General features: G+C 34.4%; 3 protein-coding genes across 5 annotated transcripts; 1 reads left to right on the top strand and 2 right to left on the bottom strand.

Moving 5' to 3' along the window:
- The first annotated feature begins 41,531 nt into the window (after positions 1-41,531).
- Positions 41,532-45,212, top strand: APC6 (anaphase promoting complex 6). 2 transcript variants are annotated; one of them, XM_079059163.1, is made up of 15 exons: positions 41,532-41,872; positions 42,040-42,174; positions 42,529-42,602; positions 42,726-42,765; positions 42,844-42,889; positions 43,017-43,096; positions 43,192-43,361; positions 43,434-43,559; positions 43,639-43,713; positions 43,797-43,922; positions 44,014-44,083; positions 44,177-44,259; positions 44,471-44,584; positions 44,692-44,782; positions 44,881-45,212. In XM_079059163.1, exons 1-15 carry the CDS (start codon positions 41,627-41,629, stop codon positions 45,010-45,012), a joined length of 1,608 nt encoding a protein of 535 aa, XP_078915289.1. In that variant the 5' UTR covers positions 41,532-41,626; the 3' UTR covers positions 45,013-45,212. The 2 variants fall into 2 exon arrangements, with proteins under 2 accessions (XP_078915289.1, XP_078915288.1); XM_079059162.1 differs by having other exon boundaries at positions 44,683-44,782.
- A 3,425-nt stretch (positions 45,213-48,637) lies between these two features.
- LOC145123971 (pathogenesis-related family protein) lies at positions 48,638-52,214 on the bottom strand. Its single transcript, XM_079059164.1, has 4 exons — positions 51,986-52,214; positions 50,728-50,860; positions 49,151-49,449; positions 48,638-49,065 (listed from the first exon to the last, which is right to left on the bottom strand). The coding sequence occupies exons 1-4, from the start codon at positions 52,136-52,138 to the stop codon at positions 48,904-48,906; spliced, it is 747 nt and encodes a 248-aa protein (XP_078915290.1). The 5' UTR covers positions 52,139-52,214; the 3' UTR covers positions 48,638-48,903.
- Positions 52,215-54,446: 2,232 nt separating this feature from the next.
- On the bottom strand, positions 54,447-57,575 carry LOC145125890 (UDP-Glycosyltransferase superfamily protein). 2 transcript variants are annotated; one of them, XM_079061300.1, is made up of 7 exons: positions 57,457-57,575; positions 56,754-56,870; positions 56,483-56,676; positions 56,152-56,405; positions 55,959-56,065; positions 55,724-55,890; positions 54,447-54,929 (listed from the first exon to the last, which is right to left on the bottom strand). In XM_079061300.1, the coding sequence occupies exons 1-7, from the start codon at positions 57,515-57,517 to the stop codon at positions 54,624-54,626; spliced, it is 1,206 nt and encodes a 401-aa protein (XP_078917426.1). In that variant the 5' UTR covers positions 57,518-57,575; the 3' UTR covers positions 54,447-54,623. The 2 variants fall into 2 exon arrangements, with proteins under 2 accessions (XP_078917426.1, XP_078917427.1); XM_079061301.1 differs by having other exon boundaries at positions 55,805-55,890.
- Positions 57,576-72,089: the final 14,514 nt, after the last annotated feature.

Below are 72,089 nucleotides of genomic sequence, written 5' to 3'. Positions count from 1 at the left end.
ACACATCGTTCACAACACCTACAGGTTGCGAGCCTGCTAGTGTTCCACTGGACTGTCTAGAATAGTCTGTGGTTGTCATCCATACTCTGCTAGATGACGGGGGCAACATTTGGGTAAAAGGCTTCTCACATCGTCCACCTCTCACCCTCACCTCATGGTCTATTTCACCTCTCACCTCATCATCCGACTCATATTTCATCTACCCATGTTTTACCCAACATATTTTGTAGATATAAAATATATATACAGTTTAAATCATTTAAAACATGTATAAAATCTTTCATTCAGCATAGACAGCAAGTATTTAGACAATATGCACACATAGCACGTTATTTATATTAAAATACTTCATATCTATGTGTAAGATGAAAGTAACTATGCACTCACCTGATAAGGTGGTGATTCTGAATTCGGACAGCGCTTCGTTACTTCTTAAAACAATTTCCCCCGACAAAACTTACTATCAATACCACTAGGGTTTAGTCTAACGTTAACCGCGACTAATTAATAGTCTAGCTATTATTATTATTATATAAGCGTTAAACAACACTCAATATAACTCATAATAATAGCCCAAATAATTATTTTAAGGTCCTAATAAGGTTACTATATTTAAATAAAAGCTATATTAAAAATAGCGTAGGCGTAGCTCACTTACAGCGGGTTTTCTTAAAAACCGAGCTTTAATCGGAGCAGCATTTCCGAACCGAAAGACCCTTTTTCTAGGGGCTCCGGGAGCCTCGGGGCTTCCTTCGGGTGCTAGGGGTTCACCTAGGTTGGGGGGGGGGGGTTAAAACCCTTAGAGAGAGAAAGTAGTTTAGAGAGAGAAGGAGAATGGTGTGAAAAATCTAAGAAATCTCGCAGCTATTTATAGGCCGGACTTCGGACCGTACGTTGGGCGTACAACTCAACTACGCTGGGCGTAGTTCGGATAAGGGTGCCAGCTCGCACCAGCTGGCTCGCACTCGGACTCGGAAGAGATAACGTCGGGGTATGCGGGGCGTACTCATCTTCGAAAGCGGGCGTAATTGCGAGGCGACGTGTCCTTCATCCGAAGGCTATCTGCAATCAGCAATCGACGGCTGGAAATGCGCCACGTCAGCACTCTATCATCAGCTTCGCAAATTCAAGTGCAATCTTTAAAAATTTGTAATTGTCGTGTACGAGCTCCGTTTTCGACGTTCTTTATATCCACGCGTAGGCGAGAACTTACTCTACAACTTTCGTTTAAACTCCGTCGGCTAATTTTGACTTTATTTTAAAAGTTATATTTTCAACAGGCCGGGACAGGGTTGGTCCGTTAAAAATTCATAACTCCTTCATCCGACGTCCGTTTTCGTCTGTCTTTTTATCGTTACGCTACTATTAACGAGATCTTCGATGCTCGTTTAGGTTGTGTCGGCTAAAAACCGCTCGATCTAATATTCGAACTTCGGGTTGTACACTCCTAAGCCGAAACTTCGAAAAATCATAACTTCCTCATACGAAGTCAGATTTCGGTGTTCTTTTTATGGACACTCTCGGTTTAACGTTTTCTACGACTTTCGTTTAGATCGCTAAGGCTAAAAGTTGCTCTATCGTAAATTCGCTATTTACGCTTCCATGTGCCGTGCCGGTTCCGTCGCAAAACTTCGACGGGTCATAACTTCTTCGTTATAACTCGGATTTAGGCGTTCTTTATATGTACAGAACCCTTGAGACATATTCTAAGACTCGGTTAAGATTATTTATTCTAAATAATCTTTTGTCAAAAATTCGTTTTCGACCCCTATTATCTCTAAATTGACTAGCCCGGATCTACGGGCGTTACAATTATCTCCCCCTTAGGATGATTACGTCCCGAAATCATCAACGAAACAAGGCTCACATGATGACTCCATACGTTATCTCTTCATCCTAAGTAATAACCGTAACTTTGATGTTGCTTCGAACGAGTATATAACTCTTGGACTCCTTGACTGCAAGCGGTACTCGATCTTTGTACCTGCTCGTTAGACTCCAAATTATGACATTCGAGACACAATCTCTCTGGAGGCTCCTTCTTCTTCTTAGCAAACTGAAGATAAGTTCTTTTATTACTACAATGGACTGATGTGTCGTATTCTAATGACCTATCATCATATGTTGCAACGCTTAGACTCAGGTCTTTTAGAGTCTTCCAGAACAGACTATACCTTCCTTCATGTTCTAATCATATCTTAAATGGTAGCATTTCTAGCTACAAGCAACTATCGCGATACCTCTACCGATCGCTTTGATTATCTTTTATTTCAATCTTCCAGCTTAAGTCAGATGTTACATCAAACTTGGTTCTCCGAACCACGTAACATACTCCTCGTAGTCGGACTCAATTCGATATGACCACTAGGGTCGGAATAACAACAGTCTTCTTAGTCATTACCGAAACGATGGTAACGACATACTTGAATAAAACAGAATCAATTACTAGCTTCTTGGTAACCTTGTGACTTTCTCTGATCCAAGCGTGAGTCCTGTGTTTCCGGTAGTATATGCATCTACTCCCTTTCACACCTACTCATACTCGTCCCAAGTATTGTCTCACAGTCCCCAAGTCCTAAAATCACAAAACAATTTAACACATACGAGTGTGTCCAAATAATCATAAAATTTTCCCTAGACTCTACTAGGACTTCTTCCATGCGTATCTTCAATCATCAATTCTGCTTCAACTCGGTTGGTGATGGAAATTCCAGATGATAGGAAAACTTTAGGAATTACACCAATCGTTCTATCATCCCGCCAATCAAATGTGTACATTCAGATGTACCATACTTCTCTAGACGTACTGCTATTTTATCAGACGTATTCTAAGGCAAGATACCTCTCTTATGATATCTTCTGATAGGTATCATTCACTATCGTAATCCATCTCATTTCCTCTATTTTCTCATTCTATCATGGTTCGCATCACTTCCTGAACTTCTGCCATTGTGATAGGTTCGGGTGCAGGCGCAACGACCGATGCATGGCCCATCACATTCTTAGGCTCAGGTTGTCATCTTCCTCGGATATTTCCTAGTCTGTCTTCACCATGACGTTTTGTACACCCAAGCAGACGTTTGGTGTACCGATGTGAGAATTTTAAGATAGGAAAGATTTTATTTACGATAGACGTATAAATCCCCTTATCTCTCCGAAAAGTTATATGCCAGTTCTAATACCGTAATTAAACGTTTAGAAACCTGAACACATAAAGTTTCCAAATCTGGTTGGCAATAGACCATAGATCCGATCATATAATGCATATCATAAATCATTTAGCACATAAAAGCATCTTAGGCATTTTTTTCCTAAATAAGCTAGTGCTGGTGTCTATTCAGGTGTATTACCTAAATTTTATTAGACACACTCCTCACAATCATCACTTAGCATTCTAAGTTTAAGTCTAGAAATAAATCCATATTCCTAGTTCGCTTAAACTAATGCTCTGATACCAACTGTGACATCCCCATTTTCATGGCCAGAAAAGACCGATTATGTTTATGCTTTATAAAAATCAGAGTACGTCTTTTAATAAAAATGTTGCGGAATTTGTTCCCAGAAAAACATGATAAATATGTTATCAAAGCATTTATGAAGAAATGTATTTTTTTTATTCATTTTCAAAACCTTGGGATGTCATCGTCAATACAGAAACATAAGCATAAACAGAACTTACATTCATTTACACTAGTGATCTACATCTCTTTTAAATCTCTCAGTGTAAAGTAGCTTCCTATCGACACCTGTGATACAAATAAGCTTGAGTGGGTCAGGTTGGGAAACCTGGTGAGTACATAGGGTTTTCAACCCACAATAATATAATTATTATGTTTAAACATCAAACAATCAACCCAATTACTCATCCCCATTATCTTCTTTACTCTTAAGGATCTACCCTAAGAATCAGATATTCCTGGTTTATTCATTCCTAAGGATTATCCTAAGGAATAGGCACGAAATCCATCGTTGCTAATGACACATCTTTCAAGCACAACTGCTAATATTATCACTTAGGCACATCTGCTACAATTGTAACATTCTTTATGGGGTGCATCTGCCGGTATAGTTCTTTAGGCGCATTTGTCGGGTTATGAGGTTCTCTATTAGGCGCTTCTGTCGGTAGAGTCCTTTAGGCGCATCTGCCAGAGTTATCTCGTTTATTGATAGTATCCTTTTCGAGAGTCCACTCGCAATACAGGTCAATGGGTTTGTAGAGTACACCGGTGAACACATCGTTCACAACACCTACAGGTTGCGAGCCTGCTAGTGTTCCACTGGACTGTCTAGAATAGTCTGTGGTTGTCATCCATACTCTGCTAGATGACGGGGGCAACATTTGGTTAAAAGGCTTCTCACATCGTCCACCTCTCACCCTCACCTCATGGTCTATTTCACCTCTCACCTCATCATCCGACTCATATTTCATCTACCCATGTTTTACCCAACATATTTTGTAGATATAAAATATATATACAGTTTAAATCATTTAAAACATGTATAAAATCTTTCATTCAGCATAGACAGCAAGTATTCAGACAATATGCACACATAGCACGTTATTTATATTAAAATACTTCATATCTATGTGTAAGATGAAAGTAACTATGCACTCACCTGATAAGGTGGTGATTCTGAATTCGGACAGCGCTTCGTTACTTCTTAAAACAATTTCCCCCGACAAAACTTACTATCAATACTACTAGGGTTTAGTCTAACGTTAACCGCGACTAATTAATAGTCTAGCTATTATTATTATTATATAAGCGTTAAACAACACTCAATATAACTCATAATAATAGCCCAAATAATTATTTTAAGGTCCTAATAAGGTTACTATATTTAAATAAAAGCTATATTAAAAATAGCGTAGGCGTAGCTCACTTACAGCGGGTTTTCTTAAAAACCGAGCTTTAATCGGAGCAGCGTTTCCGAACCGAAAGACCCTTTTTCTAGGGGCTCCGGGAGCCTCGGGGCTTCCTTCGGGTGCTAGGGGTTCACCTAGGTTGGGGGGGGGGGGGGTTAAAACCCTTAGAGAGAGAAAGTAGTTTAGAGAGAGAAGGAGAATGGTGTGAAAAATCTAAGAAATCTCGCAGCTATTTATAGGCCGGACTTCGGACCGTACGTTGGGCGTACAACTCAACTACGCTGGGCGTAGTTCGGATAAGGGTGCCAGCTCGCACCAGCTGGCTCGCACTCGGACTCGGAAGAGATAACGTCGGGGTATGCGGGGCGTACTCATCTTCGAAAGCGGGCATAATTGCGAGGCGACGTGTCCTTCATCCGAAGGCTATCTGCAATCAGCAATCGACGGCTGGAAATGCGCCACGTCAGCACTCTATCATCAGCTTCGCAAATTCAAGTGCAATCTTTAAAAATTTGTAATTGTCGTGTACGAGCTCCGTTTTCGACGTTCTTTATATCCACGCGTAGGCGAGAACTTACTCTACAACTTTCGTTTAAACTCCGTCGGCTAATTTTGACTTTATTTTAAAAGTTATATTTTCAACAGGCCGGGACAGGGTTGGTCCGTTAAAAATTCATAACTCCTTCATCCGACGTCCGTTTTCGTCTGTCTTTTTATCGTTACGCTACTATTAACGAGATCTTCGATGCTCGTTTAGGTTGTGTCGGCTAAAAACCGCTCGATCTAATATTCGAACTTCGGGTTGTACACTCCTAAGCCGAAACTTCGAAAAATCATAACTTCCTCATACGAAGTCAGATTTCGGTGTTCTTTTTATGGACACTCTCGGTTTAACATTTTCTACGACTTTCGTTTAGATCGCTAAGGCTAAAAGTCGCTCTATCGTAAATTCGCTATTTACGCTTCCCTGTGCCGTGCCGGTTCCGTCGCAAAACTTCGACGGGTCATAACTTCTTCGTTATAACTCGGATTTAGGCGTTCTTTATATGTACAGAACCCTTGAGACATATTCTAAGACTCGGTTAAGATTATTTATTCTAAATAATCTTTTGTCAAAAATTCGTTTTCGACCCCTATTATCTCTAAATTGACTAGCCCGGATCTACGGGCGTTACAATTATCTCCCCCTTAGGATGATTACGTCCCGAAATCATCAACGAAACAAGGCTCACATGATGACTCCATACGTTATCTCTTCATCCTAAGTAATAACCGTAACTTTGATGTTGCTTCGAACGAGTATATAACTCTTGGACTCCTTGACTGCAAGCGGTACTCGATCTTTGTACCTGCTCGTTAGACTCCAAATTATGACATTCGAGACACAATCTCTCTGGAGGCTCCTTCTTCTTCTTAGCAAACTGAAGATAAGTTCTTTTATTACTACAATGGACTGATGTGTCGTATTCTAATGACCTATCATCATATGTTGCAACGCTTAGACTCAGGTCTTTTAGAGTCTTCCAGAACAGACTATACCTTCCTTCATGTTCTAATCATATCTTAAATGGTAGCATTTCTAGCTACAAGCAACTATCGCGATACCTCTACCGATCGCTTTGATTATCTTTTATTTCAATCTTCCAGCTTAAGTCAGATGTTACATCAAACTTGGTTCTCCGAACCACGTAACATACTCCTCGTAGTCGGACTCAATTCGATATGACCACTAGGGTCGGAATAACAACAGTCTTCTTAGTCATTACCGAAACGATGGTAACGACATACTTGAATAAAACAGAATCAATTACTAGCTTCTTGGTAACCTTGTGACTTTCTCTGATCCAAGCGTGAGTCCTGTGTTTCCGGTAGTATATGCATCTACTCCCTTTCACACCTACTCATACTCGTCCCAAGTATTGTCTCACAGTCCCCAAGTCCTAAAATCACAAAACAATTTAACACATACGAGTGTGTCCAAATAATCATAAAATTTTCCCTAGACTCTACTAGGACTTCTTCCATGCGTATCTTCAATCATCAATTCTGCTTCAACTCGGTTGGTGATGGAAATTCCAGATGATAGGAAAACTTTAGGAATTACACCAATCGTTCTATCATCCCGCCAATCAAATGTGTACATTCAGATGTACCATACTTCTCTAGACGTACTGCTATTTTATCAGACGTATTCTAAGGCAAGATACCTCTCTTATGATATCTTCTGATAGGTATCATTCACTATCGTAATCCATCTCATTTCCTCTATTTTCTCATTCTATCATGGTTCGCATCACTTCCTGAACTTCTGCCATTGTGATAGGTTCGGGTGCAGGCGCAACGACCGATGCATGGCCCATCACATTCTTAGGCTCAGGTTGTCATCTTCCTCGGATATTTCCTAGTCTGTCTTCACCATGACGTTTTGTACACCCAAGCAGACGTTTGGTGTACCGATGTGAGAATTTTAAGATAGGAAAGATTTTATTTATGATAGACGTATAAATCCCCTTATCTCTCCGAAAAGTTATATGCCAGTTCTAATACCGTAATTAAACGTTTAGAAACCTGAACACATAAAGTTTCCAAATCTGGTTGGCAATAGACCATAGATCCGATCATATAATGCATATCATAAATCATTTAGCACATAAAAGCATCTTAGGCATTTTTTTCCTAAATAAGCTAGTGCTGGTGTCTATTCAGGTGTATTACCTAAATTTTATTAGACACACTCCTCACAATCATCACTTAGCATTCTAAGTTTAAGTCTAGAAATAAATCCATATTCCTAGTTCGCTTAAACTAATGCTCTGATACCAACTGTGACATCCCCATTTTCATGGCCAGAAAAGACCGATTATGTTTATGCTTTATAAAAATCAGAGTACGTCTTTTAATAAAAATGTTGCGGAATTTGTTCCCAGAAAAACATGATAAATATGTTATCAAAGCATTTATGAAGAAATGTATTTTTTTTATTCATTTTCAAAACCTTGGGATGTCATCGTCAATACAGAAACATAAGCATAAACAGAACTTACATTCATTTACACTAGTGATCTACATCTCTTTTAAATCTCTCAGTGTAAAGTAGCTTCCTATCGACACCTGTGATACAAATAAGCTTGAGTGGGTCAGGTTGGGAAACCTGGTGAGTACATAGGGTTTTCAACCCACAATAATATAATTATTATGTTTAAACATCAAACAATCAACCCAATTACCCATCCCCATTATCTTCTTTACTCTTAAGGATCTACCCTAAGAATCAGATATTCCTGGTTTATTCATTCCTAAGGATTATCCTAAGGAATAGGCACGAAATCCATCGTTGCTAATGACACATCTTTCAAGCACAACTGCTAATATTATCACTTAGGCACATCTGCTACAATTGTAACATTCTTTATGGGGTGCATCTGCCGGTATAGTTCTTTAGGCGCATTTGTCGGGTTATGAGGTTCTCTATTAGGCGCTTCTGTCGGTAGAGTCCTTTAGGCGCATCTGCCAGAGTTATCTCGTTTATTGATAGTATCCTTTTCGAGAGTCCACTCGCAATACAGGTCAATGGGTTTGTAGAGTACACCGGTGAACACATCGTTCACAACACCTACAGGTTGCGAGCCTGCTAGTGTTCCACTGGACTGTCTAGAATAGTCTGTGGTTGTCATCCATACTCTGCTAGATGACGGGGGCAACATTTGGTTAAAAGGCTTCTCACATCGTCCACCTCTCACCCTCACCTCATGGTCTATTTCACCTCTCACCTCATCATCCGACTCATATTTCATCTACCCATGTTTTACCCAACATATTTTGTAGATATAAAATATATATACAGTTTAAATCATTTAAAACATGTATAAAATCTTTCATTCAGCATAGACAGCAAGTATTCAGACAATATGCACACATAGCACGTTATTTATATTAAAATACTTCATATCTATGTGTAAGATGAAAGTAACTATGCACTCACCTGATAAGGTGGTGATTCTGAATTCGGACAGCGCTTCGTTACTTCTTAAAACAATTTCCCCCGACAAAACTTACTATCAATACTACTAGGGTTTAGTCTAACGTTAACCGCGACTAATTAATAGTCTAGCTATTATTATTATTATATAAGCGTTAAACAACACTCAATATAACTCATAATAATAGCCCAAATAATTATTTTAAGGTCCTAATAAGGTTACTATATTTAAATAAAAGCTATATTAAAAATAGCGTAGGCGTAGCTCACTTACAGCGGGTTTTCTTAAAAACCGAGCTTTAATCGGAGCAGCGTTTCCGAACCGAAAGACCCTTTTTCTAGGGGCTCCGGGAGCCTCGGGGCTTCCTTCGGGTGCTAGGGGTTCACCTAGGTTGGGGGGGGGGGGGGGGGGTTAAAACCCTTAGAGAGAGAAAGTAGTTTAGAGAGAGAAGGAGAATGGTGTGAAAAATCTAAGAAATCTCGCAGCTATTTATAGGCCGGACTTCGGACCGTACGTTGGGCGTACAACTCAACTACGCTGGGCGTAGTTCGGATAAGGGTGCCAGCTCGCACCAGCTGGCTCGCACTCGGACTCGGAAGAGATAACGTCGGGGTATGCGGGGCGTACTCATCTTCGAAAGCGGGCATAATTGCGAGGCGACGTGTCCTTCATCCGAAGGCTATCTGCAATCAGCAATCGACGGCTGGAAATGCGCCACGTCAGCACTCTATCATCAGCTTCGCAAATTCAAGTGCAATCTTTAAAAATTTGTAATTGTCGTGTACGAGCTCCGTTTTCGACGTTCTTTATATCCACGCGTAGGCGAGAACTTACTCTACAACTTTCGTTTAAACTCCGTCGGCTAATTTTGACTTTATTTTAAAAGTTATATTTTCAACAGGCCGGGACAGGGTTGGTCCGTTAAAAATTCATAACTCCTTCATCCGACGTCCGTTTTCGTCTGTCTTTTTATCGTTACGCTACTATTAACGAGATCTTCGATGCTCGTTTAGGTTGTGTCGGCTAAAAACCGCTCGATCTAATATTCGAACTTCGGGTTGTACACTCCTAAGCCGAAACTTCGAAAAATCATAACTTCCTCATACGAAGTCAGATTTCGGTGTTCTTTTTATGGACACTCTCGGTTTAACGTTTTCTACGACTTTCGTTTAGATCGCTAAGGCTAAAAGTCGCTCTATCGTAAATTCGCTATTTACGCTTCCCTGTGCCGTGCCGGTTCCGTCGCAAAACTTCGACGGGTCATAACTTCTTCGTTATAACTCGGATTTAGGCGTTCTTTATATGTACAGAACCCTTGAGACATATTCTAAGACTCGGTTAAGATTATTTATTCTAAATAATCTTTTGTCAAAAATTCGTTTTCGACCCCTATTATCTCTAAATTGACTAGCCCGGATCTACGGGCGTTACAATTATCTCCCCCTTAGGATGATTACGTCCCGAAATCATCAACGAAACAAGGCTCACATGATGACTCCATACGTTATCTCTTCATCCTAAGTAATAACCGTAACTTTGATGTTGCTTCGAACGAGTATATAACTCTTGGACTCCTTGACTGCAAGCGGTACTCGATCTTTGTACCTGCTCGTTAGACTCCAAATTATGACATTCGAGACACAATCTCTCTGGAGGCTCCTTCTTCTTCTTAGCAAACTGAAGATAAGTTCTTTTATTACTACAATGGACTGATGTGTCGTATTCTAATGACCTATCATCATATGTTGCAACGCTTAGACTCAGGTCTTTTAGAGTCTTCCAGAACAGACTATACCTTCCTTCATGTTCTAATCATATCTTAAATGGTAGCATTTCTAGCTACAAGCAACTATCGCGATACCTCTACCGATCGCTTTGATTATCTTTTATTTCAATCTTCCAGCTTAAGTCAGATGTTACATCAAACTTGGTTCTCCGAACCACGTAACATACTCCTCGTAGTCGGACTCAATTCGATATGACCACTAGGGTCGGAATAACAACAGTCTTCTTAGTCATTACCGAAACGATGGTAACGACATACTTGAATAAAACAGAATCAATTACTAGCTTCTTGGTAACCTTGTGACTTTCTCTGATCCAAATGTGAGTCCTGTGTTTCCGGTAGTATATGCATCTACTCCCTTTCACACCTACTCATACTCGTCCCAAGTATTGTCTCACACTCCCCAAGTCCTAAAATCACAAAACAATTTAACACATACGAGTGTGTCCAAATAATCATAAAATTTTCCCTAGACTCTACTAGGACTTCTTCCATGCGTATCTTCAATCATCAATTCTGCTTCAACTCGGTTGGTGATGGAAATTCCAGATGATAGGAAAACTTTAGGAATTACACCAATCGTTCTATCATCCCGCCAATCAAATGTGTACATTCAGATGTACCATACTTCTCTAGACGTACTGCTATTTTATCAGACGTATTCTAAGGCAAGATACCTCTCTTATGATATCTTCTGATAGGTATCATTCACTATCGTAATCCATCTCATTTCCTCTATTTTCTCATTCTATCATGGTTCGCATCACTTCCTGAACTTCTGCCATTGTGATAGGTTCGGGTGCAGGCGCAACGACCGATGCATGGCCCATCACATTCTTAGGCTCAGGTTGTCATCTTCCTCGGATATTTCCTAGTCTGTCTTCACCATGACGTTTTGTACACCCAAGCAGACGTTTGGTGTACCGATGTGAGAATTTTAAGATAGGAAAGATTTTATTTACGATAGACGTATAAATCCCCTTATCTCTCCGAAAAGTTATATGCCAGTTCTAATACCGTAATTAAACGTTTAGAAACCTGAACACATAAAGTTTCCAAATCTGGTTGGCAATAGACCATAGATCCGATCATATAATGCATATCATAAATCATTTAGCACATAAAAGCATCTTAGGCATTTTTTTCCTAAATAAGCTAGTGCTGGTGTCTATTCAGGTGTATTACCTAAATTTTATTAGACACACTCCTCACAATCATCACTTAGCATTCTAAGTTTAAGTCTAGAAATAAATCCATATTCCTAGTTCGCTTAAACTAATGCTCTGATACCAACTGTGACATCCCCATTTTCATGGCCAGAAAAGACCGATTATGTTTATGCTTTATAAAAATCAGAGTACGTCTTTTAATAAAAATGTTGCGGAATTTGTTCCCAGAAAAACATGATAAATATGTTATCAAAGCATTTATGAAGAAATGTATTTTTTTTATTCATTTTCAAAACCTTGGGATGTCATCGTCAATACAGAAACATAAGCATAAACAGAACTTACATTCATTTACACTAGTGATCTACATCTCTTTTAAATCTCTCAGTGTAAAGTAGCTTCCTATCGACACCTGTGATACAAATAAGCTTGAGTGGGTCAGGTTGGGAAACCTGGTGAGTACATAGGGTTTTCAACCCACAATAATATAATTATTATGTTTAAACATCAAACAATCAACCCAATTACCCATCCCCATTATCTTCTTTACTCTTAAGGATCTACCCTAAGAATCAGATATTCCTGGTTTATTCATTCCTAAGGATTATCCTAAGGAATAGGCACGAAATCCATCGTTGCTAATGACACATCTTTCAAGCACAACTGCTAATATTATCACTTAGGCACATCTGCTACAATTGTAACATTCTTTATGGGGTGCATCTGCCGGTATAGTTCTTTAGGCGCATTTGTCGGGGTTATGAGGTTCTCTATTAGGCGCTTCTGTCGGTAGAGTCCTTTAGGCGCATCTGCCAGAGTTATCTCGTTTATTGATAGTATCCTTTTCGAGAGTCCACTCGCAATACAGGTCAATGGGTTTGTAGAGTACACCGGTGAACACATCGTTCACAACACCTACAGGTTGCGAGCCTGCTAGTGTTCCACTGGACTGTCTAGAATAGTCTGTGGTTGTCATCCATACTCTGCTAGATGACGGGGGCAACATTTGGTTAAAAGGCTTCTCACATCGTCCACCTCTCACCCTCACCTCATGGTCTATTTCACCTCTCACCTCATCATCCGACTCATATTTCATCTACCCATGTTTTACCCAACATATTTTGTAGATATAAAATATATATACAGTTTAAATCATTTAAAACATGTATAAAATCTTTCATTCAGCATAGACAGCAAGTATTCAGACAATATGCACACATAGCACGTTATTTATATTAAAATACTTCATATCTATGTGTAAGATGAAAGTAACTATGCACTCACCTGATAAGGTGGTGATTCTGAATTCGGACAGCGCTTCGTTACTTCTTAAAACAATTTCCCCCGACAAAACTTACTATCAATACTACTAGGGTTTAGTCTAACGTTAACCGCGACTAATTAATAGTCTAGCTATTATTATTATTATATAAGCGTTAAACAACACTCAATATAACTCATAATAATAGCCCAAATAATTATTTTAAGGTCCTAATAAGGTTACTATATTTAAATAAAAGCTATATTAAAAATAGCGTAGGCGTAGCTCACTTACAGCGGGTTTTCTTAAAAACCGAGCTTTAATCGGAGCAGCGTTTCCGAACCGAAAGACCCTTTTTCTAGGGGCTCCGGGAGCCTCGGGGCTTCCTTCGGGTGCTAGGGGTTCACCTAGGTTGGGGGGGGGGGTTAAAACCCTTAGAGAGAGAAAGTAGTTTAGAGAGAGAAGGAGAATGGTGTGAAAAATCTAAGAAATCTCGCAGCTATTTATAGGCCGGACTTCGGACCGTACGTTGGGCGTACAACTCAACTACGCTGGGCGTAGTTCGGATAAGGGTGCCAGCTCGCACCAGCTGGCTCGCACTCGGACTCGGAAGAGATAACGTCGGGGTATGCGGGGCGTACTCATCTTCGAAAGCGGGCATAATTGCGAGGCGACGTGTCCTTCATCCGAAGGCTATCTGCAATCAGCAATCGACGGCTGGAAATGCGCCACGTCAGCACTCTATCATCAGCTTCGCAAATTCAAGTGCAATCTTTAAAAATTTGTAATTGTCGTGTACGAGCTCCGTTTTCGACGTTCTTTATATCCACGCGTAGGCGAGAACTTACTCTACAACTTTCGTTTAAACTCCGTCGGCTAATTTTGACTTTATTTTAAAAGTTATATTTTCAACAGGCCGGGACAGGGTTGGTCCGTTAAAAATTCATAACTCCTTCATCCGACGTCCGTTTTCGTCTGTCTTTTTATCGTTACGCTACTATTAACGAGATCTTCGATGCTCGTTTAGGTTGTGTCGGCTAAAAACCGCTCGATCTAATATTCGAACTTCGGGTTGTACACTCCTAAGCCGAAACTTCGAAAAATCATAACTTCCTCATACGAAGTCAGATTTCGGTGTTCTTTTTATGGACACTCTCGGTTTAACGTTTTCTACGACTTTCGTTTAGATCGCTAAGGCTAAAAGTCGCTCTATCGTAAATTCGCTATTTACGCTTCCCTGTGCCGTGCCGGTTCCGTCGCAAAACTTCGACGGGTCATAACTTCTTCGTTATAACTCGGATTTAGGCGTTCTTTATATGTACAGAACCCTTGAGACATATTCTAAGACTCGGTTAAGATTATTTATTCTAAATAATCTTTTGTCAAAAATTCGTTTTCGACCCCTATTATCTCTAAATTGACTAGCCCGGATCTACGGGCGTTACAATTATCTCCCCCTTAGGATGATTACGTCCCGAAATCATCAACGAAACAAGGCTCACATGATGACTCCATACGTTATCTCTTCATCCTAAGTAATAACCGTAACTTTGATGTTGCTTCGAACGAGTATATAACTCTTGGACTCCTTGACTGCAAGCGGTACTCGATCTTTGTACCTGCTCGTTAGACTCCAAATTATGACATTCGAGACACAATCTCTCTGGAGGCTCCTTCTTCTTCTTAGCAAACTGAAGATAAGTTCTTTTATTACTACAATGGACTGATGTGTCGTATTCTAATGACCTATCATCATATGTTGCAACGCTTAGACTCAGGTCTTTTAGAGTCTTCCAGAACAGACTATACCTTCCTTCATGTTCTAATCATATCTTAAATGGTAGCATTTCTAGCTACAAGCAACTATCGCGATACCTCTACCGATCGCTTTGATTATCTTTTATTTCAATTTTCCAGCTTAAGTCAGATGTTACATCAAACTTGGTTCTCCGAACCACGTAACATACTCCTCGTAGTCGGACTCAATTCGATATGACCACTAGGGTCGGAATAACAACAGTCTTCTTAGTCATTACCGAAACGATGGTAACGACATACTTGAATAAAACAGAATCAATTACTAGCTTCTTGGTAACCTTGTGACTTTCTCTGATCCAAGCGTGAGTCCTGTGTTTCCGGTAGTATATGCATCTACTCCCTTTCACACCTACTCATACTCGTCCCAAGTATTGTCTCACACTCCCCAAGTCCTAAAATCACAAAACAATTTAACACATACGAGTGTGTCCAAATAATCATAAAATTTTCCCTAGACTCTACTAGGACTTCTTCCATGCGTATCTTCAATCATCAATTCTGCTTCAACTCGGTTGGTGATGGAAATTCCAGATGATAGGAAAACTTTAGGAATTACACCAATCGTTCTATCATCCCGCCAATCAAATGTGTACATTCAGATGTACCATACTTCTCTAGACGTACTGCTATTTTATCAGACGTATTCTAAGGCAAGATACCTCTCTTATGATATCTTCTGATAGGTATCATTCACTATCGTAATCCATCTCATTTCCTCTATTTTCTCATTCTATCATGGTTCGCATCACTTCCTGAACTTCTGCCATTGTGATAGGTTCGGGTGCAGGCGCAACGACCGATGCATGGCCCATCACATTCTTAGGCTCAGGTTGTCATCTTCCTCGGATATTTCCTAGTCTGTCTTCACCATGACGTTTTGTACACCCAAGCAGACGTTTGGTGTACCGATGTGAGAATTTTAAGATAGGAAAGATTTTATTTACGATAGACGTATAAATCCCCTTATCTCTCCGAAAAGTTATATGCCAGTTCTAATACCGTAATTAAACGTTTAGAAACCTGAACACATAAAGTTTCCAAATCTGGTTGGCAATAGACCATAGATCCGATCATATAATGCATATCATAAATCATTTAGCACATAAAAGCATCTTAGGCATTTTTTTCCTAAATAAGCTAGTGCTGGTGTCTATTCAGGTGTATTACCTAAATTTTATTAGACACACTCCTCACAATCATCACTTAGCATTCTAAGTTTAAGTCTAGAAATAAATCCATATTCCTAGTTCGCTTAAACTAATGCTCTGATACCAACTGTGACATCCCCATTTTCATGGCCAGAAAAGACCGATTATGTTTATGCTTTATAAAAATCAGAGTACGTCTTTTAATAAAAATGTTGCGGAATTTGTTCCCAGAAAAACATGATAAATATGTTATCAAAGCATTTATGAAGAAATGTATTTTTTTTATTCATTTTCAAAACCTTGGGATGTCATCGTCAATACAGAAACATAAGCATAAACAGAACTTACATTCATTTACACTAGTGATCTACATCTCTTTTAAATCTCTCAGTGTAAAGTAGCTTCCTATCGACTCCTGTGATACAAATAAGCTTGAGTGGGTCAGGTTGGAAAACCTGGTGAGTACATAGGGTTTTCAACCCACAATAATATAATTATTATGTTTAAACATCAAACAATCAACCCAATTACCCATCCCCATTATCTTCTTTACTCTTAAGGATCTACCCTAAGAATCAGCTATTCCTGGTTTATTCATTCCTAAGGATTATCCTAAGGAATAGGCACGAAATCCATCGTTGCTAATGACACATCTTTCAAGCACAACTGCTAATATTATCACTTAGGCAAATCTGCTAGAATTGTAACATTCTTTATGGGGTGCATCTGCCGGTATAGTTCTTTAGGCGCATTTGCCGGGGTTATGAGGTTCTCTATTAGGCGCTTCTGTCGGTAGAGTCCTTTAGGCGCATCTGCCAGGGTTATCTCGTTTATTGATAGTATCCTTTTCGAGAGTCCACTCGCAATACAAGTCAATGGGTTTGTAGAGTACACCGGTGAACACATCGTTCACAACACCTACAGGTTGCGAGCCTGCTAGTGTTCCACTGGACTGTCTAGAATAGTCCGTGGTTGTCATCCATACTCTGCTAGATGACGGGGGCAACATTTGGGTAAAAGGCTTCTCACATCGTCCACCTCTCACCCTCACCTCATGGTCTATTTCACCTCTCACCTCATCATCCGACTCATATTTCATCTACCCATGTTTTACCCAACATATTTTGTAGATATAAAATATATATACAGTTTAAATCATTTAAAACATGTATAAAATCTTTCATTCAGCATAGACAGCAAGTATTCAGACAATATGCACACATAGCACGTTATTTATATTAAAATACTTCATATCTATGTGTAAGATGAAAGTAACTATGCACTCACCTGATAAGGTGGTGATTCTGAATTCGGACAGCGCTTCGTTACTTCTTAAAACAATTTCCCCCGACAAAACTTACTATCAATACCACTAGGGTTTAGTCTAACGTTAACCGCGACTAATTAATAGTCTAGCTATTATTATTATTATATAAGCGTTAAACAACACTCAATATAACTCATAATAATAGCCCAAATAATTATTTTAAGGTCCTAATAAGGTTACTATATTTAAATAAAAACTATATTAAAAATAGCGTAGGCGTAGCTCACTTACAGCGGGTTTTCTTAAAAACCGAGCTTTAATCGGAGCAGCGTTTCCGAACCGAAAGACCCTTTTTCTAGGGGCTGCGGGAGCCTCGGGGCTTCCTTCGGGTGCTAGGGGTTCACCTAGGTTGGGGGGGGGGGGGGGGGTTAAAACCCTTAGAGAGAGAAAGTAGTTTAGAGAGAGAAGGAGAATGGTGTGAAAAATCTAAGAAATCTCGCAGCTATTTATAGGCCGGACTTCGGACCGTACGTTGGGCGTACAACTCAACTACGCTGGGCGTAGTTCGGATAAGGGTGCCAGCTCGCACCAGCTGGCTCGCACTCGGACTCGGAAGAGATAACGTCGGGGTATGCGGGGCGTACTCATCTTCGAAAGCGGGCGTAATTGCGAGGCGACGTGTCCTTCATCCGAAGGCTATCTGCAATCAGCAATCGACGGCTGGAAATGCGCCACGTCAGCACTCTATCATCAGCTTCGCAAATTCAAGTGCAATCTTTAAAAATTTGTAATTGTCGTGTACGAGCTCCGTTTTCGACGTTCTTTATATCCACGCGTAGGCGAGAACTTACTCTACAACTTTCATTTAAACTCCGTCGGCTAATTTTGACTTTATTTTAAAAGTTATATTTTCAACAGGCCGGGACAGGGTTGGTCCGTTAAAAATTCATAACTCCTTCATCCGATGTCCGTTTTCGTCTGTCTTTTTATCGTTACGCTACTATTAACGAGATCTTCGATGCTCGTTTAGGTTGTGTCGGCTAAAAACCGCTCGATCTAATATTCGAACTTCGGGTTGTACACTCCTAAGCCGAAACTTCGAAAAATCATAACTTCCTCATACGAAGTCAGATTTCGGTGTTCTTTTTATGGACACTCTCGGTTTAACGTTTTCTACGACTTTCGTTTAGATCGCTAAGGCTAAAAGTCGCTCTATCGTAAATTCGCTATTTACGCTTCCCTGTGCCGTGCCGGTTCCGTCGCGAAACTTCGACGGGTCATAACTTCTTCGTTATAACTCGGATTTAGGCGTTCTTTATATGTACAGAACCCTTGAGACATATTCTAAGACTCGGTTAAGATTATTTATTCTAAATAATCTTTTGTCAAAAATTCGTTTTCGACCCCTATTATCTCTAAATTGACTAGCCCGGATCTACGGGCGTTACAATTATCTCCCCCTTAGGATGATTACGTCCCGAAATCATCAACGAAACAAGGCTCACATGATGACTCCATACGTTATCTCTTCATCCTAAGTAATAACCGTAACTTTGATGTTGCTTCGAACGAGTATATAACTCTTGGACTCCTTGACTGCAAGCGGTACTCGATCTTTGTACCTGCTCGTTAGACTCCAAATTATGACATTCGAGACACAATCTCTCTGGAGGCTCCTTCTTCTTCTTAGCAAACTGAAGATAAGTTCTTTTATTACTACAATGGACTGATGTGTCGTATTCTAATGACCTATCATCATATGTTGCAACGCTTAGACTCAGGTCTTTTAGAGTCTTCCAGAACAGACTATACCTTCCTTCATGTTCTAATCATATCTTAAATGGTAGCATTTCTAGCTACAAGCAACTATCGCGATACCTCTACCGATCGCTTTGATTATCTTTTATTTCAATCTTCCAGCTTAAGTCAGATGTTACATCAAACTTGGTTCTCCGAACCACGTAACATACTCCTCGTAGTCGGACTCAATTCGATATGACCACTAGGGTCGGAATAACAACAATCTTCTCGTACTCGTCCCAAGTATTGTCTCGCAGTCCCCAAGTCCTAAAATCACAAAACAATTTAACACATACGAGTGTGTCCAAATAATCATAAAATTTTCCCTAGACTCTACTAGGACTTCTTCCATGCGTATCTTCAATCATCAATTCTGCTTCAACTCGGTTGGTGATGGAAATTCCAGATGATAGGAAAACTTTAGGAATTACACCAATCGTTCTATCATCCCGCCAATCAAATGTGTACATTCAGATGTACCATACTTCTCTAGACGTACTGCTATTTTATCAGACGTATTCTAAGGCAAGATACCTCTCTTATGATATCTTCTGATAGGTATCATTCACTATCGTAATCCATCTCATTTGCTGTATTTTCTCATTCTATCATGGTTCGCATCACTTCCTGAACTTCTGCCATTGTGATAGGTTCGGGTGCAGGCGCAACGACCGATGCATGGCCCATCACATTCTTAGGCTCAGGTTGTCATCTTCCTCGGATATTTCCTAGTCTGTCTTCACCATGACGTTTTGTACACCCAAGCAGACGTTTGGTGTACCGATGTGAGAATTTTAAGATAGGAAAGATTTTATTTACGATAGACGTATAAATCCCCTTATCTCTCCGAAAAGTTATATGCCAGTTCTAATACCGTAATTAAACGTTTAGAAACCTGAACACATAAAGTTTCCAAATCTGGTTGGCAATAGACCATAGATCCGATCATATAATGCATATCATAAATCATTTAGCACATAAAAGCATCTTAGGCATTTTTTTCATAAATAAGCTAGTGCTGGTGTCTATTCAGGTGTATTACCTAAATTTTATTAGACACACTCCTCACAATCATCACTTAGCATTCTAAGTTTAAGTCTAGAAATAAATCCATATTCCTAGTTCGCTTAAACTAATGCTCTGATACCAACTGTGACATCCCCATTTTCATGGCCAGAAAAGACCGATTATGTTTATGCTTTATAAAAATCAGAGTACGTCTTTTAATAAAAATGTTGCGGAATTTGTTCCCAGAAAAACATGATAAATATGTTATCAAAGCATTTATGAAGAAATGTATTTTTTTTATTCATTTTCAAAACCTTGGGATGTCATCGTCAATACAGAAACATAAGCATAAACAGAACTTACATTCATTTACACTAGTGATCTACATCTCTTTTAAATCTCTCAGTGTAAAGTAGCTTCCTATCGACACCTGTGATACAAATAAGCTTGAGTGGGTCAGGTTGGGAAACCTGGTGAGTACATAGGGTTTTCAACCCACAATAATATAATTATTATGTTTAAACATCAAACAATCAACCCAATTACCCATCCCCATTATCTTCTTTACTCTTAAGGATCTACCCTAAGAATCAGATATTCCTGGTTTATTCATTCCTAAGGATTATCCTAAGGAATAGGCACGAAATCCATCGTTGCTAATGACACATCTTTCAAGCACAACTGCTAATATTATCACTTAGGCACATCTGCTACAATTGTAACATTCTTTATGGGGTGCATCTGCCGGTATAGTTCTTTAGGCGCATTTGTCGGGGTTATGAGGTTCTCTATTAGGCGCTTCTGTCGGTAGAGTCCTTTAGGCGCATCTGCCAGGGTTATCTCGTTTATTGATAGTATCCTTTTCGAGAGTCCACTCGCAATACAGGTCAATGGGTTTGTAGAGTACACCGGTGAACACATCGTTCACAACACCTACAGGTTGCGAGCCTGCTAGTGTTCCACTGGACTGTCTAGAATAGTCCGTGGTTGTCATCCATACTCTGCTAGATGACGGGGGCAACATTTGGGTAAAAGGCTTCTCACATCGTCCACCTCTCACCCTCACCTCATGGTCTATTTCACCTCTCACCTCATCATCCGACTCATATTTCATCTACCCATGTTTTACCCAACATATTTTGTAGATATAAAGTATATATACAGTTTAAATCATTTAAAACATGTATAAAATCTTTCATTCAGCATAGACAGCAAGTATTCAGACAATATGCACACATAGCACGTTATTTATATTAAAATACTTCATATCTATGTGTAAGATGAAAGTAACTATGCACTCACCTGATAAGGTGGTGATTCTGAATTCGGACAGCGCTTCGTTACTTCTTAAAACAATTTCCCCCGACAAAACTTACTATCAATACCACTAGGGTTTAGTCTAACGTTAACCGCGACTAATTAATAGTCTAGCTATTATTATTATTATATAAGCGTTAAACAACACTCAATATAACTCATAATAATAGCCCAAATAATTATTTTAAGGTCCTAATAAGGTTACTATATTTAAATAAAAGCTATATTAAAAATAGCGTAGGCGTAGCTCACTTACAGCGGGTTTTCTTAAAAACCGAGCTTTAATCGGAGCAGCGTTTCCGAACCGAAAGACCCTTTTTCTAGGGGCTCCGGGAGCCTCGGGGCTTCCTTCGGGTGCTAGGGGTTCACCTAGGTTGTGGGGGGGGGGGGGGTTAAAACCCTTAGAGAGAGAAAGTAGTTTAGAGAGAGAAGGAGAATGGTGTGAAAAATCTAAGAAATCTCGCAGCTATTTATAGGCCGGACTTCGGACCGTACGTTGGGCGTACAACTCAACTACGCTGGGCGTAGTTCGGATAAGGGTGCCAGCTCGCACTCGGACTCGGAAGAGATAACGTCGGGGTATGCGGGGCGTACTCATCTTCGAAAGCGGGCGTAATTGCGAGGCGACGTGTCCTTCATCCGAAGGCTATCTGCAATCAGCAATCGACGGCTGGAAATGCGCCACGTCAGCACTCTATCATCAGCTTCGCAAATTCAAGTGCAATCTTTAAAAATTTGTAATTGTCGTGTACGAGCTCCGTTTTCGATGTTCTTTATATCCACGCGTAGGCGAGAACTTACTCTACAACTTTCGTTTAAACTCCGTCGGCTAATTTTGACTTTATTTTAAAAGTTATATTTTCAACAGGCCGGGACAGGGTTGGTCCGTTAAAAATTCATAACTCCTTCATCCGACGTCCGTTTTCGTCTGTCTTTTTATCGTTACGCTACTATTAACGAGATCTTCGATGCTCGTTTAGGTTGTGTCGGCTAAAAACCGCTCGATCTAATATTCGAACTTCGGGTTGTACATTCCTAAGCCGAAACTTCGAAAAATCATAACTTCCTCATACGAAGTCAGATTTCGGTGTTCTTTTTATGGACACTCTCGGTTTAACGTTTTCTACGACTTTCGTTTAGATCGCTAAGGCTAAAAGTCGCTCTATCGTAAATTCGCTATTTACGCTTCCCTGTGCCGTGCCGGTTCCGTCGCGAAACTTCGACGGGTCATAACTTCTTCGTTATAACTCGGATTTAGGCGTTCTTTATATGTACAGAACCCTTGAGACATATTCTGAGACTCGGTTAAGATTATTTATTCTAAATAATCTTTTGTCAAAAATTCGTTTTCGACCCCTATTATCTCTAATTTGACTAGTCCGGATCTACGGGCGTTACATTGTTGGAGGAACCGGAAGCGTTGTTGGAATTTGACATCGACAAAAGAAGAAAGACAAAATTTTGATTAGATAAGAAATCCTTATTATAACACCCACATGAAATATTAAGGTAGGATCCAACTAAATAATTCACAATTCAGAAGAGGTATGCCGTAATCCAATTGCAAATTATTTAAAGGTAGGTAAATGACGATTTACCAATTTCACCACGAAAAACGAAATTTAAATGAATTAAGTTTTTAAATGAAATTCCTAGATCTTTTGAGATTCATTGAACTATTCAATGACATGTTTAATCTCGATTATGCCCTTTCCATTTGTGATTGAGATACCGAGTATCACAAACAAAGGTGTGAATAATCATGCAAATTAGCTTGGTACTCTCGATGTCATTTATCACCTAATCAATGTGTCGGTTAACCATACACACTCCATTGATCAATGATAATTTACGAGCTACCCATTTCCACCCTTTATTAGTCCATATTAGTGTGTCGGTTAGCCACACATGCTCCACTAACGACTTTTATAAAGTGCAATGTGCAATTTCATGGATTAACATGAAATTCACATTTTCCTAAAGTAACTAAGATTGGGAATTTTATAAAAATATTTAGTTACTTTATTTACTTCATCAAACTTATTAATGAGAGTTTAATGTCCTATCAAACCCGTTCGGCTAACGACCCTCCAATGGTCAAGTGAGCGGTGGGTAAGAATGGATACCCAATGATGGTCATTTTATAGACCGCTTCGTTAAACTCCCTTATAGACCAACATCATTAATGAGGCCTACTAATGGTAAGACTGGCCTTTTCTTATACATATATATAAACATTAACTTTTAATTTTACAATATATATATATATATATATATATATATATATATATATATATATATAATGGTGTATTTTAAACTTATAAAATACTAGGGTTCTAAAATTTAAGATTTCAAAATTAAACTATTTAATTAAATTTTAAATTCCGAAACCAAGGGGGTATTTTTAAAACTTTTCAAAGTACTAGGTTAAATTTTTAATAATTAAATTAACTATTAATTTTATCTTTATAAAAAATTAAACCAAATCATTAATTTTGATAAGGATATACAATTACCTTTAATAAAGAATTCAATTTTAGGCAGAAAAACGAATTAAGGTAGTAATCCTAACCAAGCCAAGAAAACAATTATCAAAATCGAAAAATCAGGGATCTGACAGACCAACTCGTCGAGTCTGTGCAATGCACTCGTCGAGTTCTATGAATAGAATGACGATTATGCTCCCTTTTCCTTTGAACGATTCACAGTCGCATCAAATTCAACTGAAAAAACATCCTAGGCTCTGATACCGCTGATGGGTTATGAGCATAAAAACAAATTCTTATGTGTTCATGCAACCCTAATGCTTTGGATCTAGGTTTCCACTAGTTGAACATGCAAACTTGAATACAAAAGAGAAACCCTAATATGCATCTATATAATTGAAATTAACCTAATAATAGGGTTTAAATTCATACCTCAATTTTTATGTAGTAATAACAATTAATCCTTGTAGATCTTGAACTCTTGAAAGCAAGTGCCTCAAATGTGACACCTCTAATGGCTTACAAATACTCTTTGCAAGAGGATAAGAGGATAGAGGAAGGAATGCTATTAGAATTTCGGATCTACTAGGGTTAGATAAAAGTGGCTGAAAATCCCAAGGGTAAGCCCCCTTATATACTACATGTTGCATAGTCCCAAAGCTAGGGTTTGCTGGTGGAACCCTAATTCCCTGCTTAAGGCCTAAGCAGCCCATGGACTCCTCGACTAATAGGCCTTGGATGAAAACTTATAGGGCGTCCCTATAATTTTCGTCCACTCCCATCTAAGGAGTCCAAGAGCCCTATTTCATAACTATCAATTAATTGCAAAACAACCCCTATACTTTTAATTAATTCCTTTAATCCCAAAATTAATTCTAAATTAATTTCTGATTAAATATTAATTAAACAACATGATTTCCAATTAATATATTATTTTCATAACATATTAATAAATCATCTATATCAATTTATTATTCCAAATAATAAATTCAACTTCTCTCCAAAAGTCATCCTGTCAAGTTGCAAGAGTGAAGGCAACCCAAAACGATTATGCTACTATCAATTTAAGTATACACCAATTATAGTTATGGGCTTAGACACCTAATCCAACATCTTTCGTGTGTGAAGTGGCTATTCAGTGAATACGCTAAGTCACATGTTACATGGTTTAAATGATCTTAGGATAAAGGGTTTGGTCCTGCTGCACAACTATTTTCTGAGTCAAACCGTTGTGTGGTTGAATCTTTTAGCCTAAGATTGTTTAAACTGTGGGGAATGTGATTGTAATCATGCGATAATAATCTTTCACCAATACAGGGTCACTTGGCAGTTAGTGGTAGGGTGAGTTGTGTGGAGTCAGTTGGTCATTTGCGTTATTAGATGAGGAGGCAGTGGTTTCCTTAGAGTGGGTGTGGTTCATAGTGGTTCAACGTGAGGAATGATTAGCCACTCTTGAGAGAGTGAGGGCAGGGCGAAGGTGCACCCGAGATGCTGGGAGATAGAGATCGAGAATTTCGTATAAGGATCTGTCTGATTTTATTTTGTTTTAGTTCCAGTTGACTCCACTGCTCGAATGTTGCTTGCTTTGTGCTTTGTGGGACTCACATTGATGGGAGCTAACTATTAAATGAATACATTAAGTTACATGCTATGGAGGTTAAATAATCCTAGAGTGAAGGATTTCTCCCTATTGTGCAGCTCTCGTTTGAGTCTAACCGTTGTAGGGTTGGGTCCTTTAGTTGAAGGATTATTTAAGTTTTGTTGCATGTAATTGTATTCATGAAGTATTTTGCTGACATTGATTGGAGCCCCTCAACAAATGATGGTAGGGGAGGTGGGTGGGAATCCTAGGAGACCCTAGGAATTTTTTTGTGTGGTTGTTTCACTGTGGAGCAGGTATTGGGAGTATTTTATGGATATGCCTTAGAGGACCCGAGATGATCCTTGAGGAAAGTATGGATAAGTGTGGAAGGTAGTATTGGGCTCGTACTACTCGAAGTACAGGATCCATAATCGAATCAAGGAGAGTTTCGAGGATTCTAAGGGTTGGTCGGGAGAGATAGCATGGTTTGATACCATGATTCCTGGCAGTGGTTCTGTATCTGTTGATCTTTTGTTCATGGTTGCCCAGACATGAGGATGGGTATGGTAATTGTTTTGGGCCCTAGTGGTGAAATCAAATTGGGTTGATTGATGCAGAACTAGATGAGCTTGTTGGTTTTAAGGTCTTGAAGGTTTCGCTCGAGGCCGTGCATTCGAGTTGCGTAACTCGGGAATGGAATGACCATTATGATCGGCTTGGAAATTGCAGTTGGGAGTAGAAAATTCAGGATTCTCTTAGGATTGGTTTGATCCCTATCTGGAAGGTCATCCTGCGTGTGTTATTCAATCCATGGTTAGGAATGGTGGTACCTTCTTAAGCTGGTTTGAGATATGATTTGGTTTCAACACCAGTGGATGGTAATTCGAGCCCTAAGTGGGGGAGAACTGGGTATTCTGCTTGGAGGAGCATCGATCTGTTTGGGTTTGTGGTATGGGAAGAATGTTCTTTTGGTATCTACGGTGCGAGTATGATGGATCTTGGTTCAGCGTTGGTTAAGAGAGGGGTACATAGTAGGTGGTGATTGTATTCATGTGTTCGGAAGACACATGGGTTGTCACTCAGCAAGAAGTGGGTAATCAAGGAGCTTGTTGCAGCTATTGGTTCCTTTCGGGGTACCAACGAATAGACAAGGATCCGCTGGGATTAATCAGGTTGAGAATCAGTGGTGGAGGGAAATTTTCAGCTGGTGGTATGGAATTCTATTCCTAGTCTAACTTGGGCAGATATCGATAAAGGAATCAGTTTTAGAATTTGGTACGTCCAGCTTCGCATGGGTTTTGGTACATTAGATTTAACGGCAATGCGTCCTTGATTATTGGTCGCATCGTGTCATTCAGCAAAGGTTCTCTAGAGGTTTTGAGTAATGGCAATTGAAGTTCTATGGATGTGTCAACCTATCTCCAAGTTTAGTATGTTTTATTTTCCGTTGGTCTCTGGGTATGTTCACCCTCGATGGTGATGCGAAAGTTTAGTTCATAGCAGGCTCAAGATTTGGTGGCATTTAGGGTCACTTTGGAGGTCTTCTCAAACTATTTATGTATGGGTTGAATCTTTTCAGTCTCAATCAAGTATGGGATCTTGTTCCTATCATTCATGAGGATGCCTTCTGATTATGTTGAGGGTTGTCGTTTCGTTGGAACTCTGGTATTCTTTCCTTTTCCAGGATGATGTTATGGGTTCCCTAAGGGTGTGCATCATGGTGAATTCTTTATATTGTCGAGAGGGGTGTATATGGTCTGGTCAAGATAGCTTTGGTATCCGCTTGTTCTGTGAAAGGAATTGTGTGTGGTTTGATATTGTTGTGCTCGGATCGTGTTGAGAGGAACATTGATTAGGTCCCTGCCAGGCGAATGAGGTAATGTCGACAAAATCTAGGTAATATCGGGAGTATTCTAGTTAAAGGTTGGTAGGAGTATGGGTCGTATATCAGAAAGTCTTTACGGAATGGTTGCAGTATAACTCCTGTTTGTTCGCCGACCATTATTAGGGGTAGGTTACAAAGGTTGGGTATCAGTTATGTAGTCTCGAATCAGGAAGTTCATTGTAAATGTATCGAGTGATCTGCCAGGTGGGGGTACACCTGAGTTGATAAGGGTTGGAGGTAAATGTGAAAATTCTTGGATTAATCATATTTGCTCGTAGGAGCAGTGGTTAAGTAGTCAACGGTTCATTTAAGGTTTAAGTTCATCTTAGGGATTGGGATCTAGTTGAAATTCGCGATCGATGTGTTTTGGGTACTCCATTCCGCGTGTTGGTGGTGTTCTTAGTCAAAGCCAAGGAGTGGTTTCAATAAAAGGATGAATATCAGTTCTTGAATATGGGTTCTGAAGTTAGATATGTTGGATTCCCGGTCTAGGAAATCATATTGATGGAGGCGATTCAGTCTTATAATTAGGAAATTGTAGAATATATTGGCGTTGCACGTGTTCCTCTGCATCGGTTATATAGTTGAGACTCGTTTTGGGAGTCGTCATGATATTTTTGAATCATATGTTTTCATCAGTAAGTTAAGGTTAAGGAATCTGTATTTCGGGTTATCAGATGGAGGGTTCAGAGTCAAATGATGTTTTTAACTCTATTGGTAGAAGGAGACTCTTGTGATTGTGGTTCAGATTGATTCTACCTGTGTAAATGTTAAGCAAGTTTTGGGGCTTCAGAATTATAGCAGTATCGTGTCGATTCGTTAGTAAAAGGATCAATATTTGTTCTCGGTTCGGAGTGCATGGTTTCCAGGTGCGTAGTAAGGAGTGATTTCGAGGACGAAATCTAATTTAATTGGGGGAGAGTTGTAACGCACTGTTCTGAATTGATTCTTAATTAGAGGCTGTGGCCCGAAGATCGGTCATCACAAGGCTTAGGGTCTTTGTAAAGGTGAGATATAGACCCATTCGGGTGCGAGTAATGTAATTGAGGTGATCCGGGTGTTCGGTTTGTGTTTTGGAGCCTAAGGGTATTTCGGTAAAGTGTCAGTTTGGGCTTTTACGGAATTGGATTTTTGTTCGTAAGGTTTTAAGGCTGATATGAGTTAATAGATGTGTAGAGATTTTCGTTACCTTTTCGTGGATATAAGGATCGTCGGAAACAGACTTATAACGAATAAGTTATGGCCTTCGAAAGATTGGTGAAATTAGGGTTTCACTAGGTACACGGGGCGTACACGAGTGTACGCATGTCGTGCTAGGAGGAGGGTCAGTACGCGAGGCGTACATTGGCGTACGCAGGGCGTACTAAGCTAAATGGTCATGATCATCCTTTGGAGTACGCATGACGTACATGAAGTACGCTCGACGTACTTCAGTCAATCCCAAACCCTATTTTAGGGTCTTGGACCCTATTTAAACTCCTTATCTCATCACCTAACCCTAATATCTTCAGCCTTCATCCCTCTAAACCCTAGAAATGAAACCCTAGCCCCAATTTAAGTGATTTTTTTTATATTTTTTGGGTGTTATTTCATGTTTTTGGTGTTCATAGAAGAAAAAGGAGCTTCTTGGTGAAGTGTAGGGTTGCTTGAGGCTTTTGGATCCAGGCTTGTTGCATCTTGATCTACATCTTGAAGGTATAAAGTCTCTACCTTGGTGATCTTATATGTTAGATCTAGTTCATGGAGTATTTTGTGCATTTTGGAGTCCTTGTGTTAAAGATGGGTTTTTGATCTACTCCAGAGGCAATGAGTGCTAGATCTTAGCTCCATTCAGTCCCTAGGTTTATAAAAATGCAAGCTTTATAGTGTATTTTGGTCCATGCAAGCATTAAGACCTTTGTTAAGTCCTTTTTGAGATTTTGAATCCCTTTTTACCATGCAAGCACGTAAAGTTGCCAACTTTACGTGATAAATAATCTTATAGAATCAGATCCGAGAGTTTGGCACTTTATCTTAACCAATTAAGGGCTTATTGGAGTGAAAAAGGGGTCTGAGGAGTATGTTGGGCGTACATAAGTGTGCTCAGCATAATGTTGAATTTGTGCTTAAAGGACTTGTACTCTGTGCTTCGAGGTCGTGTACGCAGGGCATACATCTTGAGTACGTTGGACATACTCCCCAATTCAGCATTATTGGGCCTTTTAAGTTTGGGCCTTTTTGGGCCAATGAGCTTTTATTTTTGGGTCATGGTTAGGCTGAAGGACTTTCTTGGTATTAGTCCCTTGAGAATTTTAGGCCCAATTAGGAAGTTGGGCCATATTAGGCTTGGGTTGCCATCTTGGGCTTTTGTGGAATTTGGGTTGGGCTTTGGTTTTAGGCTAAGTAAGAAAAGGGTAAAATGGTCTTTTAACCTTTAGGGAGTTGGTTATGGAGTAGGCCTCGGATTTTGGGCTATCGGGTTATTCATTTATTAAGATTGTGTTTATTGATAGTTGGCGCAAGGTTATCCGTAGGGCTGCAAACGAGCCGAGCCGAGCTAGAGCCCGACCAAGCTCGGGCTCGGCTCGTTTAAATATTTATAGGCTTGAGCTCGAGTTCGGCTCGTTTCGACCTTGTGGTACAAAGCTCGAGATCGGCTCGTTAAGAATTGTATGGGCTCGAGATCGGTTTGGGCTCGGCTCATATACGGTATACTCTAATTTCCTAAAATGGTATTTATTAAATCATTATTTATTTTAATATATAAAAATAAAAATAATTTTTTTATTATATATATGTAGGCTCGTTTAGGCTCGCGAGCCTAATCGAGCCAAGTAACAGAGGCTCGAGCTCAAGCTCGTTTAATAAACAAGCCTAATATTAAGCTCGAGCTCGGCTCAGGCTCGTTTAAAATCGATCTCGAGTCAAGCTTTTAACGATTCGATCTCGAGTAGCTCACGCGTAGCTTGGCTCGTTTGCACCCCTAGTTATCCGGTTCAGCGGTCCGAGCAGTGATTTGATTATCAACGGATTGAGGTGAGTCTTCCTCACTGTACTTACGAGTCGAAGGCACCAAGGCCGACCCATTGGATTAGATATCCTGATATGTGATAGTATGATGTTATGCTTAGTGATCTGTAGATCTACCTCATTGTCTATTGACTGATTATATGTTTATCTGTATATGTGCACATATTTGTTTGGTGGTTGAGGCTTTACTGCTTTGTGTTTGAGTCAACAGATCGAGGGCATTCTAACCTGATGGTTGACTGGACCCGATTTATGTATATATTAGCATTCCAATCTAGGGTATTCCATCCCGAGGATGACTGTACCCTATGATTGACTGGGCCTGGGGTATTCCAACCCGATGGTTGATTGGACCTGACATGATTGTTATGGTATATGGTGAGACTAGACTGCTTTGTGCGTCAGTCAACAGACCGGGGTATTCCAACCTGATGATTGATTGGATCCATAGTATGTTGGCATTCCAACCGGATAGTTGAGGGCATGGGGTATTCCAACCCGATGGTTGATTGGATTCATAGTATGTTGGCATTCCAATCCGATGGTTGAGGGTTTGGGGTATTCCAACCCGATGGTTGATTGGACCCATAGTATGTCGGCATTCCAACCCAACGGTTGAGGGGCCTGGGGTATTCCAACCCGATGGTTGATTGGACCCATAATATGATGTTATTATATATGTGTTATTTGTTGTGTGTTTGTATTTTGAGGCAACTCACTAAGCTTTGTGCTTACAGTTTCAGTTTATTGTTTCAGGTGCTTCAGATGATTGTGGCGAGGCGAAGGCGTGACCATACACATCATTGGTTTTACTACTGATTGGATCTTGCGAGACTCTGATTTTAAATAATGTTTTGGATACAATGATTTTCTAAACACTTTTATTAGTAAAAAGGTTGCTTAGAAAAGTTTAAATTTGTTGAAATTTTTGGGATGTTACAAGGACAACACTGCCTTAAAGCAGATATTGTTAGTAAGTGGATCAAATTAAAGGAAAAAATCACATGGTTCAATCGACGGTATAATTATGTTAAAAATAGGCCATATTATTACGCAGACGATGAGGAACTTTTACAAGTTGTTAAAGATCATTACATGATGGAGCGTGATGGAAGTGAGTTCGAATATGAAGACGTTTGTAATGTGGTTAAAAAATCAGTATTTCATGTAGACGATAATGTTTTATGTGTAATGTTGATGTAATATTTGCTACTTCTTTATCTTATTATTTGTAATGTTTGTGTTTTCTTTTTCCATGTATTTTTAGTGTTTGTAGTTTTTGTTCCATGGAATAAAGTAGAAAACAACTCAACTTATTTCGTAAATAACGTACTAAAAACCAAATACATAAAAATAACCTGATACAAAGCAGTACATATAATTAACATGATAATAACTAAATACATCTAAATAACCTAATAAAAAACAAGTACATAAAAATAACCTACTACCAATGCAATACAAATTAAAATACAGGAGATCTTTTATAAGATTCCAAGGGGCTTCATGCTCGAATTTCGACTCGTCGCTAATGGATTTGTATTCCTCTTTTGCCGCCTCCAATATCACTTCCTCATCTTCATTCAGCCGCGTGTCATCAATTTTGTTATAAAGATCATTGAATAACAAGATTTATGTTTTTACTTCATACCATTTTGCTGTGATATCAACGGTGTTAGGATAGTTTTATGTGGCGGTTTGAGGTTCAGCGTTGAAGGTATAGGTTAAACGAGTCTAAAAACTTGGATCATTCAGACTAATGTTCTTGTAGACATTAATATATGCATGAGTTAGACGTAGGTTCTCCTCAGTGCTCCTCCATGGTCTGGAACCCATTGTGAGCGAAAATATGAGTGGTACTTTTTTAGAAAAATGAATTTAAGAAAGGGTACACAATAGATGAAATGATACGCATTTTAAAGTTATTTTGTAGTAAAATCCCTACTGATTAAACCGTAATTTTAATATAATAAAATATTACTACTGCATAACTAACACTATTTGATACAGAGTAGATGAAACAGTACTGCGGAATTAACACTACTTTGTTGCGGAGTTGATGAAATAGTAATGCAAAAATTTGTTAGAATACTCAATTTTTTTGTCTTATACAAACTTCATAATAAACAATTTTTAAAATAAACTTCATCCGTTCAAATTGAACCACAAAAAGTATGCTCTGTCTTCGTATTTCGTCCATTGGTTTTGTGAGTCTTGCACCCTTTGGTTTTCTGTTGCTTGCGTCCCTAGGTTTTCAGTCTCGTGCATCCCTTGGATTTCTGCCTCCTGCTTCCATTGGTTTTCTGTCGCTTGCGTCCCTTCGTCTTATGTCGCTTTTGTCCCAATTCCTGAAGCCCCACTACGTTTTCTACTTTTATTTTTCTTCTTTGGGACAATTTCCTTACACGTCTTTGCATTATGTGTTGTATTATGGCATCTACTACATCTTCTTATTTTCGGTTCCTCACCTTGTGAGGGGATACAGTTGGTGTTTTTCGGTCTACCCACTTGACGTTTTTTCATTACAAGAGGGTTAACAACCATAAGGCCATTAGGAACCTCCCAATCACGATGTTCTGGTAGGGGGTACACGACCTCCTCGTACGCTCTTCGTTACGTTTCAATTTTATAAGCATCTATAGCCATATGTCCACAGTTTTTATTTTTCAAGTGCATTAAAACCATTATCACATGACCACAAGGCAAACCAATTAATTGCCAATAATTGCAAGAACAAGTCTTTTGCCTCAAATCAACCATGCCACCACTTCTGAAGTCATGGACTTGATATGTTGCATTGTCAACACCAGATACCGACCATCCTGTTATCCAGTCTTTATTTTTTTAACCATAACTTCGACCCACTTCGTAAATATTGGTGTACTTTTTTCTGTTAAAACAATGATATATCATTATATATGACATTTATCGTACAATTTGACAAAATTTTAGTCATACCTGCAGCCACCCGACGTTGGTGATAGTTTATTTTATTTCCTTCTTTTTTATAGTTTATTTTAGATTTTTTATCTCTTTTTATTAGTATCGCATTGTATATTCTTTATTTTCTTTATCATGGATCGTGTCGGGTACTTTCTATTTTGCATGAGGTATTTTGCAGGGTTTTGGAGCTCGTTGCGGTTGTGGATTAGCTTGGATACAGGCTTTGTGGGCTTTCGAGGCATTATTGGGCTTTACGGATCCATCAAAGGAGATTTGGGCATAAAAAGTTGAAGACTTGGATGAAGTGGGCTTATGAAGATGGGTATTGAATTCTTATTTTGGGCTTAGATTATTCACATTTGAAGCTTGAAGATGATTGACCAAATTTGAATCATGTGAGGCGTGGAGGGGACCAAGAGAATATTGAGTTGTGGAGTGGTGTAGTGGAGAAAAAAGAGCCAATAACATCCCTGCATCGTTTGCGAGGGTGGAGTCTCAGCCGCGTAACACTTGCGAAGGTACCCGCGCAACTACACACTTTTGGGAATTTTGGTCATTTTGCTCATCATTTACTTTGGGGGTTAGGGCTAGCAACTAACACTTCGATTTTCCACCATTAGACACCATTGGAGGCGATTTTTGGAGCTTGATACACATTCTTCTCATCTTTCAAGGTAATTGTTAGTTTCTTTATGCAAAAACACTTTTGTGATTGTTATATTGTTGCCATGAGTGGCTAGTTTCTCTATTTTGGTTAACTTTGGATAGAACCCTTGGATATTTGTGGGTTTTGAAGGATTCACGCTTAATTGTCATTTATCTTATGTTTATGATTCTAGCTCATATTTCTTATGCTTTTTTAATACTTTGATCATGAGCTTTGTACTTAAATGAGCAATTGTTGGTTTGTTTCTTTGGTTTAGCATTGAATCATTAAATTTACTTAGAACAAGGGATTTATGATGGTAGAAATCATCTCTAGCTTATGAATCATGACCCATTTATGGATGTGTAAGCATTGACATCCTCTAGGAATTGGGGATTCCTTCATTCTTAAGGCTAATCAACTTTCTTGGGTTCAATTGCTTCAATTGAATCCTTGATTTTGATTAAGAAGGTGTGTTGTGGGCTTCCCCAACCTCCATACTACCTATGAGGAATCTTGGTATATCATGCTTCATGGTTTCTATAACCAATTTGGGATGAATGATAAGCTTCATATTGAATCCTAATGATAAACACACAAATTTTCATTGTGTTGAATTGCCTTGGTTAACCAGTTCTCCCTAATATTTGAGCATCTCTGTGACAACCGTCAATTTCTAGTCAAGTCAAAGTCAAATAAAGTCAACAAGGCAAACCGGTCAACTCAATTAACCTTGTATATTAGGGTTTACATTATGTTACTACTGTACAACTCGTTATTTTAATAACAAGTTATCACTTGAAAAATCCATTTGTTCAAAATTCTCAAACCCTAATCAGGATAAGTGATGAAACTACTTGGTAAAGCATTATTCCGTACCCCTCGGGGGCGTATAACATTCATAACAAGGCTTAACGGGGTTTACAAACCTTGCGTAGCGAAGCTAAACATCCAAAAAGGTCTCAAACGAAGTCTCTCTTAAATCTCTCTCGCTCTATCTCTCTCTACCTCAAATCTCTCCCAAATCTCTCTAATTATGTGCAATCTCTCCCAAATCTCTCTAAGTATGTGAAATCTCTCCAAGTATGTGAAATCTCTCCCAAATCTCTCTAAGTATGTGAAATCTCTCCCAAATCTCTCTAAGTATGTGAAATCTCTCCAAGTATGTGAAATCTCTCCAAGTATGTGAAATCTCTCCAAGTATGTGAAATCTCTCCCAAATCTCTCTAAGTATGTGAAATCTCTCCCAAATCTCTCTAAGTATGTGAAATCTCTCTAAGTATGTGAAATCTCTCCCAAATCTCTCTAAGTATGTGAAATCTCTCCAAGTATGTGAAATCTCTCCCAAATCTCTCTAAGTATGTGAAATCTCTCCAAGTATGTGAAATCTCTCCCAAATCTCTCTAAGTATGTGAAATCTCTCCCAAATCTCTCTAAGTATGTGAAATTTCTCCAAGTATGTGAAATCTCTCCCAAATCTCTCTAAGTATGTGAAATCTCTCCCAAATCTCTCTAAGTATGTGAAATCTCTCCAAGTATGTGAAATCTCTCCCAAATCTCTCTCAACTTTTTATAATCACTCGGGGCATCCCGACCCTTAATTTAGTCAAAAACAACTCGAAAATGGAAGTTTATGCGAAAAACCCTCTTAAGGAGCCGAACCCTCTTAAGGAGCCGAAACCTCTTAGGAACCGAACATAGCCTTAAGAACCGAACCATGAGGACCGAACTTGCATAAGACCGAAACTACATATGGGACCGAACTCACCCTTCGGTTCGGATTAAGTCCTCTCGGTCCGAAACAAGCACTTCGGTTCAGTACACCTTCGGTCCCTCTTCTGATGTGTTCGCCTGCGAGACTGCTCGGACCGAGCCCTCCTCTCGGTTCTAATCCATCAACCGAGCCCTCCCTTCGGTTCTAAGCTCCTAAGACCGAACCTCGCCTCCTGACTTCGGCTGTTCGCAACTTCTTCCCGGTTTTTGACCCCAACTTCGTTTTAAACCCGTTTTTCGTGATTTTAACGCGAGATTTTCACCCAAACTCATATTTTGGCATATAAGACCCTAAATATTTATAAATTAATCAGTTTTGAGGGAAAATCTTAGTCTAAGAATAAAATCTATTGGATAAGATTTTTAAGAGGAGTGTTGACTTTTCCATAAATCTATGACACAAGCAACCTCCCATACCCACTCCATGTCACTATTCATGTTTTATGTCACTATTCCTATCATCCCTAGTCAACTATTTGTCCTTTCACCCTCTTTCTCCAGCAAAGATCTTGATTCAAGGGCTGAAGATCTTCATCACTACTCTCACATTATTCACTCCTTCACCAAAGAACAAACCCATTTCTCTCTCTCTCACTCACTCTCTCTAAACTCGAAATTCAAGGCTGTTCTTGAGCATTCTCCTTCACTTTTGGGTAAGTAATTTCAACTTTCACTTGATTATCTTACACTCTTTCACTCGAATCTTGGATTCCTTACACAAATATCATCATATTTGTTCGTAGAATCTTCAAATCTTCGAGCATCTCCCAAGTGTTCTTCACTTGGAAACTCCTTTTCTTCATCATCCATCTACTAAAATCAGTCAAGATGATTTCATACCCCTACATTTTCACGTTTTCTTCGAGTTTTAGGGGGGGGGGGGATACAAGTTAAAAATACCAAAAACATAACTAAACTCAAACAACAGTTTTCATCAGAAAAGCTAAGTCTAATTCACGAACTGTTTTGACCATATTAAACTTAATATCTTTCAAAACTGTGTAATATGCAGATAGTTCAGGTTCATACCTTTAAAATGACTACTTGCACATTTCCATACGATTTTTCTACAATTTATGGTGATTTTTACAAAACTGTCTATCATTTCAGAAACGAATTCGGACCAGTCTGTGAATATGAACATTTTCACACAAGTTAGAAACTTCTAAAAATCATAATAAAAATTATGAATAAACTAGACACATTTTCTAAACTCTCAGAGTTTACGGATTCAGTTTTCGACTTCGTATGATTTTTCTATGATGTTTTCAAACAATGCAGAAAGGTTAAAAACTAGTTACATAGCTTACAATATTAACAACACTTTGTAGTTTGTTGAGCAAAGCGCATAACAATAAGTTTCTAAATGTTGGATGCATTCATGTTAATTTATCATCATAAACAGAAATTAGTCATTCATGATAAGGTTTTTCCATTCATTTCGAACACATATGATAAACTACAATAAGTATAGTTTATGAATTTTACGATAAAAGCATACTACATGAAAAAGGTTTTACTCTCAAAACAAATGGGTTTTTCATATACTATATGTTAAACTATAATAGTAATAGTTTATGGATTCATATCACTAATTTATTTTCATAAAAGGTGATTTCACTTCCACCACGGAAGAGGTTTTATACTCAAACTATATGTAAACTAGTTAACGTAAGTTGTGAGACAATTCTTCCATCGTACTCTTAGAGTACGGATTCAAATTCCTGTAAGTTATAACCAGAGTCTCTTGTAGGGAGAGCGTGATAATTGTGTATAGATCTATATTGGGATTGACACCCCACACCTCGCTGCTAGCTACAGCCGGACCGGAAGGTCTACGGGTGACAAGAGTCATAGGATCTTGACGTCTAAAAACGTTGTTGCAGGTTATTTCTCGTCATAGTATGGTTATAACGACTCACATAAGGAGTTAACAATCTTTCAAGTTTACAGGGAAAATTGTACTTTGAAAAGGGGTTTCATCTATTTTAAACTCCAAACACGTTATAAGTATAAAACACACTCATACTCTCGGTCTTGGGGTTTAGGACTACATGACTTTTATAAGGAAAATATTGGATTTTCTTTGGAAACACATTTCTATTAAAACTACGTTTCATCTAGAATTGTTAGACTTCAGCTATAATTGCTAAGTGTATATGTTAGAGTTATATAAGAATCTAGTTACAATCGTCTTAGAATTGGTGGGCCCGCCTTACTTCATGTTCCTTGTTTGGTTGTGGACCTAGGGCAGACCTATTATATTCGACGATTTATTTAACTTAAATTTTATATAACTTATATACACTGGGTGATTATGGAAGGAATCTACAGGTATTTCTAGGGTACATTATTGCATAACATAGGAGCTTTCATTTCACACTTAATAAAGAAAATATTGGATTGTTTGGAAATCATACTCTGTCGCTTTTACAAGGAAAACAGCTTCTTCCTCAAATAAAACGCTTATGAACTCACCAACTTAATTGTTGATACTTTTCAAAACTACTTGTATTCTCAGGAAATCAGTGAGACAGGAAATCAACAGCATTTTGAGGATGGGACGTTAAGTCGTCAAACAGTTCATTTTGTCATCATAATGTAATTGATTTTGAATCATGTAAACATATACTATGGTGTAATCTTTTCAATTATATTTATGATGGTTATATTTACTTTGAGCACTATTATACTCGTTGTTGTGATACTATACATGAAGTCCTCCACCCCCGGACGTTTCCGCCATCCTTGGTTTGGGGGTGTGACAATCTCACCATCTTGCTTAATTGCAAGTTTTTTTGTTATTAAAGTCTTTTAGTTTTCAATCAATCACAACACCCCCTTTTTTAGATTAATTTTAGTTAGTTAGTTTATTTACACTAGTTCTATTAGATTGCATTGGTGATTGAATACAATCATTTTCTGAGGATCAATACCCCTTTTTACCATTATATTACATTTTATTTGCAAACAAATCGTGTAATTTGCTTGGTGGACTTGACATCCCACCAGTTGGTAAAACTATTTCTGCATAAGCGCGTGGAAGAACTCAAGAAGTGGTAATATAGGCAACTTCCTTGCATGTTTTGATACAACATTCAAGGACTCTGCATTGTTTGAGGTCAAGTAATCATACCTCATGGTAGGGCAATGCGATCTAGTCCATTTATCATGTGGGATTTGACTAAGGTACGCCCCTACATCTGGTCTAAGAGTATAAAGTCTCCCCCAATACTGTTCAAACTCAATGGTATTGTAAGCTCTTACAAGCTTCTAAAACAAAATTGTTGTTTTTATTTTTATTTTTTCCAAAGGTGTGCACTGTGTTTCCTATTAGATGAAAACCACACAATTCATGTTGAGCATTTAGAAAAACATTTTGAATACTTACGACAATTGATGCAGTCTTATCGTTTACCAATGTCAGACCTTCCAAATTACCAATGCATTCATCCAGTTTTTCAAGAAACCATGTCCAAGAATCTGTAGTCTCTTTTGGGCAAATTCCATACCTAATAGGCAATATCTGATTGTTGCCATCCATGACTACTGCATGCAATATAACGCCTTTGTACTTTCCCTTCAGATGGACACCATCCATAATAATAACTCTTCTACAAAACCCTCTGAAAGCACGAATCTGCAACAATTTTGTAAAAAACATGAATATATTAGCATTTTATTTTGTTTATAATCACTATATATTTACAAAGTTTTAAATTTAATTTATTTATTTACCGCGAAGCCAATAGCGAAAAAACAATACTCGAAGTGATCCTCCAAATCAATTTGTATGTACGCCACAGTCCCAGGATTATGTTTCTTCAAGTTGTGAAAATAAACTGGAAGTTTGGAGAAACTTTCTTCGAGGGTCCCCGTCATGAATCCCATAGCAAGTTCTCTAGCATGCCACGCTTGTGAATAATTCAAATTAATTTCTAGCAACACATTCGTAACTCTAATTATATCTTTAGGCCTCCAAACTCTCAAACTACCTTGACCAATAATGTCATGTATTATGGTTCCCACAACTTCACTGGTTGCTTGCCTACAATTTGGGTGTATAAGTAATGAAGAACATGTGTGCTCGTCATTAAACGTCTTAATTTCAAACATTTTAGTTCCTTTAATGACAGTTGCATATAAATGCCAATGACAGTTTTCTTGCAAACAAACAACCTCGTACCGAGATTTGCTTGATTTTTGTACCTTAATCTGAAACTTTTCTTTAACCGCTTTGAATTTAACAGAATATGTTAGGTATTTTTTGGTGTTATAGGTTTGATTCACAAATATTTTATCATTTGGACCTAAACTGTGAAATGGTCCAGGTTCAAGAATAGGTTTTGGACAATCAGGAATACGAGGAATACAATACTAGGGATTAAAAGCAATTTTCCGATGCGTCTTCTCATCTTCCGGCCAGCCTTCATTTGATTTTTCATCGTATAATCGATCATCGAAATCAGGTTCTTCTCCAAACTCAAATAAATTTTGTTGTTCTAATTATGTCGTGCGCAATTTGGTTCATTATCATTATTTGATACAAAGTTATCATTATCTGATACAAACTTATCAGCAACTGAAGCTTTCTTTTCATAACCCACTCCCACGTCATTTCCTCGTCCCCTGGAACAGTTCCCACCATATTGTCTTTCTCCACGACCTCTACTACTTTTTGCTCCAAAAAAACTAGTTGTTCACCACTTCCTGGTCTTCAACTTCTTCACCTACCACTGATGAATACAAATGCACTGTCTGCTTTGTTTCATACATTACATGTCTCAGGTGAACTACACCTGATTCATTTGCAAGCTCCATCAAATACCCACAGTCCGGGTGTTTAAAAGTCAAAGATATATGACTATTAAACACACCCGCCTTATTTCTAACTTTTTGTAATAACATCTGATGGTCAGTGTTAGTAGGAATATTAAAACCATAGTTTTTAATATGATTTCTAACGTAAACCTCATTTCTATTAACTGACTACCACAACCATCCCGTACACAGAAAAATAAAACTCATTTTTTCAGAACACTCTCCACATAGACAATGCAAATGGTTAAAAATGGTTTCTAGTCACTAAAAGGCAAAAAAAAAGGAAAAAAAAGGTTTCTAGTTTACTAAAAAGCAAAAAAAGGATAATAACTTAAAAAATGGTTAAAAACGTCAGTAAAACACATACACCAACCATTTCCGCAGAAACTTTACATTTCCGCATAGGTGTTCACGTTTCCGCAGAGGCTGCTCTGCTAAACTGTCATAAAAACAATTAAAGTCTTTCAACTACCTTTTCCTCAAAGTTATTCACATTTCCGTAGAGATATTCCTATTTCCGCAAATGCCTCTTCTGCGGAATGATGTCAACGACCATTTTTTTTTGTCTTTTTGTCCACGTGTCGGATTCCTCAGAGGGTTAAGGCTTCCGCAAAGACCCCCTCTACGGAAGTCTTCGTCATTTAACAAAACTGAATTTTTCATGGTTAAATTGTTGAAACACTCACCCTCCTATGGTCATTTGATGAATTTTCAGTTTTTAATACTAGAATAAAATTGGATGAACCCCTCTAAGGAAGTCTTGGTCATTTAACAAAATTGAAATTTTCATGGTTAAATTGTTGAAACACTCACCCATTTTCTGTTTTTAATACTAGAATAAAATTGGATCGTTGAGACTTAAAACCAGCATGTTTATTGATTAATCGTTTTCTAAATGGGCCAACTAACCCAATACATAAAAGGGCCTAATACCCAAAAACCAACAAATTCGCCTCCCGCTATTTTCCATTCTGCAAAAACAATTCATCCCCAAACCCTCTCTGTAGCTAACACTGAAGATTTGAAATTTTTGAAATTGAAAAGCAAGAGCCACGAGAAGATGATGGAAGAACACATCGAGAAGTTGAGAGGTGTGGTCAGAGATTGCGTTAGCAAGCATCTATATTCGTCGGCGATCTTCTTCGCCGACAAGGTCGCCGCCTTCACCTCCGATCCCGCTGATATTTACATGCAAGCACAAGCCCTATTTCTCGGTCGTCATTACCGCCGTGCTTTCCACCTGCTCAATGCTTCTCAGATTGTTCTCCGTGATCTTCGTTTTCGTTATCTGGCTGCCAAATGCCTCGTTGGTCTCCTCTTTTTGCCCCATTTCGTACTTTTATTTTACTGTCAATTAGGTTTATTGTTCTTTTGCGTTTTGTTTTTTGAATTTGTTAATTGCTTGGGAACCTTTTCATTTAAAGAAAGAAATAATTAGTTTGACTTTTGATTGTATTCAATGTGTCTGAGCAGGAGGAACTAAAGGAGTGGGATCAGTGTTTGCTGATGCTTGGAGAAGCTAAGGTGGACGAACATGGGAATTTCAGTGATACCAAGGATTCTAATGTCATGTATTTGGATAAAGATAGTGAAGATCGAGAAATTAATGTAAGTTCACTCTTCTTTTCAGTGCGTAACTTTCAATTTATTCGGGTTTAGCCGTTTAGGAAGTAAATTACTAAAGCATGTCAATGTGTAAAGCCATTATCAATGTATTGGTCAGTTTTGAAGTTTAGAAAACCTTTTCATTGCCATGGGAAGATGAATAATTGATGAAATCTTTTCAATGTATTGATCAGCAATAGTTTAATCTGTTCATTGTAATTCCTTTTCAACACAATAGTTACCTTTTTTTTTGTTAACATAACAAGACCCTTGATTTAAAGTTCTATAAACATGTACTTTTTTCATACAATCATCTTTTCTTGCTTTGAAGTAACACATATCTGAATCTGATAACAGATATCATCAGCAATTTGTTTTCTTAGAGGCAAGGCTTATGAAGCTTTGGAGAATCGTTCTCAGGCTCGACAATGGTTAGTTTCAACATATACAACGTTTATTCATGTTTAATTCTTCAAATTATCACAATTCTTTTTTGGGTTTTAAAGAATATGATATGAAATTATGAACTCCCAAGTGTATTATGTATATCATAGGTACAAGGCTGCAATTAGAGCAGATCCTTTATGCTATGAGGTAAACATAACCATGTCCCATGTTTAATAATATCTTTAACTTTTGCAATATGTAATTTTGAAATCTTTTTTCTTTCAGGCAATTGAATGTCTTATTGAAAACCACATGCTAACATGTGAAGAAGGTAGTAAATTTGCACTCAATCTCAGGTTATTAATACTAATATCATGAATCATCCTACTCACACCCTATTATTATCATCTTCAAATTTCAAACAATCATCATGTCATTGTTTTTTTATTCAATTTCAGAGAAAAGTCTTCTTTCATCTCTACAGTTTGCTCAAGAAGATGGCTGGCTTTCTTCATTCTATTCATGTCTGATAAAAAAAGTACCTAAATACATCCAAAACACCCATGTAACATTCATCAAAACATCTTATACTTTCAAACATATAATAGATTCTTCATTTTTGTTTATTTTCAGTACGATAAAGCAAGTATTGTGGAAGAAAAATTCAATGAACTGGAGAAAGAAGACACATCAAATCAATCCTTGACTTGTACACTAAAAAACAACACAGATCTTTTAGCTTGTAAAGCTGAATATTATCATCAATGTGGCGAATATCAGAAATGCTTTGAATTGACTTCAGTGTAAGCTCACCTTTTTAAAGAAAAAATCCGACTAATTATATATATATTTATATAATGATTATTTAATTTCAGATTACTTGAAAAGGATCCATTCCATCTTAAAAGCACAATGGTTCATATAGCAGCAGCTATGGAGCTTGGACATTCAAATGAACTTTATCTCATGGCTTGCAACTTAGTCAAAGACTACCCTCAAAAGTTAGAAAAACTATATTTAAAAAAAAAAAAACTTTTTTTTGTTTTTTGTTTTAAATTCTAATATTTTTGGTTTCTAAAGGGCGATATCATGGTTTGCTGTTGGTTGCTACTATTATTGTATCAAGAAATATGACCAGTCACGCCGTTATTTCAGGTAAATAAATCCCAGTATTTTACTTTTTTACTTTTTACCCACAAGTTTACATTTCTTTATTTGATTTATTATTTATATGACAGCAAGGCAACTAGTTTAGAAGGAACATTTGCCCCTGGTTGGATAGGATATGGGAATGCTTATGCAGCCAAAGAAGAAGGTGATCAAGCTATGTCTGGTTATCGAACTGCTGCCCGTTTATTTCCGGGGTAATGTATCTTTTTCTTTTTATTTAAAATTTTTAAAAAAATATAATATTATGAAATTGAAATGATTAAATTATGTATTTTTAATCTTTAGGTGTCATTTACCTACATTATATATTGGAATGGAGTACATGCGAACCCACAGCTTCAAACTCGCTGATCAGGTGCTAATTGCTATACCACATTCTTAACAAAATGACTAAAATACCCTTTTCTTTATTTGACTGATGTGATTTAATTTTTTTGGTTGTGTATAGTTTTTCATGCAAGCAAAGGCAATTTGTCCTTCGGATCCACTTGTGTATAATGAGCTTGGAGTTGTTGCATATCATATGAAAGAGTACGCATTCTTTACTTCTTTCTTTGTTTCAGTAAAGAAAAAAAATGACCATTTTGCCCTTTGGTGTATGTGGTATGTTACTTTTTCTACCTACAGTCCAAAAATGAGTGTTTTGTCTAAAAAAGATCTTTATGGCGAGGTTTCGTTTCAAATTTCGTCTGACTGTTACTTTTTTTTAAATGACGATTTTGCCCTTGGTTAAATTTTATAGGTATAAAAAGGCGGAATGGTGGTTTAAAAAGACTTTGGCTCACATACCATCACCATTAAGTGAAATGTGGGAATCAACTGTGGTTAATCTTGCTCATACTTTAAGAAAGCTCAAGTAAGTTCACATTTCATATATTTTCATAATCTTTTTTACAATTTATAAAAACTTATTATTGTGTTTAGTTTATTATTATTATTATTTTTAAATATAAGGTTGTATAGTGAAGCAATTACATATTACGAAAAGGCCCTTGCACTATCTACAAGAAGCTTAAGCACGTATGCTGGTTTAGCATACACATACCATCTGCGGGTAATTATTTATTTATTTATTTAATTGACATGGTTTTGTAATCTAGTAAAAACTATATATGAATATTTTAATTGGATTTGTTTTGAAAATTTTTGAAGGGTAATTATACGGATGCAATTACATATTATCACAAGGCATTATGGATTAACCCGGATGATCAGTTTTGCACAGAAATGTTGACAGTGGCTCTTGTTGATGAAAGTCGTCAAGGTATTGAATCTGAAATATAATATTTAAAAAAAAAAAGAAAAGAAATTGGAACAGTGTTAATTAGTTATTTTGTGGTAGGGTTGAGCTTGTATGTTGTATTTAAAGCATTCATTAATATATTTTGACAAAGTTAGGAAAATGTCATTGTCTATAGACTATATAAAGACATGAAATTAGTGTGAATGGTGCTTGCATTTGAGCTTTATAATTTTTTTAGCTAGTGATTTGTTTTTTGGATAGTTTGAAAATTATATTGAAATTGAATCACAATTTATATACATATTAAACAACAGCTTTGTTGTTAACTTGTTATGTGTCAATATATTGCAGTTCGATTGTATATACATGTATGTCTAATAACACGTGATCGGTTTTTTTTTAGTCCTATTAATTTTATTTTTATATCTATACCTTTTGTTCACTACGAAATTTGAACCATGATTGTTTAGAGAAGCATCTTTCCAACACACATATTGTTGGGCTTCAAGCTTTTTGGTTTGAAAACCATCACTTAATTCTTGTGTTATGTAGTTTTGTTGAACTAGTTTCTTGCAAGTTTTGATTAATAAAATTTGATTGGCTGTTCTAAAGAAATAGCCATGATATTATAATTTATAGTAATGAATGTTTCATTGAAAAAAAAAAGAGATTTTAATAATAAAATTTTTATATGTTTATACGTACAAAAGCTTCAAACCCGTTCCATTATTTTGGTATTTAAATACCATTTTCTATATTATCATCTACCATCATCGAACTATGAAAGATCTCCAAACACGTTTAATTTATATTTTAAATGTCTACTGCTAGGAAAAACAAATTATATTTAGCAATATTTAAACTTTTAAGCATAACAGAATTTGAACCTTAAACGTTATATTTATGAATTTTCTACTTCAGCCATTCGACTCGACTTGTAGAAGTCTTATCCCGTATTAATTTATTATTACCTCCGTCCCAAATTAATTGTACACATTTGACTTTTAAAGTCTTTATTCTTTAACTTTGACCTTAAATATTTTTTTTGATAGATAATACTTGATGCAAAATATATGAATGAATTGTATTTTAAATGTCTTTTCATTGTTATAAGTTTCATCAAGTAATATATAACACATAAAAATATTTAAGGTCAAAGTTGAAAAAAAAGACTTCAAAAATCAAAAGTGGACAATATAGATTTAAATTTCGTAATTTATTATATGGTTTGATATATTGTTTTTTCTCTTTCACTTTATGAAAGAATATGGATATGGATTTAATTTTATTTAAGAGTCATGAGAGAACGAACTTTTAAAGTTAAAAACAAAATTAGATTCCTTTTGATATCTAAAAAATAGAAAATTGCTCTTACAAGAAACTTTCTGTATAGATGCCATTGTGTTCAGACTTCAGACTGCGATTTAAAAGTTAAGATATAAATATGATATGGTTTTGAATAATGAAACTGCTATGCGTAGATCGTCACATGAGTGGGTGTAGAGTCAAATGCTTGTTCCAACGATACAAAAGATATTTCTTTAATCAAAACCAAGCTTTCAAGATCATACATAAGCTATATTTTTTGTTGTTGTTATCATTGACTTATAATATCTTAATGCAGTAATGCTTATAGAGATGTCGACCGTTGATTTATTGCTTCATAAAATTTCACCAAGTTTTTTTTTTCTATAAGTTATGATGATACCGTTTAAACATGATATCTTAATGCTTATAGAGATGTCGACCATTGTATTACATCTTTATTCCATTTTATCAAATTTTTTTCACTATAATGAATTGAAAGAATCTTCCGAAAAGTCAAATCCGTTATATTCTGAGCTTATTAACAAAAAAGTGGTGACTTTTTTTTTTTTTTTTAACATGATAGGACAAAGAACCGATAATTATTTAGGGTTTAGCTGTCAATTATAAAAAGACAACAATCCGGCAATCCTCCACACTTTTGCGATTCGGTAACTTTTAGAAAAGTTTATGTATTCTTGGGTTATTAACGATAAAGCTATGATTTTGAGTATTATTTTACTATAATTGTATTGCATTCTATCAATCTAACAGATGATAACATCGTAGTGACAATACTGTAAGTTACCATACTCTCTCAGTCAAACATGTGATTGTCAACATACTCTTTTCTCTTTGTTCGACGAGAGGTATTGTCCTATTAGTAATCTTATTTATTGTATTCTCTTTATCTAAAGCAATGTCTTATCTTATTATAATATTGTTGTATTTTATCTGTCTGACAAAGGATGATACATTATATTAGTAATTTACTATATTCTTATTGTTTAATATAAGGTCTTGTCTTAATGTCTTATTATAATATTACTATATTTTTTGTGTCTGACAAAATGAATTATCTTAATGTAATCTTAGTATATTAATCTTTTCTAACAAAAGTCTAAGGTCTTGTATTACTATAATCTTATAATCTTATTGTATTCTTTATTTGTGGTAGACGATACTATCTTAGTATAATCTTATTATATTTTCTAAGTTTGATGAAAGATATTATCTTACTGTATATTGTATTCTCTCCACACAAATGATATCATCACTTAAAATAATTGGTTTTCACTTTTTTTTCTTTACTTTAGATCAAGGTTTTTTCTAAAAATAATTATTTTTTGTAACTTCATGATTGAGGTTTTAGTATCGACAATATCTTCTAGTACTATGATCATAATATATAAGAACAAATGTTATACCCAAAGCTGTTGGAGCTATATAAGTATTAACTTACTTAGTCATACAAGGAAACAATAGGAGATAGTACCGGAGGTTATGTTGCATCTGTTATAAAAAATCAATTCAGTTTCCTGCCTAAAGTTCGATGACTGAGGCGATCCATCTCATTTGATGTCTTGTTGGGAAATATTGACAAAGAAATATGAATCTCCATATGGTTTTTATAGAGTTAAAGATTGTGTATAATATTGTGTAACATTCGTAAATATGTGAAATAATTTTTATAACTAATGATCATATTTAGTAAGAAGTTAACGAGTTCAAATATTAATATAGGTCGTGTAATCTTCTTAAATAAGATACCTAATAAACAAAAGCTGGAATTTAGGGGAAGTAATGTAAATTATAGAAACTAGCTGGTGGAAGGAAGACTGAATTGTAACAATTTCCCCATATATGGAAATTGTACACTCATCTAATTTTAAAATACTTATTGAACAAGTTGGAAGTAGAGGGGTTAAAGGTGTTAAGCATGAAATAAAAATATATATGCATTTAATCTTTTATCTAGTTTATTTTATCTTTGACAAATATTTTAAAAAGCCACTCATCTAATTTCTATTTTTTAAGCACATATTATATTTATAAAATAAAAATATATACATTTTAAAAAATAAAAAAGAATAAATTAAAATTGGATTTATTTTGAAAAAAAAAATGTTTTAGGTTTTAACGGGAAAAGAAAATACAAAATATAGGGTTTTTGTGAAAAAAAAAAAACTTCAATAACAAATTATAGATAAAAATTGTGTCTTTTTCGAAAAAGAAAAAAAAATATGTCTAAAAAGGAAAAAAAAATCAAAATATAGGCTCTAAATAACCCTACAAACTATATTGTTAGAATAATATTATTTTTCTTTTGTAAATAAATGTAGTTTAAGAGAGTCTGTGTACTAAAACATAACTTTGAGCACATTTGAATCATTAAAAAAAAAAAAAGTTACAAGATACACAGCAACACAGATGCATGGTGATTTGGTTATTATCTTGATCCATTCTACAATTTAGAAGGATTCAAAGTATATATTCATCTTCACACCACAGACTGGATCGAACTCTTTCAAGTTTGATTCTCAATCGGCCAATACTAAAATTAAAGACGCACACTAGAAGATCACAGACTTTCACAGATCGAGATTGATTGATCAGATCTCGATGGATCATGCTTGCTTCTCAAATGGGCAGTTACCGGTGTTCGCCGGAGAAGCATCCGCGGCGGTGTTTTCCTCCTCAGAGATCAACTCCCCCTTAAGCAGCTTCGAGATAAGATCTGCCGGATCGTAATAGATCTCAACATCTTCTGCCCTCAACGATTCATCAACCTTCCGATTTCATCCAAAAACCAAATCGAATTTTAGTTTATACATCGGAAATTATACTTATTTCAGTCGGAGAAACGAAGAGTACCTTGAGGATGCCCATGCCGTAGAAATCAACCATTTCGCCGGTAGGTTTATGGCCTTTGAAGGGACCTTCGAAGTAACCCCAGTGCCGGAATTTGTACGATATCACCGGAGGTCCGGAATGAACGCTGATCACCTCCCACGCAAATCCACGAGGAAACGCCGATCGGAAAACGTCGTGAGAGGATTCGAAGGTTTCTTCTTCAGCTTTATAGTACTTGTACTCTTCTGGAAGTGTACTCTTCAGCAATGCATTGTAACTTCCCACCTTCAGTGTTTCCTCTGCAGACAATCCCTCCCTCCCTGATTTGACCATTTTTGGATGACTTTGACTTATTATTAATTTTTTAATGTAATTTGATAAAGATTGTTTGAACAATTAAAAAATAATAATTTTTATGGATTTTATCAAGGATCTAAATAACGTAAGTGGCGGCAATGTCAAACTTCAAGCTTTTTCGAGGCTTGGCGAGCCACGTCGTTTATAAGGCGTGACTTAAGGCGGCAAGTTTGTATATAATTCATATTTTTAAATGTATTTTCTATTATTATTCATTTTTATACACATATATGAGTCATGACGGCGTTTTGGTAAAGTTTGACGGCACATACAAGCCTTGGAGCCATGACGTGCTATGGCGGAACCATGACGAGCTTTTTAGAACCTTGAATTTTATAGACTAAATAAAAATTAAAAAATAACGTATACTACCAAAAAACGTCTAACTTTGTGGCATAGTAACTTTTAGTTTTATAATAAATCAAAATTTTAACTCGGTTCTTAACCTACTTAATAATATGTTTTTGTTGGTGTATGGACAAATAATTAGGGTGCCATTTGTATTGTATCCGGGTTAGTAACATGTATACGACTCATATAAATATTTATGTGTTTTGCTGAACCCTAACCAAGAGTAGCCATAAACAGGTCTCTGTATAGCCTGTTTAATTATACGAGTTTAAATGTTCGTGGGCCGTGGACAAAAAAATCTAAATATCATATATTTACTTATTATTCCTTATTATATTATTTATTTAATAAATATATTTTTTATTTTTTAATATAATAAAATAAATCGATAGGCAAACCTGACGAGTCAAAAAAACTCAATCGTAACACGTTTATTGCTGTATCGGGTTCATGCTATGTTACGAACCATGTCAAGAATTGTCACCATACAAATAATGTGTATGCTTTTCAAACTATAAAGAGATGTAATAAAATATTGCTTCGTTAGCGTAAGCAAAATCTACGTGTCCTTGTTATGATTATTTAATTTATACGACATTTTTCATGATTTATGTCAATCCATCAACCTTAAATATTATATAGAAAGTCGAATATTTCTTATTTCATTACATATAAAAAGATTTAGTAATTAATATTATCCTGTAACCTGCCTTGGAGAATAATTACGAAATTAATTATGTAAAAGCCTAATTACCTATTTGGTCACCCTTGTGTTTGCCTTTTAGCAAAAATAATCGTACTTCATTATAGATTCTTAAAAATAATCCAATTGCAAAATCTAAAAAAAAAGGAATTATTTAAGAAATGGTAATTGAATTTAGACAGTTTACCATTGACAATAAGCTTGAACTTATCAGGATTAATGGTCTTAAAATCATTTATCCGAATCTTGTGGCTAAGCTCCATTTCCCATGACTTTATTGCGTTTTGAACAGTTTCTTCTAGTGATCCTTTTTCCCATACCTACATACAAGGCTAAAAATCGCATCTTGATGTTTCTTTGAACATGGTAAACATTGTGAGGAATAAGCAAGAATAAGCACACACAAAAACATAATATATAATATTTAACGTATTTTGGTTAATGTGACCTCGTTTACACAGCATAATATATACTATAGTTAACGTGTTTCTTTGCTACAAATTTATTTTCTTTATCTCAATATAAAAGAAAATTCAGACCACACATTTTGTTGTTCATAATGATTATGATTCAAGATGATCTAAAATCACTAGAACTAAAGATTGAAAATTTGATGTTATACCTCGATGGACTATTTGGTTAATCATGTTTAAATTAGAAACTTTCTTAAATTATTATTATTATTATTATCAAGGTTGTTCAAAACTTGTTTTTATAATACCTCAATAATTGTAAGAAAATTATTTATATTAGCTTCTAAATATAAGATTTTTTATTACAAAAATCCATATATTTAAAGAAAAATAATTCTTATATCTTTTTAAGATGTAAAATTATTAATTATATCTTCAAGATCGATATTGTCTAACATATAATAATAAAGTCCATAAATTTTTTGGGCCCATTTGAATGATGGACTCTGGACGGTTGCCTCTATCGCCCGAGATAGGTTTGATTATTATTATTATTATTATTATTATTATTATTATTATTATTTTGGGTATTCATTTAGTAAATCATATGAAAAGGATAAATGATAATCACCACTCATGGACACCTCCATAAATATCATAAATATGAGAGATAAATCATAAAGGTCATACTCATATTTGAACATGAAACAAACAAGCAAGGATAGGTGTTCTGTATACATAGATTGATCCAACAAAAATAATAATTCAATTACACAAATCATCTAAGCTATAAACATAAACACAAAGAAAAATAGAGATTTTTTAACCATAACTTTTAGTGTATAGAAAATAAGAAGAAATACCATCAAACTAAATGTTTAATCTAAGATTTTCATGGGAGAAGGACATGTCAACCTAATTTCCTTCATAAATTAATACATATGCAAATTGAAATCAACTAAGAAACACAAAATACAAGCTTCTATTTAATCAAAAAATAATGAAATTAAAGAGCATGATAACAAATCAAACCTTGGTTCGACCTTCTTCAAAAAGTTGGTTAACAGCATCATAGGTAGGAGGAGCACCATGCCTCCAATGGGTGTTTTTAGCTTCTTCATGGAGGAATGATCTATACTTTTCTCCAACCTTTTGTATTGCTTCATCGATCTTTAAGTCTTCCATCTTTTCGGTTTTGTTTTGTTTTCAAGTGGAAATTGTACTTCCAACTTTGTGACACAAGAGTAGAGGTTATATAGAGATGATGGTACTACAAGTCTACATGGATAATAGGGTAGTTAATTACATTTATCTCATAAGAAATTAAAATAATAATAATTGTAATAATGGATGCGGGTTTTATATATAGAAAGGAACATGAGATCCTTTTTATGGATAATCACATAAATGAATTTATATTTTATGGAATTATAGAAATATATCTAAAATTTTGATTTTCATCAAAATGACCTTATAACCCGAAAATGGGTCATTTCAGACCCCTCACACCAAGGTGTTCTTACTTGTTTATATGGTCTCCCCTTCTTTTACAAATATATACGTAACTGGTACCGACCGCTTCTCAAAACAACATTTAGGTGGTGTGTATATTTTTGGCAAAATATCTTTTTGACTTTTTTTGTCTACGCGAGAAAAAATATTTAAGAAAAACACTTTGTTTTTCAACAGAAAAAAGACATAAAATTCATTTGAGAAATTAAATATCCTCCTACATTTTATTCCTACTCATCCTCCTACCATATCAAATGTTGACATGTGTCAAATTTAATGACACATTTAATGAAATTAATACTAATTTAATCCACTTGTCACCATTTTATATGGTAGGAGGATCATTAGGAATAAAATGTAGGAGGATATTTAATTTCTCAATTCATTTTGATCTCTTTTTTTAGAAGACAAAAAAATAGCTTTTAAATTTTAAAAACGTTTCTAATATCTAACTCTAATGTGATATCTTTTTTCCACCGCCACCTCCGACACCGCCGTTGCCACCACCATTTCCACCACCATTGCCGCCGCCACCACTACCTCCACCGCCACTATCGTCACAACCACCACCACCTCTGTCACCCCCATCACCAACCAACACCAACACCACTATGCACTATCACCGCCAACACCAACACCACCCGTCTTTTTTATGAGACTTTAAAAAACAAATAATTTTTAATGAACATATGGAAAAAGACTTTTGGACCATATCTTAATTCCGCAAACATGAAAAAAGATTGAAAACATTTTACCTCATCCAAAGCAAACACCACCTTATTCTCTCAATGAATCCGATGAAAACAAAGTACGGATTCTCACCAGAGGAGATTCGATGAACCAGGTTAGTGTTACACTTTTGGGTCCCACATTTTATAGTTGAAGTTCTAACTAAAACATTATCGAAATGCAAACTCTAATCCAAAATCCGAATAACATTTATAAAATGGGGTATTTTTTGGATTAAATTATGTATTTCATATGTCTTTTGTTTTATGTTGGTTACACGAGTCATGTTTGGTTTTATAGATATGTTAAATAATGAAAAAAATGACCGAAATGGAAACCATTCCGAATTGCAAATACATTTCCAAGTTGTGTGTCCTTTTTGGTATTTGGTATTTGTTTGGTAGTTAGGTATGATGCAGTTTTGTAGTTGGCTATTATTTTTATATAACTCTGAGTGATTTGCATACACTGAAATCTATCGAATCAGTCTGAAATCTGAAGCAACTTTGATGTTGCACATGATGACTTTGCATGTATGTTGCTTAGCAAAGTATGTTACAGAGATGTGGTGATAATATTTCTGTTTGAGGAACTGTCAAAATTAGAAATGTTTGCTGTATCCTACTAGTTTTTTATTTGGGAGAGAAGCATTGATTGAGGAAAAACAACCAAAACCTCAACCACCAAAGCCAGATATGATGTTCAGGAGATCAGAGGTGCTAAGATAATCATTGATTAAAGTTTTTCGCGGTTATAACTTGTAGACATCGGAAAACATGTTAAACTAATCTAAAATAATAGCATTCTCAAGGCTTTACAAGACTAGTTTTTAGATTAGTTTAACATGTTTTCCGATGTCTACAAGTTATAACCCGAAAAACTTTAATCAATGATTATCTTTTGTATTAATATTAGTCCTCGAAACTATATTCAAAATGGACTTTTTCTTTTTTGCAATAGGTTGAGAGCAACATTGACGATGATTAGTCAGTTGGAGGAGTAGATGTTCCAACTTCCAAATTCCAATGCATAGATTCCACATGAATAAGTATGATAAATTTCAATATATATACAAAATTTGTACCTAATATTTTGTCTATAAATTTCACTATATACAAAATTGGCACCTAATACCATCAAACATTCGTCTCACAAACAAGTAAAACACAACAATCAACTAGAACATAATGTCAAGTAAAAGCCAACTACATCAATAACATAAATATATATATATCAATTATCAACTAGAACATGGTTCTATAACTTCTATTAAACCATATATACACAAATCAAACAAAAACCGAATCCATAATCAAAATTCAAAATAGTTGGATGAAAAAAATAAAACTTTAGTGGCCTAACAAAAGATAAAAATAAAATCCTACATGTATCACTTAAGTAACAAAATAAAATCTAATCACTCTGCTTTCTATTCTACATGTAGTTTACTGTTTGATAACACTACATCCACCAAATACTGATTTAATCTTTCGCCAAAGGTGTTGGTAGAGAATGTTCCGGAAACATGTTTTCGTGCTTTTGCACCCATTGTTTCTGCTAACCTCGGATTCTCCAAAAACTTAGCCATGGCTGATGAGAAGCCTTGTGGGGTCGGGTCACACAAGAAACCCGTTTCACCATCTATCACTGTCTCAACGGGCCCACCACTATTGCAAGCTATCACCGGTTTATGAGCCGCCATTGCTTCCAATGGAACAATCCCAAAATGTTCATCCTAATTATAACAATAATAACTTCTAAATGTTCAATGATTTTTTTTCATTGATAGTTATAAATTACACTTTTGGTCCCTGAGTATAGCTAATTTTTTTATTTTGGTCCCAAAAAGTTCTCTTGAAATTTTGTGTCATTTATACTCGGGGGCCAAAAATGTAACAATTCCAAAATGTTCATCCTAATTACATGGGAAATTGTCAGAAAAGTCCCAATATTTTCGGAAAAGTTTCACTTTAGTCTCAAATTTTATTTTTTGAACAGAAAAGTCCCGATTATTTGATTTTACACGATAATATGTCATTTTCCTGTTAAAAGAAAAAAAAAAGACTTTTTTGTTAATTTGAGCCAAAATGAAATAATCTAGACTTTTCTGTTCAAAAAATAAAATTCGGGACTAAAGCGAAACTTTTCCGAAAATATTGGGACTTTTCTAACAATATCCCTAATTAACACCAATAACTTTGAAATGTTTAATATTTTGTGTCATATAACGAGTAAATTATATTTTTGGTCCTTGGGTATAGCTGATTTTTATGATTTTGGTTCCAAAAGGTTTTCTCTTGCAATTTTGGTCCTTATTTGAGGTTCTTGTAACGCTTTTAGTCCCTTTTCAAAGTAAAACAACTATTTTTGGTCCCTGAGTATAGCTAGTTTTTGCAATTTTGATCTTAAAACGTTACAAAAACCTCAAATAAGTACTAAAATTGCAAGTTAAAAACCTTTTGGGACCAAAATAGAAAGAATAGCTATACTCAGGGACCAAAAATGTAACTTACTTATTTATAATCGCACCTTTGGGGTATAAATAACACATAGGCACTCAGAGAGAAGAGTGTTTCTTTCAGATGTAGGACAAGATGTAATGAATTTGACCTTGTTTGATACACCTTTTATTTCAGCCAATACTTTTAGTTGGTCTAAATAGTCAACATTCTCTCTCAATCGCTCATCAAATCCACCTAAAAAAGATATAAATGTGATAAGTTTGTTGACAAATGTAAAAATCTAATTGGTTGAGTTGACTTGCCTGCAATAGTCAATGTCACATCAGGAGAAGGAAGCATTGCAAAAGCTGATATTGCCAAATCTATGTTCTTTTTCTTTTCAAAACGATTAATTGAAAGAAAATTCAACCTGCAAAATCAGAAATCTAAAATATGAAGCTAAAACCAGAGAGAATAAAACCTTCAAAATATACCAAGAAAGATACCAATCTTTACTTATAAGCATTTGGTTCACTGAATTGATCCACATTTACAGCTGGATAAAGCACAGCTGGTTTTACCCCATGAGCATCAAGTCGCTTGAATGTTGCAGCAAAAGTTGATTTTGTAAAATTGCTGTTAACAAGTATTAAATCTGCCATTCCTGTTGTTAATTCTTCTAAAAAGTTTATGGGCTTCCGGTATATTCTTCTTAGAAGAGTTGTGTATTTAGCCAGCAACAAATCAGGGAAATGACAATAGAAAACAACCTAAGATTGAAAGAAGAATCAATTTATAAAATATCACATGACATTTATAACAATACTTGAGGTCCAAGTTTACAAACCTTTGTGGATTTTCTGAGCTTTAAAATTGGAATGACAACAGAGACTTGATCAGCAAGTATAATGTCAAAAGATGGAAAGTTGAATAAGACACAGAGGGCAACAAATATGCAACGAAGATACGCGCATACTGCATGAAGACGATAGAAGATGTGTCTTGGAAGGAATGATCCATAAACTGTAACTGCAAATGTACCTGGATGTATAAAAAAGGAAGAAGGAATTAAAGATTGTGAATAGATTTGTGGAGAGAATTTGATAAATTTTTGTTACCTGAAAGTGTCTCTTCAAAACACCGATTTCTATCATGGTGTGATGTGAAAATGTGAACATTATGTCCATGAGATGCAAGTTCAACTGCTGCATCAACTATTAACCTTTCGGCTCCTCCTAAACAATTAGAAATGCAAGATATCATAACCAGGAAACATTATGGCTACATATTAAATTGAATGCGTTCCAAAAGATGAAGTTCTTTTCATTTTTGATTGTCCAAATGATTAATGGGGAGGGGGATTGGAGAGGGGACAAACTATTGAAACGTTTAGATTCACATCAAAGGGTATGGAATTTAACTAAAATCTCTTAAATTAGTTACATGTAGTTTCTCTAGGTTTTCTAAAATTGTGTTGCAACAATCAGAGAAATACAGAATTTTATCAACAAATGTTTGATTCTAAAGCGAATTAGACCTATGCTGATTATCTATATGTAGTTTGGAACAGTGATTTAGAGCTGGAGAGGATGAAAAGTTCTTTTTCGAATTTTTCAGCAAAACAATCTACTGTTCCGGAATCGAATATGTACAGAAGTTGAAAATTACAAGGATTCATACGAGAATTTGCACAGAACGATACCGAAAACTGAATCGAACGTACATAGTCGAAATTGAAGGGATAACATGCGATCCAAATTCAAACAAAGTAAAGCAAAATTATATAGTTGTTCAATATTCGTGTTTGTGATGAGTGCATACCGATTCCGAGATCAGGATGAATGATTGCGATGTTCATCTTCGAGCCTTTTTTGTTCGCCATCGCCAATTCCTTTTGCTCTGTTAGATGAAAGGTGAAACTTACAAAGAGAAGGGAACTCGATACTTTACGTCTTTAAACTTGTTGACTAGCACTAGCAGATTAATTTACATAATGTTCCCTTCAAGAACGTCATAAATTTTATATCGGTCCTTGTTAAAGATATACAACATTCTTACATAAGTTAGGATTATCTTAATATTTTGGTAATAAGGAACGGAAAAGTTTTTTCTTTTAAACAGAAAATGATTGGTTGCCGGGTTAAAAATTAAATCACTTTTTTGTCTAGTAACCCGTATTTCACCTGGTTAAAATGTTGAGATGAAATCCTAGTCATTAAATGAAAATTTTATGTGGTTGTTGGGGTATAATATATTGCAATTATTGCTCTTTTATAATATTTAAGCCCTAGATTGCAAGGAAGCAAATTGATCAGGTAGCCAAGGTTTGATGAGTAGGTGTGACTATGGCGATGCATTTGGAAAGTGGACTCCTAAAAAAAAACCGTACAAGAAAATACATTGGTTGCCACAATTCAAGGTAAGGAAGTTAAAATTTGAAGATGTTACACTTGAATTAAAAAGATAATATATTTTTTTGATTTGTATACATATGGTTTTTTTAGATTAACCCAGAGGTATAATGCATAGTGAAGTGAAGGATTGCAAGTACTTTGTTTGGGTAGACCTTGAATTACCAAACCAATGGTTACAAAGACATATTGTTATAATTACACAACAACAAAATGATGAGAACCATAAACTATTTTCAGAATTTGTGGAACAAGAACCTGCATAAATTATGGAACAATAACCTATGGAAGGTGTAGTTATGCAAGAAGATGGTGGAATTGTTGTTGGAAGTTGGAAGATTGGGTTTTGGGTTTGTTTGGTTTTAATTTTAATATTTATGTATATGACAAAATGATGTATGGAATGGTAGGTTGACAAAAACAACTTGATCTTAGTGTTTTTCTTTTATACTGTAACTATTGGTTCAACCTAATCAATGTATGGATAATTTGTCTTAAAATTTTTAATTGGTGTAGGTTTACCGATACAATTTGATATCTAAAATAACCAAAACAACTAGACTTGACCAAAATAAATTGATATCCAAAATGACTTGACCAAAAGTCCAAAACAATTTAATTACCCAAATGACTACATAATAACTTTAATGCAGTTTATGTACTTACGACTAATAATAAAAAAAATTGACCAAATTGTTTTCACGATAAGTAAAGCCATAATGTTTACAAATTTACAAGTACTTATCAAAAAAGTGCTATCACACACATTTTCCCAAATAGTTATCAGCAAAAGCCAACGCAATGGCATGCACCTAATAAAAAAAGGATATCAAACACTTTAATCTAACATAAGTGTCTTGTATGCACTCATCCAACGACCATGCTTACCAACCACTTATTTATGTAATTTCATTAGAGTAATACTGTGTGGAGGCTTCTTCCTCTTCACTTATTGGGTGTCATATATACCCTCATATTTATTATTTTCCTCTTCTAATGCTTGAGTTTCTAGGACTTTTTGAGATTCTTGAATTGGAACTTGTGTAACATCTTGACTCTTAACACCAACATCTTTGAAATTTAAGAAGAGGTTTCTTTATAGAATCCATTATTATGTCATTAAAACACTTAGCTATGTCATTCTCAACAGTCTCACATATATTCCAATATCAAAAAAAATTCCAATATAAAAAAAAAGTCTCGCACCATGAATTAAGCTCCATAGCCATAAGATGATCGTATGCAAATGTGTTTCGTGTTTATTCATGTTGATACAAATTTCAAATTCGTGTTTCGTGTCTTACACAGGCCAAACACAAATTTACAGGTTTAAACACATATAAAACACATAGTTTTTATGTGAAAAGCAGCACGTAGACACTAATAATTTAGTGAAATATATATATATATATATATATATATATATATATATATATATATATATATATATATATATATATATATAAAACACATGCTACTTTCTAGTTTTAGCTTCTTTTAGCAATGTAATTCGTATTTATTCAACTGTTATCAAATTTATACACTGTGTGTGTTAGTATTTACTGTTATCAAATTTATACACTGTGTGAGTACATCAATTATCAAAAATATTATCAAATCCTCTGCAGAGATAAGATGTTAAATTATTACAAGAAAACAAACAACTTTTACAAAGATGAAAGAAGATGCTCCATTATCGCAAAAGAAGATTTTCCATCATCAAAAAATGACAAAATATGATGCCAATTTGTCAAAAGCTTTACAGTTTTGTCTGCCACATCTACACTCCGACAAATGCGAGCTTTGTAGAATTAATAGTTAGAATAACTCGAAATGAGATTGCCATAGAGATAATACAACAATTGTATGTTTAGTTCATACAAGGATGTTTTCTTATAAAATCTTTAAACTAAAATTAATCAACTTGTTAAAATATCTGAAACTACTAGTTAATTTGTTCCGCAAAGAATGGTATCAGAGCCTAGGTTCTATTTTTGATAGTTATGTATGATATTTCTGTTTGTTATTTGGTTAATTTTTGTTTGAAGAATTTTAAGAAAATTATGAGTTTTGTTAAGAATGATACAGAGACCAGACCAGTGATTGGTTGGATTAGCGTAAGACGTGCAAGTATGGTAAGTCGCGGAGCCGGACCACAATCATCGTTGGGCCGATGCCCTCTCTGTTCATCCTAAATAGAACAAGTAAGTTTTCTTATAAAATCTTTAAACTAAAATTAATCAAATATGAGTAGATTTTCACGCATATTATCTAAAAACTATGATACTGGTAAAAATATCATGAATAAAGAACAAGATTATGATGATAACCATATAAACTCTATTGAAGAAACTATTGATAATATAGAACAAAATTTAAATGATTGGACTATACCTAAAACAAATATAAATACAATTTATAGAATAGGGACTTTTGATTATTTTCAAAGTTACTCAATTAAAATGACTGAACAAACCCTATCCATTGGTCAAGACCAACAAAATATAAATTTGTTATCATCAAGATCTATTTTTGAACATAGACAAAAATATAAATTTCTTCATTTAGGTCTTGTTCAAATTGCTATCAAACCTCTTTTTAGAATTGGTGTTGATGCTCCTGTTCTCTTAATATTAAGAGATAAAAGACATACAGATTTTCAAAATTCTATTTTAGCTATGGCAGAAACAAATATCGCAAATGGACCAATTTATTTTAATTGTTATCCAAATTTTTCTGTAGGATTATTTGACAAAAATATTTTAGACACTTTGGTTTTAACTGTTGAAACAAAGAATTTAGAATTTAAAAATAACTCTAAACCTTTAGCAATCATTTATCGTGTTTGTTATAAAACCATGACAACTACTTTAGAACCAAAAACCCGTTTGTCAAGTCCAAGAAATGAAACAATTATTTACGAAGCAAATACTAATCATACAAAAGTTCATATGCCTAAACGACTTAAATGGTCAGAAATTACTCAATCATGTAATTGGAATTTACAAAATGTTATTGAACCAAAATCTTTAGATTCTTCAAAACAAATTTCAAATATAATTGAGCATAATGATGGCTCAGTTGATATAAATTTTTCTTCTATAAATTTTTCATCATCTAGATTTTCTACTAATTCTATTCCTGAAATTGGTACTTCTAAATCTTCGTTTTCAAAATCAAAGTCTTTAAATTTAAAAACTGTTGACTATTCTAGTTCTATTCCTAAACCTCTTTATCAAGAAGATCAAACTAGTGATACAAGTTTACCAAATCCTACTAAATCTGATTTTATTAATGAACTTCAAAATTATAGACAACAATTATGAGTAATAAAGTTCAAATAAATTGTAATTCTTTAAACAGAAATAGAGTTACTGCTATTAAAAGATTAAGAAATTCAATAAAAATATTTAAAAAACTCTTACAAGAAAAGGTATTAGAATTAAAAAATATAAATTTAATAATTAATGATAAGGAACTATTAGAATTAGAACAAGAAATTAATAACATAAAAGCAGTATTAAAAATCTTTAATATACATCTTGATAATTATTTAACAAATTTATCTAAATATACGTGTTAATGAGTTCTAAAAGACAGATTAGTTGTTGTAATAATAATACTTTTTGGAATAATTTATTAAAGACTAGATGACAAATTATTGCAAGCGTTTCTAAAGAAATAAATAGAATTAAACAACTTAAAGAAGACGAAGAAATTAAATTATCTAATATTGAAAAGGACACATATAATTATAATATTCAAAAGGAGATAATATATTGTTTATCAAAAATGATTAAAAATAAATATATTGTTATTAGTGCTCAACTTAGTATTATTAAAAATATATCTTTCAGAATAAATCAATCAACTTGTTAAAATGAATATTAATATAGATATTTCTAAAATACCTTCATATGTTAATTTTGATTATTTAAAAGAAGAAGAATATTATAAAGATTATAATAATACAAAAAGAATTTGGCATGAAGAAAACTTTTCATATTATATAAGATTTTTACATTTTGGTCTTTGGGAAGATTATGTTTTATCAAATCAAATTCACTCTCCGTTTTTTCAATGGTTCGAATTGATTTATGTTCCTAAACATAATATAGATTATCCTTTTAAAATGCAAACTGTTTTTCCTGTTTCTTCAAAAACATACAAGGATGTTATTACTAATCAAGAAATTATTTCTGAATATCCGCCAAAAAAGGAAATCATTATTGATAATAATTTTATTGCAACTCCTTTAGTTAAAGTTCCGAGTCAGATAACAAATGAAAAATGTTTTCAAAATATTATTTATCAAAATAATTATTCGAATGAAACTCTTTTAACTATTTCAGATCAACTAAGTAGGATTGAAGAAAATACTATAAATTTACAGTTATCAAAAGAAAATAAAATTGAAACAAAAAAATTTTATAATAATATAGCAAGCTCTAGTAATGTCAGCTTTATTCCTCATCAAATAAATGGAAATTTTAATCTTGGAAATAAAGATTTAATTGATGAATTAGAAAAAAGACTTACTAATTTTCGTATTTCAAAAAACGTATCTATAAATATGTTAAAAACAAATAATGACTCTTTTGACGAATCTGACGAAAGTAATAATGAAAGTGAATTAAATTTAGACAATCTTACTCAACAATTCATAAATGATAATGATGATATAAATCAGCTTACAAATGATTTTTCAAGATTAAATAAGATTAATTCTTTTGGTAATAATCCAAAACCAACTATTAAAAATTATTGGAATAGACCTTCTCTTCCTGATGTTCAAATTGAAGAAAGAGCTTTTCAATATGATCGTTCAGCTTACGATGGTACCTCTGTTTACGAATGGAATATCGATGGTAACTCTGAACATCAAATTCTTAATATTGTTCAAGAAATGACCATGGCAGCTAATGCTTACAAGTCTCACAATAATACTCAACTTCAAATTGTTAATATTATTATTTCTGGGTTTACTGGTACTCTTAAAGGTTGGTGGGATTTCTATATTACACCAGAAGAAAAGAATTTTATAATAACTGCCAAGAAAACCGTTATAAAACAAGAAAATAATTTACCTATTCAAACTCAAGAAGATGATATGGTTAATACTTTAATTTTTGCTATAATCAAAAACTTTGTAGGAGATCCTACTACTTTTCAAGAAAGAACTTCTGAAATTCTAATGAACTTACATTGTAGAAAATTAACTGATTTCAGATGGTACAAAGATAATTATCTCGTTAAAGTTTTTTCAAGACCTGATTGTAAAGAATCTTATTGGAAAGAACGTTTTATTGTTGGACTTCCAAAACTTTTTGCCGAAAGAATTAGACAAAAATTAAGAGAAAATTTTAATAATACAATTCCTTATCAAAACCTAACTTATGGAGATTTAATTAATTATATTAATAAGGAAGGATTAGCTATTTGTGCTGACCTTAGATTTAAAGAAAAACTTAAAAATGATAGAATTAATAGTAAAAATGAATTAGGAAATTTTTGTCAACAATATGGTTATCAACCATTAACAGGTCCGTCTACTTCAAAAACCAAAAAATATAATAAAAAGTCTTCAAAATATTTCAAGAAAAAGAAATATAATAAAACAGAAAATTATAAGAATTATAAGAAAAATAAATTTTCAACATCAAAAAACCCTTATAAACAATCTAATAAAAAATCTAAAAGAAAATCAAAAGACATTATTATTTGCCATAAATGTGGTCGTAATGGTCATAATGCTAATAATTGTTATGCAAAAACAAAAATTAATGAATTAAATATTTCGGAAGAATTAAAAGAACAAATTAGAAAAATTATGTTAAATTCTGATTCCAATTCTGATTCTAGTTTTTCCGATTTTCAAGAAAATGATTTAAACATTTTAGAGCAAAATAGTTCAAGTTCGGAAGATTCTGATACATGTGAATGTGTTGGAAAATGTAATTGTAATTATTCAATTAATGTCCTTACAAACAATGACAAAGATCTTTTAAAAAATTTAGATTCCATTAAAGATAAAAATATCCAAGAACTGTTAATAAAACAAATGCTTAACAAGAATGAAAATTCTGTTTCAGATAATACAAAATTTTTTAATTTAAAGGACATATATGAAAGATTTTCTGAAACAAAACCCATTTCCATGCAAGAACTTCAAGAAGAATTAAAATCAGTTAAACAAGACATAAAAGAAATTAAAGGCAAAATTATAACTCTTGAAAAGGGAAAAAATATTATTAATTCTCAAAATAATGATAATAAAGATGAAAAGGTTATCGAAAGAATTATAAATGATCAAATTTCTCAAAAATGGAATACTCAAATAACTTTAGTAAAGGATAATTTTAAAATGGATATTACTGCTCTAATTGATAGTGGTGCTGATATGAACTGTATACAAGAAGGTATATTTCCCACTCAATTTTATGAAAAAACTTCTTCTAGGCTTACTGGAGGTGAAGGAACCAGTTTAAAAATAAATTATAAAGTTTCCGATGTTCATATTTGTAACAATCAAGATTATTGTTATAAAACTCATTTAATTTTAGTAAAAAATCTTACTTCTCCTTTAATTTTAGGAACACCTTTTATTACTAAATTATATCCTTTTATGGTTCAAGATGATGGAATTATTACTAAAGTTTTTGGAAAAGAAATTATGTTTAAATTTTATGAACCTCCGTCTTATTCAACTATTAATATTCTTAATTATAAAACAAAACAAGCAAATTACCTTATCAATGAAATTAATGATTTTCGTATACATAATCAATTACAAGATAAGTATATTCAAGACAAAATTATAGCTTTAAAACAAAAGTTTGAAAATAATGTTTGCTCAAATATTCCAAACGCCTTTTGGAACAGAAAACAACATATTGTCAAATTACCTTATATTAAAACTTTTAATGAAAAAGATATTCCTTCAAAATCAAGAGCTATTCATATGAATAATGAATTAGAAGCTCATTGTAAAAAAGAAATTCAAGATTTATTGGACAAAAAATTAATTAGACCTTCTAAATCTCCTTGGTCTTGTTCAGCTTTCTATGTTATGAATGCTGCTGAATTAGAAAGAGGATCACCAAGATTAGTTATCAATTATAAACCTTTAAATAAAGTTTTAGATTGGATTAGATATCCTATTCCTAATAAAAGAGATTTATTGAAAAAACTTTATGATTCAAAAATATTTTCAAAATTCGATATGAAATCTGGTTTTTGGCAAATTCAAATTCATGAAGAAGATAAATACAAAACAAGTTTTAATGTTCCTTTTGGACATTATGAGTGGAACGTTATGCCCTTTGGTTTAAAGAATGCTCCTTCTGAATTTCAAAACGTTATGAATGATATTATCATTCCTATAAATAGTTTTTCAATTGTTTATATTGATGATGTTCTTATTTTTTCAAAATCTATTGATCAACATTTCAAACATTTAAATCAGTTTTATGATTTAATTTATAAAAATGGCTTAGCTGTTTCAGTTAAGAAAATGCATTTATTTCAAAATGAAATTAGATTTTTAGGACATAACATTGTTAATAATACTATTAAACCTATTATAAGAAGTTTAGAATTTTCTAATAAATTTCCTGATGAAATTATAGATAAAAAACAACTTCAACGGTTTCTAGGATGTTTAAATTATATTCATGATTTTTTCAAAGATTTAGGAACTCTTTGCAAACCTCTTTATAATAGATTAAAAAACAATCCAGAACCTTGGACTCAAGAACATACTAATATTGTTAAACTTATAAAACAAAAAATTCCTTCTTTACCTTGTTTAAATTTACCACATCCTCATGCTAATATCATAGTCGAAACTGATGCTAGTGATATTGGATTTGGAGGTATTTTAAAACAAAAATTATCAAATTCCTCTGAAGAACAATTGGTTCGTTTTTATTCAGGTGCTTGGAATAATACTCAAAAGAATTATTCAACTGTTAAAAAGGAGATTTTAAGTATTGTTTTATGTATTACTAAATTTGAAGATGATTTATTTATGAAAAAGTTTTTATTAAGAATTGATTGTCAATCTGCAAAATCAATTTTAGAAAAGGATGTTAAAAATATTATTTCTAAACAAATTTTTGCTAGATGGCAAGCATTGTTGGGCAATTTTGATTTCGATATTGAATTTATAAAAGGAGAAAGCAATTCATTACCAGATTTTCTTTCTCGTGAATTTTTGCAGGGAAAATGAGTTCATCGTCTTCCTCCAAGATTGAAGACAAGAAACCAGTTAATCAAAAGCTTGTTCCTTTCTCAAGTCAAAATCGTTTTTCCCCATTAACTCCAATTGAAAAAAATTCTCAACTTTATTCAAACATGCTACAATCAAAACTAGCTACTCCAAACATTTCTCCAGTTCAATCAATTAGCCCTTTTTCAAAACCTATTCCTTCTGAAACACAAATTTCAACAAATCCTAAACCTACAAATAAAGCCCCTTATGTTCTCAATCCAAATCTCTTGAAAATCCAAATACTTGAAGATTCTCAAATCCTTAAGCTTAATCAAGGTTTTCATGTTCTTACTGAACACCTCTTTGGTCGAGGAAAAACCTTTCATGAAAACTCTTACAAATCTCGAGAATATTATCAAACCATTCTACAAGAATCTGGATCTGTTCAGATTGATCACCGTTCTAATAATAAGGAAGGATCTGTTGATTTTAGCAAAGCCCGAATTCTTAAAATCATTTCTCCAGAAAATTGGTCATCCAATCTTTCCTTCGAAAAACCCCTTTATCAATTCCCTGCTTATCCAAGATATTCATATTATGATTACCAAGAAGCTTGGACTAAAGCATTTTTTCTTCGAAACTATTCTCATTCATGGTTCATTTTCTTTGATAAAAATTTCAACTGTGAATACCCCAGATGGTTTGTCAATTGGTATCGTTATATGGGACTTGTTCCTATTTGTTTACCCACTGAAATTCTCAAAGGATTTTCTAAATTCAAAGAACTATTTATTCAACAAATCCCAGAATTTGAATATTTGTTACAGTTCACCATGTTATTCAAAGTTCCATGGATCATGTCCTGGACATTCTCTTATTAAGAAGCAGCAGACTTAAATCCCCCTTGGCTCAATAGACAATTTCGTCTAAAATGGTGGGATAAAGTCACAATTTCTCAAGCAAACGAGCAGGCTGTTTTCAATCATTATCAATCAATGTATAATCAAAAGCCAGAAATTGAAGCGAATCTTATCAAGAGTCTATCTTCTCCAGATGCTAATCTTATTAGCAAAATTCGTGCCGCTGCAAATTCTTCCCCTGAAGATCTACAACAATTACTTCAAGAAATTCGCAATTCTCCAACTAATTCAGAAAATTCTCCCTCATCTGTCAAAAATAATTTTCAAGATGCTCAAGATCCTTTTGATGATCCATTTGCAGATTAATTAAATTTTTAATTTTGGTGTTATACCTTCAATGTAAGGTATTCTTTCATTTCGTATTTCACCCTCCACCCTTGGTGTCATCCCTTTTTAGGTATTTTGCAAAAGTGTTTGTTATTCAAGGGGGGTAGTACTACGTGTTATCAAATTGTCTTAGTATTTATTCAACTGTTATCAAATTTATACACTGTGTGTGTTAGTATTTACTGTTATCAAATTTATACACTGTGTGAGTACATCAATTATCAAAAATATTATCAAATCCTCTGCAGAGATAAGATGTTAAATTATTACAAGAAAACAAACAACTTTTACAAAGATGAAAGAAGATGCTCCATTATCGCAAAAGAAGATTTTCCATTATCAAAAAATGACAAAATATGATGCCAATTTGTCAAAAGCTTTACAGTTTTGTCTGCCACATCTACACTCCGACAAATGCAAGTTGATTCAATAATTCTCAAGATTGATCCGGTAATCCTTCGGTTTCCCGTTTCAAGATATTTCAAGACTCCAAGACTCCTATATATTGAGGAGATATGTTTTAATTAGAATCATCTCTAGGTTCTCTAAAAATTTCTCTCATTAAATTTCTCTCTAATGTTTAGTTCATGTCTAAGAAAAGTGTTCTCCTATCTACTTCTAGATGTTCAAAATCTTTAGATTTTCAAATCATACTTGCTCCAGACGGATGCTCTGATTGTAATTTAAAAGAAGGTAATATATAGAAAATTTTATTCAATTGTTGTATTATCTCTATGGCAATCTCATTTCGAGTTATTCTAACTATTAATTCTACAAAGTTTGAAATTTTTGTTAAAATAATACTCGCATTTAATAATAATCAAGTTAATCAAATTCATGCTTGAAATATTTAAATAACTTTTGTTCTTTTATTATTCATCATGTCTGATTCAAAGATACAAGCTAATCGTCATTATTATTGTAATCAATTAAAAGCTTTACAAGTTCTAATCAGTAATCATAAGTTTATAAGCAAAGATAGAAAACAGTTTTATAAACTAATGTATGATTTTTATCATCAAAAAATATCTGAAACTACTAGTTAATTTGTTCCGCAAAGAATGGTATCAGAGCCTAGGTTCTATTTTTGATAGTTATGTATGATATTTCTGTTTGTTATTTGGTTAATTTTTGTTTGAAGAATTTTAAGAAAATTATGAGTTTTGTTAAGAATGATACAGAGACCAGACCAGTGATTGGTTGGATTAGCGTAAGACGTGCAAGTATGGTAAGTCGCGGAGCCGGACCACAATCATCGTTGGGCCGATGCCCTCTCTGTTCATCCTAAATAGAACAAGTAAGTTTTCTTATAAAATCTTTAAACTAAAATTAATCAAATATGAGTAGATTTTCACGCATATTATCTAAAAAATATGATACTGGTAAAAATATCATGAATAAAGAACAAGATTATGATGATAACCATATAAACTCTAAACCTTTAGCAATCATTTATCGTGTTTGTTATAAAACCATGACAACTACTTTAGAACCAAAAACCCGTTTGTCAAGTCCAAGAAATGAAACAATTATTTACGAAACAAATACTAATCATACAAAAGTTCATATGCCTAAACGACTTAAATGGTCAGAAATTACTCAATCATGTAATTGGAATTTACAAAATGTTATTGAACCAAAATCTTTAGATTCTTCAAAACAAATTTCAAATATAATTGAGCATAATGATGGCTCAGTTGATATAAATTTTTCTTCTATAAATTTTTCATCATCTAGATTTTCTACTAATTCTATTCCTGAAATTGGTACTTCTAAATCTTCGTTTTCAAAATCAAAGTCTTTAAATTTAAAAACTGTTGACTATTCTAGTTCTATTCCTAAACCTCTTTATCAAGAAGATCAAACTAGTGATACAAGTTTACCAAGTCCTACTAAATCTGATTTTATTAATGAACTTCAAAATTATAGACAACAATTATGAGTAATAAAGTTCAAATAAATTGTAATTCTTTAAACAGAAATAGAGTTACTGCTATTAAAAGATTAAGAAATTCAATAAAAATATTTAAAAAACTCTTACAAGAAAAGGTATTAGAATTAAAAAATATAAATTTAATAATTAATGATAAGGAACTATTAGAATTAGAACAAGAAATTAATAACATAAAAGCAGTATTAAAAACCTTTAATATACATCTTGATAATTATTTAACAAATTTATCTAAATATACGTGTTAATGAGTTCTAAAAGACAGATTAGTTGTTGTAATAATAATACTTTTTGGAATAATTTATTAAAGACTAGATGACAAATTATTGCAAGCGTTTCTAAAGAAATAAATAGAATTAAACAACTTAAAGAAGACGAAGAAATTAAATTATCTAATATTGAAAAGGACACATATAATTATAATATTCAAAAGGAGATAATATATTGTTTATCAAAAATGATTAAAAATAAATATATTGTTATTAGTGCTCAACTTAGTATTATTAAAAATATATCTTTCAGAATAAATCAATCAACTTGTTAAAATGAATATTAATATAGATATTTCTAAAATACCTTCATATGTTAATTTTGATTATTTAAAAGAAGAAGAATATTATAAAGATTATAATAATACAAAAAGAATTTGGCATGAAGAAAACTTTTCATATTATATAAGATTTTTACATTTTGGTCTTTGGGAAGATTATGTTTTATCAAATCAAATTCACTCTCCGTTTTTTCAATGGTTCGAATTGATTTATGTTCCTAAACATAATATAGATTATCCTTTTAAAATGCAAACTGTTTTTCCTGTTTCTTCAAAAACATACAAGGATGTTATTACTAATCAAGAAATTATTTCTGAATATCCGCCAAAAAAGGAAATCATTATTGATAATAATTTTATTGCAACTCCTTTAGTTAAAGTTCCGAGTCAGATAACAAATGAAAAATGTTTTCAAAATATTATTTATCAAAATAATTATTCGAATGAAACTCTTTTAACTATTTCAGATCAACTAAGTAGGATTGAAGAAAATACTATAAATTTACAGTTATCAAAAGAAAATAAAATTGAAACAAAAAAATTTTATAATAATATAGCAAGCTCTAGTAATGTCAGCTTTATTCCTCATCAAATAAATGGAAATTTTAATCTTGGAAATAAAGATTTAATTGATGAATTAGAAAAAAGACTTACTAATTTTCGTATTTCAAAAAACGTATCTATAAATATGTTAAAAACAAATAATGACTCTTTTGACGAATCTGACGAAAGTAATAATGAAAGTGAATTAAATTTAGACAATCTTACTCAACAATTCATAAATGATAATGATGATATAAATCAGCTTACAAATGATTTTTCAAGATTAAATAAGATTAATTCTTTTGGTAATAATCCAAAACCAACTATTAAAAATTATTGGAATAGACCTTCTCTTCCTGATGTTCAAATTGAAGAAAGAGCTTTTCAATATGATCGTTCAGCTTACGATGGTACCTCTGTTTACGAATGGAATATCGATGGTAACTCTGAACATCAAATTCTTAATATTGTTCAAGAAATGACCATGGCAGCTAATGCTTACAAGTCTCACAATAATACTCAACTTCAAATTGTTAATATTATTATTTCTGGGTTTACTGGTACTCTTAAAGGTTGGTGGGATTTCTATATTACACCAGAAGAAAAGAATTTTATAATAACTGCCAAGAAAACCGTTATAAAACAAGAAAATAATTTACCTATTCAAACTCAAGAAGATGATATGGTTAATACTTTAATTTTTGCTATAATCAAAAACTTTGTAGGAGATCCTACTACTTTTCAAGAAAGAACTTCTGAAATTCTAATGAACTTACATTGTAGAAAATTAACTGATTTCAGATGGTACAAAGATAATTATCTCGTTAAAGTTTTTTCAAGACCTGATTGTAAAGAATCTTATTGGAAAGAACGTTTTATTGCTGGACTTCCAAAACTTTTTGCCGAAAGAATTAGACAAAAATTAAGAGAAAATTTTAATAATACAATTCCTTATCAAAACCTAACTTATGGAGATTTAATTAATTATATTAATAAGGAAGGATTAGCTATTTGTGCTGACCTTAGATTTAAAGAAAAACTTAAAAATGATAGAATTAATAGTAAAAATGAATTAGGAAATTTTTGTCAACAATATGGTTATCAACCATTAACAGGTCCGTCTACTTCAAAAACCAAAAAATATAATAAAAAGTCTTCAAAATATTTCAAGAAAAAGAAATATAATAAAACAGAAAATTATAAGAATTATAAGAAAAATAAATTTTCAACATCAAAAACCCTTATAAACAATCTAATAAAAAATCTAAAAGAAAATCAAAAGACATTATTATTTGCCATAAATGTGGTCGTAATGGTCATAATGCTAATAATTGTTATGCAAAAACAAAAATTAATGAATTAAATATTTCGGAAGAATTAAAAGAACAAATTAGAAAAATTATGTTAAATTCTGATTCCAATTCTGATTCTAGTTTTTCCGATTTTCAAGAAAATGATTTAAACATTTTAGAGCAAAATAGTTCAAGTTCGGAAGATTCTGATACATGTGAATGTGTTGGAAAATGTAATTGTAATTATT

This window comes from Lactuca virosa, chromosome 7 (assembly GCF_052849685.1).
Source record: "Lactuca virosa cultivar CGN04683 chromosome 7, Lactuca_virosa_CGN04683_v6, whole genome shotgun sequence".
Classification (NCBI taxonomy): domain Eukaryota; kingdom Viridiplantae; phylum Streptophyta; class Magnoliopsida; order Asterales; family Asteraceae; genus Lactuca; species Lactuca virosa.
The sequence above is the reverse complement of the archived record's forward strand: the minus strand, read 5'-3'. Positions and strand labels throughout refer to the sequence as shown.

Bases quoted from the DNA above. Each gene is read 5' to 3' on its own strand.
- LOC145123971 (XM_079059164.1), bottom strand. From the start codon at position 52,138: ATGGAAGACTTAAAGATCGATGAAGCAATACAAAAGGTTGGAGAAAAG. The intron at 50,861-51,985 runs GTTTGATTTGTT...CCTTGTATGTAG, and splicing joins TTGAAGAAGGTCGAACCAAG to GTATGGGAAAAAGGATCACT. The intron at 49,066-49,150 runs GTACTCTTCGTT...TGAAATCGGAAG, and splicing joins ACGGCATGGGCATCCTCAAG to GTTGATGAATCGTTGAGGGC.
- APC6 (XM_079059162.1), top strand. From the start codon at position 41,627: ATGATGGAAGAACACATCGAGAAGTTGAGAGGTGTGGTCAGAGATTGC. The intron at 41,873-42,039 runs GTTGGTCTCCTC...GTGTCTGAGCAG, and splicing joins ATCTGGCTGCCAAATGCCTC to GAGGAACTAAAGGAGTGGGA. The intron at 42,175-42,528 runs GTAAGTTCACTC...ATCTGATAACAG, and splicing joins GTGAAGATCGAGAAATTAAT to ATATCATCAGCAATTTGTTT.
- LOC145125890 (XM_079061300.1), bottom strand. From the start codon at position 57,517: ATGGCGAACAAAAAAGGCTCGAAGATGAACATCGCAATCATTCATCCT. The intron at 56,871-57,456 runs GTATGCACTCAT...CTAATTGTTTAG, and splicing joins TCATCCTGATCTCGGAATCG to GAGGAGCCGAAAGGTTAATA. The intron at 54,930-55,723 runs GTGCGATTATAA...TGTTATAATTAG, and splicing joins GTGTTATTTATACCCCAAAG to GATGAACATTTTGGGATTGT.